At 35.8% G+C, this 66,703-nt stretch overlaps 6 protein-coding genes and 1 long non-coding RNA gene across 16 annotated transcripts in view; 3 read left to right on the top strand and 4 right to left on the bottom strand.

Moving 5' to 3' along the window:
* The window catches only part of LOC133852105 (uncharacterized), an 8,666-nt gene extending 6,487 nt beyond the window's left edge, over positions 1 to 2,179 (top strand). For both annotated transcript variants that reach the window (XM_062288781.1, XM_062288782.1), the window contains exon 4: positions 1,868 to 2,179. In XM_062288781.1, coding sequence (XP_062144765.1) covers positions 1,868 to 1,945 — 78 coding nt within the window. In that variant the 3' untranslated portion in view covers positions 1,946 to 2,179. The remainder of the gene's footprint in view (positions 1 to 1,867) is intronic.
* A 3,064-nt stretch (positions 2,180 to 5,243) lies between these two features.
* Positions 5,244 to 9,114, top strand: LOC133851161 (diacylglycerol O-acyltransferase 2D). 3 transcript variants are annotated; one of them, XM_062287475.1, is made up of 9 exons: positions 5,244 to 5,625; positions 5,723 to 5,797; positions 5,890 to 5,975; positions 6,449 to 6,555; positions 6,645 to 6,800; positions 7,392 to 7,478; positions 7,737 to 7,834; positions 8,052 to 8,139; positions 8,297 to 8,655. In XM_062287475.1, the coding sequence occupies exons 1-9, from the start codon at positions 5,438 to 5,440 to the stop codon at positions 8,486 to 8,488; spliced, it is 1,077 nt and encodes a 358-aa protein (XP_062143459.1). In that variant the 5' UTR covers positions 5,244 to 5,437; the 3' UTR covers positions 8,489 to 8,655. The 3 variants fall into 3 exon arrangements, with proteins under 3 accessions (XP_062143459.1, XP_062143461.1, XP_062143460.1); XM_062287476.1 differs by lacking the exon at positions 8,297 to 8,655 and adding an exon at positions 8,847 to 9,114 and having other exon boundaries at positions 5,249 to 5,625; XM_062287477.1 differs by lacking the exon at positions 8,297 to 8,655 and having other exon boundaries at positions 5,247 to 5,625; positions 8,010 to 8,126.
* A 489-nt stretch (positions 9,115 to 9,603) lies between these two features.
* LOC133851160 (protein FAR1-RELATED SEQUENCE 5-like) lies at positions 9,604 to 14,537 on the bottom strand. Of its 2 annotated transcripts, XM_062287473.1 has the most exons (3): positions 14,219 to 14,537; positions 11,786 to 14,138; positions 9,604 to 10,070 (listed from the first exon to the last, which is right to left on the bottom strand). In XM_062287473.1, the coding sequence occupies exons 2-3, from the start codon at positions 13,979 to 13,981 to the stop codon at positions 9,903 to 9,905; spliced, it is 2,364 nt and encodes a 787-aa protein (XP_062143457.1). In that variant the 5' UTR covers positions 13,982 to 14,138; positions 14,219 to 14,537; the 3' UTR covers positions 9,604 to 9,902. The 2 variants fall into 2 exon arrangements, with proteins under 2 accessions (XP_062143457.1, XP_062143456.1); XM_062287472.1 differs by having other exon boundaries at positions 11,786 to 14,537.
* A 414-nt stretch (positions 14,538 to 14,951) lies between these two features.
* On the bottom strand, positions 14,952 to 18,631 carry LOC133852277 (protein PIN-LIKES 3-like). Its single transcript, XM_062289002.1, has 12 exons — positions 18,506 to 18,631; positions 18,334 to 18,391; positions 17,644 to 17,813; positions 17,423 to 17,502; positions 17,191 to 17,315; positions 16,877 to 16,998; positions 16,559 to 16,789; positions 16,371 to 16,463; positions 15,919 to 16,019; positions 15,719 to 15,771; positions 15,381 to 15,566; positions 14,952 to 15,209 (listed from the first exon to the last, which is right to left on the bottom strand). Exons 3-12 carry the CDS (start codon positions 17,776 to 17,778, stop codon positions 15,085 to 15,087), a joined length of 1,251 nt encoding a protein of 416 aa, XP_062144986.1. The 5' UTR covers positions 17,779 to 17,813; positions 18,334 to 18,391; positions 18,506 to 18,631; the 3' UTR covers positions 14,952 to 15,084.
* Positions 18,632 to 20,495: 1,864 nt separating this feature from the next.
* LOC133851024 (protein PIN-LIKES 3-like) lies at positions 20,496 to 33,485 on the bottom strand. 2 transcript variants are annotated; one of them, XM_062287313.1, is made up of 12 exons: positions 33,291 to 33,485; positions 32,964 to 33,057; positions 32,674 to 32,826; positions 30,726 to 30,805; positions 30,463 to 30,587; positions 28,551 to 28,672; positions 27,763 to 27,999; positions 26,339 to 26,431; positions 24,085 to 24,185; positions 23,451 to 23,503; positions 23,121 to 23,306; positions 20,496 to 20,855 (listed from the first exon to the last, which is right to left on the bottom strand). In XM_062287313.1, exons 3-12 carry the CDS (start codon positions 32,806 to 32,808, stop codon positions 20,731 to 20,733), a joined length of 1,257 nt encoding a protein of 418 aa, XP_062143297.1. In that variant the 5' UTR covers positions 32,809 to 32,826; positions 32,964 to 33,057; positions 33,291 to 33,485; the 3' UTR covers positions 20,496 to 20,730. The 2 variants fall into 2 exon arrangements, with proteins under 2 accessions (XP_062143297.1, XP_062143298.1); XM_062287314.1 differs by having other exon boundaries at positions 32,964 to 33,052.
* Positions 33,486 to 38,561: 5,076 nt separating this feature from the next.
* On the bottom strand, positions 38,562 to 40,055 carry LOC133852337 (uncharacterized). Its single transcript, XR_009895918.1, has 2 exons — positions 39,745 to 40,055; positions 38,562 to 38,918 (listed from the first exon to the last, which is right to left on the bottom strand). It is a non-coding gene; the product is annotated as an uncharacterized LOC133852337 (long non-coding RNA).
* Positions 40,056 to 51,505: 11,450 nt separating this feature from the next.
* LOC133851588 (AT-rich interactive domain-containing protein 5-like) lies at positions 51,506 to 59,233 on the top strand. Of its 5 annotated transcripts, none has more exons than XM_062288063.1 (13): positions 51,506 to 51,643; positions 52,040 to 52,915; positions 53,023 to 53,062; positions 54,246 to 54,298; positions 54,767 to 54,812; positions 56,033 to 56,125; positions 56,991 to 57,101; positions 57,209 to 57,260; positions 57,349 to 57,424; positions 57,553 to 57,619; positions 57,713 to 57,763; positions 58,532 to 58,624; positions 58,780 to 59,233. In XM_062288063.1, exons 2-13 carry the CDS (start codon positions 52,077 to 52,079, stop codon positions 58,879 to 58,881), a joined length of 1,623 nt encoding a protein of 540 aa, XP_062144047.1. In that variant the 5' UTR covers positions 51,506 to 51,643; positions 52,040 to 52,076; the 3' UTR covers positions 58,882 to 59,233. The 5 variants fall into 5 exon arrangements, with proteins under 5 accessions (XP_062144047.1, XP_062144049.1, XP_062144048.1 ...); XM_062288065.1 differs by having other exon boundaries at positions 51,507 to 51,643; positions 52,072 to 52,915; XM_062288064.1 differs by having other exon boundaries at positions 51,507 to 51,643; positions 52,069 to 52,915.
* The last annotated feature ends 7,470 nt before the right edge of the window (positions 59,234 to 66,703 follow it).

Here is a 66,703-nt window from a genome sequence, read left to right as displayed (position 1 = left end):
ATAATTTTTGTTTTCCCAATTTTTTTCCTACAATCGTTAAAATGATGTCTCCAACGATTGTAGAAACTGCACTTTATAGACCGAGTTGAGGATGAGTGGGAGGAGGAGCCGAAGTTCCCTTGGAGGATAGACCTGTAGCCATGACCACCTTTGAGTTTTAAGCTTTCATGGTGGTGAACTTTTGTCTATTTTGAGATGAGTTCGCTGAGAGCGCTATCAAGCGTGGGTGGAGGTGATTGATGCAGCAAAGAGACATGGATAGACGTAAATTCACTGCATATTTCAGTGAGAAACTAAGTTAAGAACCTGTGATCACTATAAATAATGAAGTTGAAGTCAGAAGCATTTGAGGTGCACTTCCACTTGGGTTCATCAATAGACAATTGCTTTCATTTGCGAGTAAAAGTTAGTAATCAACTGACATGGCTCTTGGCACATAGTACTCAGCTTAATGTCGAGTTGATACTGCTGAGCAAGTACTCCCATACTTCCTTGACAGTTTCAAACCGGTTGAACATCATATTGATGGAGAGCAATGAGGTATTGGCGAACCAAGAAATAATACAGTAGTCACTGCTTTTCCAAACTTGAAGTCGACTAGCAAAGTTTGTGGGAGACTCATTTTTTGCCTTGCAGTGGACGAGCCTCTGGTCTGGTTACATAACTCCTTAAGATTTAGCCTCGAAGAAAGAGTCACTTGTTATAAGCCCATGTGCAGTAATTTGTCCCATCCAAAATGACATGGAAAGGTTGAGGCAGATCTTTATTAGTGCCAAATACTTAAGCCATTGAGATATTTTTTTTGGGTGGTTTTTTTTGTGAGGGATGCTAGGTGTACCAAATTCTTTTACCAAAAGATGAGTACCAAATGATGTGGAGCTTATTCATTAGAGATGATCAAAACAATTAATAAAAAGAAATGCTACAAGTATCAATGAATAAACTCCACATCATTTGGTACCCATCTTTTAGTAAAAGAATTTGGTACCCCTATCATTTCTCTTTTTTTGTTGGTGCTGTTTTTCCTTTTTGGGAATGGCATATGCACCTGTTGGATGGCAACCGAAGAAGCTGGAGATGGCGGTGGACAGTGGTCCAAGATGGCGGGGAATAATGGTTTGGGTTGTCAAAGACGAGCTGGACTGAACGGTGGCTGGCGGGTTGGACCGACGGTATGCCAGGGAGGCAGGGAGATGGGCAATGGTGGCCCGCTAGATAGGCCGAGGTTGGGCTACCCCGAGTGGATTACGAACTCAGGCTATGGATTACGCAAGTGGCAGCGCGTGGAAGTCTGTCAGGAACTTCAAGTGGCGTGTGAGGGCACGCGAGTGGTCGGAATGACTTCGTCTCACCGGCAGAATGTAGATCAACACTAGTAGAATCTATGGTATTATTTATTTAATGAAATAATACCCATAGATACTCGATCCGTAAAGAGAATGCAACGATGAGTGAAAGCTTTCCACCACTATTGAATGCCACAGAAAGATAGCTTTGATTGTTAAGAGAAAGAGAGGGAGAAGAAAAGAATATACAAAAAAGGCTTTTGTATTTTGAGAGAGTAAAACTTTACAGTGACCAAGACTATTTATAGTTGAATATAGCCTAACTTTACATGTGAAATGTGAAAATAATATCAGAAAAATTATTACATGACAAATACGATAACAAGATCTTCAGAATATTGACATGTGACATAAACAAATAAAGCAAGATATCCGGAGGACTAACAAATTTGATTTCTTAGATCTTGAAATTAACTTATGTATAAGAGCCCAAATTGTGAAATCCAGTTCTACATCTATTTTGCTAAGTACTCTGTGCTCAAGTATAGGCCATGGCAAAATAACATGAATGCTGAATACAGGGATTCCTGTGGTTCAAATCTGTTCAAGCTGCTAACAAGGAAGCTGAGGAACAAGACCGGAGGGATGGCTATCGGTAGGGTCAAATCTTTGCCATTTAACTGCGATGTAGAGCTACTTTGGAAAACTCGAGACGGGTCATGTGGCGTTATAGAAGTTGTTTCAAGGGAAATATGACGCCCATTACAAACAGAAATCAGGGTAGATCTATTCGGTTTCTAAAAGTTGAAAACTTGAAATGTAAAACCCTTGTTAGTAATATTGTAAAAAATTTTGACCTGTTAAATAACAAAGCATTTGATACTTGCTGGTTCTGTTTGCCTCATAAGATATACTATTTTTTTTATCGAAAAATGTTAGATTTACAACACCAATACAACAACCCCTCACATGAGGGTGAGACCCACACACTGGGGCCTACTCTCATGTGAGGGGTTGTTGTGATGGTGTAGTGCAAGAATCAAATCCCTTTTTTATCAATACATTGTCTTAACTCTTGAAAAAAATTCTCTCCCATTGTTCATGTCCATAGATTGAGCATATGTTGTAAAGTTGGACCTTTCTTATTGTATAAAGGTGGACAGCCCAAGCTTGGGACTGACTGGTGGCTTATCTGTCCTGACTACCAATATTGCAGCTGCCAAACCTTGAATCTCATATAAAATGTAGCTGAGCTTGAGAAATCTCATAACATTACCAGGTACGAACACAGATACATCAATCATGAGTATGATCATCGAGACGAGTTCTAAAAAAAAAGTTTCATATGTACACATGTTAGTTCTTCAATTTTCTTTTTCCCAAATTCAACCAGAATGAAATTCTGTACGGAAACCATATGAGGTGAATTACTCAGAAAATAATAATAATAAAAAAAAAACCAATCAAGGTGAGTTATCAGCAATGGATGAGAAAAGTCATCTATTCCCATTATGGTACTTGAAAAAATCAGGGAGTATCAGATTCACCCCTGATCACTAGGCAGGACGAGGAGGTAACACCTCTAAATTACAACTCGCTGCAACTTGAATCTATTAACTACCAAAATATTTCAAATTGCATCCTGATTTAGATTTGACCGTTAGTTTAGATGGAAATTTTACCATATGACGGGGATTGGGGAATGGGATAGCTAGATAAAGGATTGCCTGCTCATTTAATCCTTTAGTTTTGTTAGAACGGATGGATGAACTGATGAACATCATCATGAACATAATATTTGTTTTTATTCACAGTGAACTCATGGACAAACGATATTTGAACTTTGTTTATTATCTCATTATTAATTTGTTACGAGCGTTGACGCCCCTTTGTTTTTTTATAAGTAATGACCAAAAAGATCAACAATTAAATTAAAAAAAAAAATGCTATATATACTCCTACTCTCACACTCTTTAATGTGACTTTTAAAATCATTATTGAATTTGAGATTTAATAGTAATTTTAAAAGTGACCGGTGTGTAGCAAAAAAAAAAACTAAATTCAGCTACTACAATCTAAAGACATCATGACATCATGTCAATAATTTAAATATAGTAAACAGCTTGAACATAGTATGTATCGATAATGTATTATCATGACTTTTATTGCTCGGATTTCGATTTCCGCAAACTAGGGCAGTTTGTGATCCAGGTCATCCGCGCTTTGATCTTGATAACTTAGAAAAGAAGCATGTCTCCTTCAAAAAAAAAAAAACTGAAAAAGAAAAGAAGCATGTGTTTGTTTTTTTTTTTTTACTCTTCTCCACGAGGTTTTCAACTTTTTACGCTTGCAAAATCAATACAAAATTATATATTGGATTAAAGACTTTTTGGTACATGTGCTTTAGAAATTTTAGTTTTTGGGACTTCAGTTTTAATTCGCATTGTAGATGGTACATGAGTTTTGAAAAAAGACTTATTACTTCTATTAATTTTTCTGTCAAAAAACTAACTGTATATTACGTATCAGCTCCTATGAGTAGACATGTGCCATAATGTAAAAAAAAAATAAAAAATAAAAAACTTTAAAAATTAATAAAAAATTGAAAAATTAAAAATAATAAAACTAAAAAAAAAGTGTTAAAAACTTTTAAAAAAAAAATTGGAAAAAAAGAAGAAAAGGGGTGTCCCCCAAGGCCCTTGGGGGGTGGCTCCCCCAACTCCCAAGGGCTAAAACTCCTTGATACATTTTTTTTTTTTAGCTATTTGGCTTTTGGGGGTGGCCGAATTACCCCCCAGGGCCGCGGGGTGGTTCGGCCACCTCCAAGAGCCAAAACTCCTTATATATATATATATATATATATATATATATATATATATATTTGCTCTTTGGCCCTGGGGAGCCACCCTCACCTCTTAACCATTTTTTTTTTAACATTATGACACATGTCTACACTCATGGGTTGACATGTGGCAAATAATTAGTTTTTGGACGGAAAAACTAACGGAGGTACCAATTCAGTCTTTTTCCAAAATTTAAATACCATGTGTGATGCGAATTGAAACTGAGGTACCAAAAAATAAAGTTTCAAAACCACAGGTACCATAAAGATCTTTAACTCTTAAATATAAAATTAGTAGATTATGATTGAAAGATTTTATCTGTTTAATTAAATAAATCGGGTTAAAATTAATTTTTATAGTCTATATTTATATCTTAACATAATTTAAACTCAACACTCGAAAATAAATGATTACCCTTTTCCTTGTATCTCGAAAATAATAAATTTTTTTTTTTAAAAAAAAAGAAAAAAAAAAAAAAAAGAAGAAGAAAAAAAGCGGAAAAGAAGAGCATTGCTCTTTTTCAAAGGAAACAAAAACAATAAAACGTAGATTGCGTGATTACTTATTGCTGTTGTATTCAAAGTGGTTCAACCACATGCACCCATCCTTAATTAGGGGCCGCGGCCTGCAGGAAATTATTCACATTTAGGCCACCCAAAGTAATCGCAATGCTAAAAATTAGCCACAAAAAGGTGAACGTTGGGTGTGGAAAATTTTAGGTAGTAACATTTATTTATTTATTTTTTATAGGTATGCTGCTAAACAGCCATGGTAAAAGTCATATTTCTGTTTTATAATTATTATTGTGATAGTCTTAACTAAATGAATACTTATTAGTTTAAAAAAGAAAAAAAAAATTGAATAGTTATTAAAAAAAATTCAAAAATTAGTTAAGTCTATCGGTATCGGTCAACATAGTAAAAAAAGAAAAACAAAAAAATTAGTATGCAAACGCAATCAAGCGACGGCATGGCTGCACGTGGCTAGAAAGAGCGAGTGAAGTTTTTCTCATACGTGTTAGCATGTGATCGTGTCATGTGAGTGTGCGAGGAGAGCGGGGACGTTGAATTCAATGAAATGATGGGGATGGCATCTATTTTGGTTTTGTTTGATTATTTAAGTGTATTGTTATTAGAGTAATGATATACCGGAGAGATTTTGGTTGGAATTGGAAAGGCCAGCAAAGGGTAGACAGCTTTTAGTTCAGTTGTAGTCAGAGGCGGTTGAACTTACTTAATTACCTTTTGCGTAACGTCGGATTTTTGGAAGAGGAGGAAGAAGAAGCACAAGGGAAAGGAAAGGCTGAGGATGGTGACGGTGGAGGGGACGGAGACAACGCCAGAGCCGCAGCCGAGGGTATTTAAGGGAAGAGAAGAATTCGAATCGAACGTACTACACACAGTAGTGGCGCTGGGGATATGGCTGGGGATCATCCATTTCAACGTCGCTTTGCTCCTCTTCTCCCTTTACTTCCTTCCTCTTTCCAAATCCCTTTTGTTCGTTTTCTGGCCCTTCCCTTTTCCTTTTTTCTTTTCCCTCTCTCTTTATTATTATTCTTTCTCTTCAATTTTGACTCTGCTTGTATTCAATCAGGGTTTTCGGATTGCTTGTGTTATTTATGGTCATTCCCGTTGACGATAAAAGCAGATTAGGCCGACGATTGTCCAGGTTTACTGCTACTCTCTTCCCCCTCTTCAGAGTTACTCAGCGTTTCCTTTTTTACCATTTTTTTTTTTTTTAAAAGAAACAATTATTTGCAGGTATATTTGTAAGCATGCTTGCAGTTACTTCCCAGTGACTCTGCATGTAGAGGATATACAAGCCTTTGATCCTGCTCGTGCTTATGGTTTGTTCCATTCTCCCATTGCAGTATTATCTTTTGTTTTCTTTACTCTTTTTTTTTTTTTTTTTTCCTGCTCTCATCGTCTATTAGAAGGATGGGAGATAGTTAATTGGTCCAAACCTATAGGCTTAAGCTTTTGGGTTGAGTGGTGCCTAACCTACAATATTATGGTCTCACTTAAAGACTCCTCAAGGTTTTAATCTCCCCAACAGTTACTAGCCAATATGATTTTGGGTCAACGCATTGTTCAGGATTTGTGAGAGTTATGAGAGAGATGCGGTTACTCTTTGCTTACTTTGTTAGCCATTAGTCAAGAGAGCGGTTAGGTGGTTCATTTCTATTTGCCTGCTGAATTTAAATTAGTAAGCCACTGATGCAATAGTTTTGTGTGGTGCTTTAGCACTGTAATTAGCCAAATAGCCTCTTGTTTCTCCTTGTTTTGATAAAGTACTAACCTTTATCTGTGTTTTATGCAGTCTTTGGTTATGAACCACACTCAGTTTTGCCAATTGGCGTTGTTGCACTTGCTGACCTTACAGGTTTCATGCCACTCCCAAAGATAAAGGTCCTTGCTAGTAGCGCTGTAAGATTTTTTTACCCTGAAGTTGTATACATTTCTTGGAGCCTTCCTCTCTGTTCAGTCTCTCTCATCATGTGTGAGAAAATGATTAGGTGTTCTACACACCTTTTTTGAGGCACATATGGACATGGTTAGGTCTTGCACCTGCAACGAAGAAAAATTTCACCTCCTTCTTGGAAGCTGGTTATAGCTGCATCATAGTGCCAGGGGGAGTGCAAGAGACATTTCTTATGGAGCATGGTTCTGAGGTTTAACCTTTTAACTCTTCCTCATGCTGTATGTTTATGTCTATTCAATGTTTCCATGTACTCATCCATGTCTGTTTGCAGACATTGGATAATAATTGAACACCACAGTTTTCATAAAGATTTGACATTCTTGGCTATACAATCAAATGGGCAATATTAAGCTCTTTCCTCATTCTATCATCGCTTTAAATTATTTGTGTTGATTTTGTCTATAGAAATCCTTCTCTCTCTCTCTCTCTCTCTCACACACACACACACACGCATACACACACACACACACATGCACCGACATACAACATGTGTGTGTGAGCGCATATGTAACACCCTTATCCTATATTAGGAAGAAGCCCACATAGAGAGTGAGTGCTCATGAGTGCTAAGTTCTACATTTCTTATTTACTAGGTGAAACTAAGCTTTATAAGTGATTATAAGGAAGCTCTAAATTGACTAGTCATTTTGGGGTGATAGCACAGGCCGCAAATGTGGTTAGCGTTTGTTCCTAGGTCGTTACAGCATATGCACATATAGAGAGCATACTTGTTGCTTTTGATAAACTTCCACGGGAGATTTCTAATGTCTTGCCTTTGTAGATTGCTTTCCTCAAGACAAGAAGAGGATTTGTTCGCATAGCCATGGAGATGGGCCATTCTCTGGTTCCAGTTTTCTGCTTTGGTCAGGTACTGGTTCTTAATACTTCTTTTCCCCTTCTCTTTTCCTTATTTAGGTTTTAGGATTTTATAATTGTAGTAGCTGATTTGTGTTTGATATGCATTTAATGGTTTTGCTTTATTGGTCCATGATCATATGTTGAGATCTGAGGCCCATTCAAAACCCACAAAATCTAGATCCAAATAATCTCAGTGATGTGTTTTGCTTTACTCAAAACAGCTAATTTATTCCTCTCCTTTGGTCTCTTTTCCCCAATTGTGCAACAGTCGCATGTTTATAAGTGGTGGAAGCCAGGTGGGAAGCTCTTCCTACAATTTTCTAGAGCTATCAAGTTCACTCCAATATACTTCTGGGGAATTTTGGGGTGCGTATAGTTCTCTTAATATCTTTACTCTCACTATATTACGCTCGTGCTCGTCCACCTCCTTGTCCTCCTTTTATTTCTTCATCCAATTTGTTTATTGAAATTCTAGGCCTGTCACTTCTGCATGCATTTGTTTGAGAATTTGTCTGCAGTAACGACATATGGAAATGTGCAGAGAGTTGGCAATCATCTAGAGTTGGTGCCTTCTATTTTGCAGATCTCCTTTACCCTATAGGCATCCAATGCATGTGGTGGTGGGTAGACCAATTGAGCTCAAGAAAAATCCACAACCCACCATGGAAGAGGTATGATTGCTGCTCAAATGTTGAGCATCATGTATATGTTATATTTGTCTATCAGTTGTGCATTAAATTAACTATGCAGAATCCCTTGTATATTTATTTTTTCAACCCTTGCCCATTGTCAAATAATAGAAACATTCCTTAACCCAAACACTTCCAGCCAGGAAAGGAGAGCCAGGGTTCGTTGCTGACCTGGATGACCTGCCCATGGAGTCTCATGATTCTCGCTCAAACTCACACGCCTGTCTCTACCCAAGACCCCAGCATTACATTGTCCAATGAGGAGACTCCTTTGCTTCACGCTTATCTTTTGAAGCATCTTGTTTTTGAACTGAACACAACAAATCAATAGGAAATAGATTTTAACATGAAAAGAAGATGGAGGGGGAACTTATTTGCATTGGCATGTTGTGTTTTCTTGAGTCATAGCTTCTGATGTTAATATGTTATGCATATTGACTTCAGGCGCCGTCTCATATGCTTAAAAGTGATGAATACACTGGCTCAGGCTGCACTATATATATATATATATATATATTTTTTTTTTTTTATGGAAATATGTGTGTAGTTCACTTGTAAATGGAATCCTGAGGGCCTTGCAAGCTGCTCAAGCTATACCTAACCTACTTATAGTTCAGCAAGCTCATAACCCAAAATGACGAGCAATGTATGTAATTCCATTAGTTTACTTGCTTGTTTTTGTGTTTCAGGTCATCGAAGCTCACCGTCAGTTTGTTGAAGCACTGCAAGATCTCTTTGAAAGGCACAAAGCACATGTTGGCTATGCTGACCTTCAACTGAAAATTCTTTGATCCGATCTTAATTTGTATTCTACTGCTCCCTCATCATTATGCTATCATATTCGTCATGGTTGGGTGCACAGAAAAATAAGGTCTCTTGTAGTCTAAACATGATCTCAACTTTGCAATTTGGCAGTTTATTTTTTATTTTTAAATCAAATCCGAGTATGATTTTTTATTTTTATTTTTATTTTTTTCCATTCTTTCTCTCATTGAGATTATTCAATTGCTGAAAACAGGTTGGTTGAACAAATAACGTCTCTTGCTCGGTTTTTTTTTTTTTTTTGTTGAATATGTAATCCAGTATTTGATATAATAGAAATAAAGTCCGTGCATATTTGCCAGGTGACGGCCGATGGAGGTCCTCTGTTGTTTTGTGTGTGTGGAGGTCATCAAATACCTTCAACGGGTGGCGAGCAATATCTGTACAATATAGCGACTGAGAAGTCTGTTTGTAGGAATTTTTTGTCATTTGATGCTAACTATCCCCCCTACATATACAGGCAGATGGTTGTTCAAAATCATCCTCCACTGGCTACGGGTGGTTTGGGGCTGTTCTCTGCCCATAGGGGCAGTGTACAACCTGATTGCCTAATCACCCCTATGTCCCGCTGCAGGCAAACGGCTGAGTCGGCTGACCTTTAAGTCGTTGTCCCAAAGTAATTCCTAATTTTTCAAAATATAAAGCATTTGTCACTTCCATTTTACATTCTTCAGAAAAAGGATTACAGCAATTTCCATATTCCACCGGTGGGGAAAATCACGTACACGGGTCTGACAAAGCAATTTGATCATTCCCGGGAATTTTCAATATTGAAGTTTTTTCTAATATGAAATCAATTAAGTAAAAGTAAAACTATGTCATCCCCCCTCCCCTCCCTGCTTCTTCATGTGCCAGTCAACAGCAAAACGAGACCTTACTGAAGTAGACACGCGCATTCGGATAACGTCAATGCCATTCAGATCTCAGTCTTTCGTTGCTAACTTAATGTTTTGAACTTTAACTGAAAGCTGTAATTTCTGTTCCTCAATATCTTTCAAAACTGAAAGCAAATTGGCCCGATACACATCACATTTTCGCCGTGCACGCTCAAGTTGTCGCAATAGCTTTAGGATCTTCCTGTCTTGCTCATCCTACAGCCATATGCAAAGTTTAGTAATAATAAAGTCATACGATGTATAGATCATAATTTACCTAACATCATTCGACACATTATCAATTGACCAAATAATCAAAATTCACAGTTGCATGTTAGTTACACTAGAAACAAACAGGTCATGTAGTAGTTCCTTTGTCCTTAGATCTAAGGACAGGTCAGTAGTTCTTTTAGATCTAAGGACAAAGTCGTATATATTATGTAGTAGTTCATTAATACTAATATTTGGATAAGGATCCCTACAATTTTAAAGAAATTATATATTCTCAAATTATGTAAATTAATGTCGTTTCTTGTATCGAATGAAGTGACATATGTTACCTATTAAAAATGTGATATATTACCAATGAGAATTTAGTATATTTTCATCAAGTTCTTGCTCTTTATGTCGTAGAAAGCCTTTGAGCAAAAAACTGTCTTTTGATTTATTCAATAAAAAGCTTATCTTCAAAAGTAAAGAAAAAAATCTTTTGGAATGAATTTTTTTTCCTCAATAACAACCACATTTTTAATAGGTAGCATTTTTCAAGCCATACGATGCAAGAAACGACCTTAATTTACATAATTTGAAAATCTACATTTCCTTTGAAATTGTAGTGGATCCTGATCCAAAATTGGGCTCTTCATTTACAAATTGAATGAAAAAGAATTGAAACACTAGCAGATGGATGAGTGTCATATAGCTACTAAAGATCAATCTCCAAGCTAATTTGCAAAAGAAGTGAACATCTGCTGTCTTTTTAAAAAAGAACATTTGCTCCCACTTAAAAGGAGAGACACAAAATATGCCATTTAAATAATAAATGATCCAAGAAGAATCATTGATAATTTTTTTCCTTTTTTTTTTTTTTTTTTTTTTTTTTTTTGTTTAAAAAAAAAAAGCATTTTAAGGGACATGATAATGGATACAGCTGGCAGGAGATGACACGGCACATATCAGAGCCTGAGAGATTTCAGATTGTATGATCTGAGTCTTGAGGATGTTGGTAATCTGACAAACAAGATTTGAAGAAGGCTAAACTCTTTTAGTTGAAGAATACCAAATCATGTATATGGTAGAGAAGAGACAAAACCAGAGATGAGATTACAGACAAAAGGATGCCCTGGGAAGAGATGTCATGCTGCCCAGAGGTAATCATAGTCCATAAGATTAATGACCACTATAAGGTTAGAATACATATGTATACATACATGCATAAATAGTTAAATACATACACACACACACTAACCACACGCAAACTACCTGGAGCCAGTATATGTGCTATACTAACCAAAAACAGTATAATGATATGACAGTAGTCTATCAGATGGCAATGACAGGAAGAAATGACTAAAAATACACTGAAATTGAAGAAGCAGACTATTCAAACGGATGATAATTCTACAACTGAGGTGATGGTGTTCCAACAACAGTAGAAGTGATCGTGGAGATAACCTTGGTACTATAAAATTATGCTACTTAATGAAACTAGTTTTCTTCAGGGAGCTTTTAGACTACTGTTCTATAAAGGGAAAAATCAGCTGGTGATATGGTTCTTTGGCAAAAGGAGAGGTGTAATTTGCGACATTTTTTTAATGCGATAATTCATTACTGAATCTGCAAGTTACAAGCAACTACACCGATGACCTAAAACATAGAAAGCTCAAAAAGAAATTATCAAAAAACAGTAAACGTAAGTAACAGAAACTGACCACAGAGAGAGGTTGTTCTAAATCACATTGATGATCCCCACAGGTATTAATTGGTAGAATTCCTTGATGTGCGCAATCTTCTCTGCCACTTGCATTGACAAAAGTGCTTTTCCCGCTATTCTTTTTGGCAAGAACAACTTTATTTGCAGCTTCCTGCAGAGCATCCATTGCCACAATGTAAATTTCTGCAGTTTTAACTCCTCTATCAACATACTTAAGGGCCTCATGACGAAGATTATTGTACCGAACAGAAAGAGATTCTTGTGCACCATTCAACAGATCACTGGCACGTTCCTCCAATATGACACCACTCTTGGCACTCCTTGTCCAACGTTTCAAAATATAACGGGATGGTAGAGTGAGAACATTTGTCACCCTAAAAACTGTCAGTATATGTCTACAAAGAAGACCAGAGAACTCAAACATCTGGCAACTGCAAGTTGCTTGTAACTCACGAACATTAAATGTAACAAAGTAAGATTTATGAATTTCTCCAAATTTAGCAACTCGATATGTTGTAATTGCCTCATCATCATTAACTCTGGTTGCCAAGAAAGTCATTGTCTCAACCAACTCCTCTTGGAATTTTATAAATAATTTCCTTGTGTAAAGCTCAGCTACCTGTTTCTCCATGGGCGATGGGGTTTTAAGGACTGGAGCAGTTTTTATAGTGTCATAATCTGCCTTGACTTCTTTCTCATAGCGACTTTCGAGAGCCTTTTCATACTGCTTAACAAACAGCTGTAGGGTTGTTGATGCATTGACATATCCGTCAAAATAAGAGTTTATATTATCACTATGTTGTGTTATTGACATTTCAGCAAAGAATGCATCTCTCAAGTATACCGGGACCCACTGCCCCCTGTCGGCATAAATTGTTCCTAACCATTCATGTCCCCTGAGATCATATCTATCAATTAGAGATAGCCAACAAGATTCAAACTCTTCAGTGGATTCTGTCAGGTTGACACACTTATGGAGCTCTGCTTCAAAATTGGGATGTTCAGAAAGCACATGGGATAGCTTTTCTTGGCATTCTTTAAAGATATGCCACTTGCAGAATCGGTGACGGGTCTCAGGAAGGACCTGGGTAACAGCCAAGCGAATTACCCTGTCATGATCAGTGGTTATTGAGACTGGAGGCCGCCAAGACATTGCCTCAAGCCACATCTTAAACAACCAAACAAAGGATGCCTCAGATTCATTCATCAGGAGAGCACAACCAAACAACACAGGTTGTCCATGATGGTTAACTCCAGTGAAAGGCGCAAAGGGCAACCGGTAGCGGTTTGATCTGTAAGTCGTGTCAAAAGTAACCGTGTCTCCGAAGTAAGTGTAGTTAGTCCTTGCCTTGGGATCAGCCCAGAAAATATTGCTCATGCACTGATCCTCATCTCCCTGCACAGCATAGAAAAAAGAAGGGTTATCAGCTTGCCTGTTTCTCAAGTAGTCCAAGAGGAGCTGGGTGTCACCTCCAAGGGTCCTCTGCCGACTACTCCTCATGTAATTCCTACAGTCACGCTCTGTGAAACCAACATTGCTGATGCCACCATATTCTTTGATGAGTGCAGACATAATTCCACTGGGGCCAATCCCAGCACCTTGCAAGGTATCTATCAAGGACTTTGCAGAACCAGAGACGTGACGGTGGGAGCGGAGGCAGTGCACCTTATCCGCGGGAACGAGCTCATGGTTGTGTTCCTTGACAAAATTGGAAACAACCCATCTACCAGAATCTTGAATTTTGACAACCAACATGGCCTTACAACCAACGCGGGTTTCAGCCCGGGGGCGTTTGACCCTGGCTGGGTCACGGCCAGGCTTGTCCTTGTCAACACGAAAGCCCTCTTTGGCACACACAAAAGATCTCTGAATGATGGCACCATCACGTCTGGAGCGGCGGGACATGCTGACACGGGAGCTGAAGCCAACACGGCGAGCGTAGGAATTGTAGAAGGCCTTGGCAGCCTCTTCGGATTCGAATTCCATGCCCTCGTAGGGTTCGAGATCAGTGTCAGCAGCACCTTGAGGGATGTAAAGTTGACTAGCGGACCCGACAGCAGCAGTGGTAGCTGAATTGTCAAGAAGGTCTTCATCATCGTCAACAGGGTGCTCAATGTCGACGGCGTCATCAGCGAGACCCATCAGGTCAAATTCAATCACCTCGTTGCCCATGCTCAGAGGTTCAATCTCCATGGTCGGCGGTCGCTTCTTTATTATTAGGTACAACTCCTAGTAATAACTATGTCTGTGTGTGGATCATTGGGAGACTAGAGTTTTGTCTTAGAATATTATGATCATTAATATAAATTCTAAACCAAAGCTCTCCTACACGATTATAACGATCTGTCATCTGTGATAAAAACATTTACGAGTGTGAATGAGATGGCAGAGCAGAGTATAGTATAGCAGGGTGTCAGAGTATTAACTGACCAAATGAGCTTGCACATATCCAAGTTCTTCAAAAAAGAACATGCTCCATATTTGGAAAACAGAAGCAGCAGCAGAGCCCCAACTCCAGGTGCAAAGAGATGCCCAATGAAGGTTAGGAACCAGAGTAGAAGAAGGATTTTTCCTGCTCACTGTTTTGCTGGAGCCTCGAATTATTTGGGGGGAGTTTATACAAAATGGTCAATTTGAGAATGTCTATTATCTTGGTCGTGGCGTGGGGGGTGGGGGTACCGGCCACCGGGGGAGCTCAGACCAACAGATTTCAGTGGATGGTCCAGGATGTCGATGGAGTTGGGGGTTTTAACTTTTAAGGCTGTTTAGGGCATGTCTGATATCATACGTGACCCAACCATCAGGGTCTTCGTCTTTGTAGCCATTGGATCCGAATATCGCCTCTCGATCGATCACGGACCACCATCAATCTACATCTGTTCTACTACAATTACGCTCGTGTTTGGCAACTTGACACTGCACTCCACTTTCTGATTTGGGTTCTCCCTTGCCCCGTATAACGTACCGTATTGACGCTTTAGCCCTTTTTTTTTTTTTTTTTTTATAAAAAAAAATTATTATTATTATTATGCCTAAATCCTATCCTAATAAGAGGTCTTTGTTACCTTTATCTCAAGACTGCATAAACCGATTGATTTTATTTTATTTTTGTCGCCTTTTAATTAATTAAAACTCACATAAACTACAACGGAATTAAGTAGTGAAATTGATGCTTAAAGAGCTTGAAAAGAATGATTATGGATTGTACAACATAAGTTAGGAAGATAGAACTGTGACTAAAATTCCTAGCCTGACTCCTTGAGCCATGTACAACATTGTACATGAAGAGATACGGATCAAGCAACTAGCCACATGAAGAAGGCCGACCAAAGCGTTAGTGAAACTGAAGCCAAAGCATATGTCCATAGCATGATGACAGAACATTCACTCTTGCCAGCTCCAAACAATTGGGTGATTGTGCCTGTCATATGAAACAAGGAAAACATATATATTAATGATTGAAAAAGATTAACAGAGCTCATTTTGAAGGACAAAAACGAAAAGATAATATATATACATACACATATTGAATACAAATGAAGCTTACGTTAGAGTATTCAATTCTCAAAAAGTAGATCGAAACTTATCGTACCTATGTTCATTGCTGGTGGAAGTGCATACTGAAGTAGAAGAACAAACTGATACAGTGGATCTGAGTGAATGAAACCAAGGCGTATGGCACTTTTAACAATGACAATGCCCAAGAGAGGCAGGACAACATATCGCACTGCTATGATGCCAATGATGAGTGGCTGTAGAATACCTAACCTTTTTAAGCCTGAATGACAACAACATATGGTATCCTCTAAAAACTTGTCAATAAAAATAAAAATAAAAATGAGAGAGCATAAAAACAAAACTAGGGTTATAAGGTAGTCATGACAAACAGTAAAAAAAAAAAATTAAAAAAAAAATTGAACATTTTATTACCTTTAAGAAGGTTTCCTCCTAATATCAGGGTGAGAGTTGGGATGGCTGCTTCACTGGAGAGATAAGGAAGGTAAGGAAACTTTTATCTCATTAATTCTAGAGGTAATGAGAACCAATTAGTTGAAATTTTCATATTCATTTCCTAACAAACATTACTTTGAGACTAAAAAACCTATAAAGAAGAACCTTATGATATATACCCCAAAAAAGAAGCAGAGTCCAGAACCACACGTAAAGGAGCATCGGTACCAATTATGAACTTTCGGATCTGGGGAACCACACCAATGATGAACCCGACAATCTATACATGATACAAGAAAATGTAAAGAAATATCAGTCATCAAATTACCAGCAAGACATGTTTGCATTATATTTGCTTCAAACATCAATCCTACTTTTATCTAGACAACTATGCTATGCTACACTATTATTAGATTATCGAAGGGCTTGTACTATATTTACAATGGGGACTTTTATTAACCCTCTCACTACGTTGAACACCTAATGCATTTGCAGTGGCAATTAAAAGCATGTACTAGTGTATCCCAGTGAATCATCAGGGTACATTACATCCCCAGCTTATAAAAAATAAAATAAAATAAAATAAAATAAAGCGCCATGCCATGAGGGGGGGAAAAAACCAAAGAGATACCGCTCCAGTAGTTGAAGGTGCAAATATGGCCCCTAGATTGATCTTTCTTGAAAGCACCCTTAAGTAGTACTTAATCGCATATGAGATTGGAACCTGCAATGAAATTGCAAAAAGATTATTGTAAATCTCCAGAAGAGAAACTTCTAAGTTAAGAAATTCTCAGTTATAGCAAAGGAGGAGGAAACAACTTTCACTTTTTCCTCAGGAGGAGGCATTGATTTATTTGCACAGTCCATAGATACAGAATAGTTTTCTGAAGGAAGAAGTGCTTCTGAGCAACTCTCCTGGGGTAATTCCGATGCTCTCCCACTAGACTTCATATTGCTTGCGAATTCGTCTATGTTGACTTTTTCGTTGACCCTACTTGAGAAAATCCGCACAATGTTGTAAACGTAAGACCACAAATAAATGGCTCCAATCTGAAGACCCAAAATAAAGAATGTCAGTCATCGTCAAAGTTAAAAGTTTTGTTCATGCATCACGCATACATAATCATATATATATACCGCCATAGAAAGTGAAGCATAGGCCATTCCATATATATGGCAGACATCAGGATCTCCAAATGGACTGCCTTTCTCTCTACATACTGCTGGGATGATAATTATAGGCAAATTTCCCATATTTCCTGTAGACATCAATCCAAAACATATTTATCCAAAGGGTGCATTAATTAAGTTGGCAGAGCATGGGAAGGAAACTGGAGGAGCCACCAGTGCCATAATTGCGTTGCAAGTCTGGCTTCCTTAGTTTCCTTGGTTGAAAATGATGTACAAATATATATATATATATATTAGTGAAGGATTTTATGGGTGGCTACCTGCTGCACAGCAACCCAAGATGAGGCCCTTCAGATGTTGGGGAGGTCTTGTGATTTTCAAGAGTATCCATCCTAGTGCAGAGCCAATTAAGAATGTAGCGAGAACATTTAATGGCATGAACCACCTGCATATTTAATCAAGATGGAAGGAAGAAAACTAATTAACTTTAATTAGAAAATAACACATCCCACAACTATCCCATATATGTTCAGGAGTCAGAATGATACTCACAATAAAACAACGCTTTTAAAAGTAACTGTTTTAGCCAGGTTGCTACTCACAAGTGCCGGATTGAACACAAAAAATACCACCTTATAAGGAACAGAGAGTGCAATTGTTAGTCTACCCAGTCTTAAGAAATAAATAAGTACTTCCAAAAGTATTTAGTTTTTTACAAGCCATAAGGAGTAGAGATTAATTAATGGATCTGAAAGGCAAGAATGATAACATACAGTATTCAACTGCTTCCTTGTGTCCTCCCCCAAGATGTCTATACGATCCAATGCAAGAAAAGAGCCAAGTGCAGTCAACAGTAGCACTTTCAGCACTGGGTTAGATGCAACAAAAAATAGATCTAGAAGCCCCATTGTGACTTCTTTCAAACTGCAAATCTATACCACTTCTACGTACATAAAAAGGAAAAGATTCCCATAAGTACTTATTAAGGAATAACTCACACGTAAGCTTCACAATCAAAACATTAAGTAAACCACTCAAGAGCCTGTATAAGATCAGCAGCATTGATACTACGAGTCTATGAGTAGGTTGCGGAGGAACACATTTAAATTTATTCCCTTGGACATCTACTTCACAAAGACCAAAAATTGAACATTGAAAACACAAAAACACACACAATGCACACTAGAAGGGTCTCTCAAACAACTTTTTCAAATGTGAAGCAACATCATAATGAATAGAAGTTGTTAAAACATATGTATGCCAAGACACACACACACAATGCACACTAAAAGGGTATCTCCAACAATCTCTTCAAATGTACAGTAACATAATAATGAATAGAAGTTGTCAAAACATACGTATGCTTAAGAAACAGATGGTCACTGGAATTGCTCTAAAAAGTAAGAAGAAAAAAAAATAAAAAAAATTCATGCTCCTCTGCTTTGTTATATGAAAAAACTCACAAATAGTTTCTCAGAGTGGTAGGAGTGAAACTGAGAGGAGGGAGAAATGAGCCTTGACCTGCAGAATAGAAAAGAGGGAGCAATGAACGTTTGATCATTCATTAACAATGAGTAGCTAGCTTATAATAAATGAGAAAATGCACCATGCTACTATTTGACGATCATGTCCTACCACGGCAAGATGGCGAATTTGGAAGTGGGGATGTAATGAAAAAGAGTTAGGCCTGCTCAAAGAAGGCACTTTGTTTCTAGCTCGCTTTCTTGTTAGAAACAAGGTACACGATCCAAGTGTTGGTCCTTTTGTGAACAGAAGACCGAAGCAAGAAAGAGCATTTGGATTGTGGTGGAGGGAAGTTGCTACTCTGCCCAACGAAGAAACCACAAAAGGCCGGAGAAGAGACGTACGTTGGCTGAAGCTAACTTCAATACTCGTGTCATGTGAGCTATGAGAACTAAAGCCATTTTTTTTTAAGAGTTTTGTCGCATTTCCGACTCGTCTTTGGATTCCGAGTTTGAAACCGAAATTCAAACAACAATGTATAATGTACGCAGATGCCGCTGCTTAGTGCTTAGTGTGGAAGCATATAGTGAGGTGAGGCGGTTTAACTGAACGCCACAGCTGACCGTCAAATCACCATGATATTTGGAATAAGGATCCCTACAATTCTCTGGCCCCACAGATAAGGGGCCACCTCGGGCTGAATTGCGCACAACTCCTCTCTCTCACTGTCTGAAATTGTATGCAGAATTGCATACAACCCCTCTCTCTAATCTCTATCATTATCCGAATTGCATATAATTTAATTTTTTCAACACAATTTGAATTGCATACGATTTCAGCAGAGAGATGTCAATCTTGATATTTATAATTCAAGCAGCCAATTTTAAGATTGCAGGAGATACGGATTCTGATATTTGAAGTTCTTTATATAGAAAAATATGAAGATATATCCAAATCTATCTTAATACCTAATTGCTAGGTAATCGTAAAGCTAGACACAGCCCCATCCTTGCCGATACCATCGACAATAAATTAACAGTAACATTTACATATATAAGGAAACCCCGTTGGCTGCTCACTGCTGCAGCCTGCACAGTCACTCTCTCGTTCTGTCTCTTTGCGGGGTGAGGACTGTGGAGAGCGTGTGGGGGCGGTACCGCTCATCGCTTAAGCTTCTTTCGCATATTTCAAACTCCCCTACCTTCCTGTTACCTTCCTACTGCTTGTCCACGGCTTTTGTCCTGTATTAATGCCACTTTACCTGTACTTGCCTCCTTTTCTTCTCGCTTTTTTTGTTTCCTCAAGTTTAATTACGGTTCGCTTGAAAAAAAATAAATTAGAAATTACTTGTTGCTTTTCCGTTGTAATGCAGTGAAAATAGTTTACAGCGTGTTTGATAAAACCTTCTTTTATTTATTTATTTGTTAAAAGGTAAAAAAATACCCTAAAAAGTGTTGTCAAACTAGTTTGATTCATCGGAGAAGATCGGGACGTAGTATTTCTATATTACATTATCTTACATTAACTCTACACTAAAATATATTAAGTGTGAGACCCATATATATAAGACCCACATATATGTATTTCATACTCTGTGTCTTGGTGTAGAGTTGATATAAAATAATAACCGTAATGTAATGTAAAAATATCATTTTCCGTAGAGAATCATGATCCCTAAGACCATTTAGTATGGACACCGAGGTGAGTGCCATCATGCGGTTGCCATTGTATAGTGTAAATAGTAATATATTATCTTTTTAATTTTTTAAGGGTTTTTATTTTTATTTTTCTTTCATTTGAGAGAACACTCTAATTTTTTATTTTTAAAAACCACTTTTTAAAATTTTACCTAAAAAATTTTCGTCAGTTGACTCTACATATACAACATTTTTTTTCAAATTGGCCCTCTCCAAATCAGTTCTCAATTTTTACATTTTTTTTTTTTTTACCAAACTGACCTTGACGTTTCCTCTGCCAAATGAGAAGTGCTTTGAAACTATTAAAATAGCTATTGATTATTGAGGCAATTTTCATCATTAAAACAGTTATTGCCTTCATAGTTCATACGGTCATTTTGGAATGCCCTACTTTCAGTATCGTTACCAAAAGTATACAATTCCACATAGAGATTGCAATTACATTCTTCTAAATGTTGCTTTTTCTTTTATATAAAGCTTACTTTCCATATTGTATATGTGAATGTATACATGCATACATACATACATATAAAACAAGTCAAACGCCCAGCAAAAAAAAAACAGAAGAAACTAAATATATAAAAAAAAATAAAAAAATACTTAGTCTAATTTGATCAATATAAATATATGCTATATAGCCTTGTGTGACCAAGGAGGGAATCACAAAAGGTTATTTAAAACAAATGTAGAAGATATAAATTATGACACCAGCCACATGTAGAAGGTTGACCAGAATGTAAGAGAGAATGAAGCCACAGCATATGTCCATAGCATGATAACAGAACATTCACTCTCACCAGCCCCAAACAACTGCGTAATGGTACCTGCCAAGTTCATCAGAGGGACAACCAAATAAGAAGATTAATGAACGAAAAAACACCTAATTTTACAGTGACAAATGGAAGAGGTGAGAGGATAAAAACTTCATTAATTTTCCATGCTAAAAGACAGATCATATTCGGTCTGAGAAGTCGATCTGATAAAGAGAGGAAAGATCAGATTGTCAACCAAGAAAGATTGTTGAAAGAAGGAAAAAGGTATTCTAAAGTAGTTCCTTGTTGCTCCAATCCCGCATATTCGCACAATTAACGCGCTCATCCTATGGCTGAAACAACATCACGGTGTTCAAACTGTCTTTGCACTGCGTGTTCTCATCTAAGCATATATGTAGGATGCGTTCACATCGACACCAAGCCAACCGTACTCTCCCTAATGAATAAGCATAAGAATCCTCTTCCCGGGGTCATACTCTTTGAACAACTTGCCTCTTCCACGTCTGGAACAAGCTCCACATACTTGGTTCACCCAACTTAACATCAGATTATGGGAATAGGATAGAAGGTCAAAGTCTCTCTCTTTCTTTCACTCCCATTCAATCAAAGAAAAATCATTGAATTTGAATTAGTATATTATCATATCTACACATTTGATCAAGATCGGCCTTTCGCTTTCACTGGGAAGATCCTACCAAATTGCTTTCCATAGAAACAATTTCAATTTTAGCTCATGTATGCTAAGTTACAGAATGTGTTACCAATTTTCGGTCTTCGACAGGGTTGGTTAGTGTTAGTTTATTTTATTGGCTATATTCTGTCGACAAAGACGTTTCCTTATCAAGGACACCGTATTTCCAGAATATAATTCAGAATATTTGATCAAGAAAGGAAATGGCTAAACAAGGCAATTTGATCAAGAAATGAAAAAGCTGAACAAGGCAATATATCTCCCAGAGAAGGAAATAATATGTTCTGAAAACTTTGGAGAATCAGCATAGTCGGTTTCCCTGCAACCCGTCTGGACAACCAGAAGCAGCGTCCGGATGCCAGTCATAGAAAGTCAGTGTTCAATACCTATCTAGACAGCTCATCGAACATGAACAACAGACAGCTCCTGTTCACTACTTGTCCGAACAACCCAGCGGACGTGAACCACAGATCATAGCACATGTTTACAAGGATGTCTAGATGCAAAAGTAAAGACTGCGGACGGAGAAGCTTTTCCCTGCAACCATCCGGAGGCTAGGTCAAGCCGTCCGGATGTCCTTCAGCAAAACATGAAGTTGTTGTTGCTCATTCGGACGCTCAATGTCCTATCTGGACGCCGCTGCCTAGAAATCCGTTTCTGATTGTTTTAGGATTTCCAGAGACTATGTAAAGAGGCTTCTAGGCAGTGTTACTGGAAGAATTCCTGTAAAGAATTTCAATGTGCTAAGAGAAGATTATTTAGGCATAAATGTTTATATGTATTTCTCTTAAGAGTTTTATTTGTGTTGTAACCGTTTAACCGTTGAAGTCTAACTAGAGAAAAGCTCTAGTTAAGGAAGTAAATTGAAAAACTCTCCAAACGGGTCTGGGAGAGAGGTGTTCAAGTATAGGTACTTATTAAAGTTCAAGGCGTGACTACTGCAAATAGTTATGAGTATGGACTTCTTGTAATTAGCTATTTCTTTTGTTAGTTGATTTTCCTAGGTTTAGCTGCCTCGGAGTGGTTTTTCTCTTTGGTGCAAAGAGTTTCCACTTCGTAACCAAATATCTGTATTATGTCTCTTTACTGCATTTATATTAATTTGGTTATCTGTTTGGTTGCGGTTATCTAGGAGTCTAGATTTATTTTTAGTTACCAACCCCGAGCTGAATTCCATTATGATTTAACGGTTAATTATAACAAATTAAAAGATCAACTTGTACGATTTGAAAATGTGGATTAGATTTTATTAGGGTGTTGCATGTATATACATGGAGTCTTCCATCATATGTGTATTAGGCCGATCTGAATTATATAAGCAATTTCAAAGAACTCTAATTGTGACTAGTCCAAGTTAATTATCATTTGAAACTAAAGAAAAACAGTATGCATCCCTGGAAGCAAGTTTAATGGCATTACGCTATCGTCACTGACCACTGTTGTTATGTGCAGTGCAAAAGAATAATCTTAAGCGCGAATGTGAGCACCAAATTTTCTAGAGTTCAAATGTAAAGGAGAACATAAACAAGGATGCTAGTCGTAACAAGAGCAAATTGCAGATCAGGACAAGACAAATAATGCAGAAATGAGCTATCCATGTTTTAAACCAAAAAAGGTAGTCATACCTACACTCATTGCAGGTGGAAGTGCATACTGAAGCATAAGGATAAATTGGTATAATGAATTTGATCCCACCATGCCCCAACTGTGTGCAGCTTTAACAATAACAACCCCCAAAAGCGGCAATACAATATACCGAACTGCTATAACACCTACAATAAGTATGAGACCTACTTCTGATCTTCTTAAGCCTGAAAGATAGAAGATATAATGATTAGGACATATAGAAAGCTTAGTGAGATGAAAATTGAAACTTCCTTTTGCCAATTTGAGGTAGAATAGAATTAGGCTAAATCAGGGTAAGCATGAGAAGAGATCAAATTAGTTTTTCCTACCCTTAAGCAGGTTTGCTCCCACTATCAAAGTCATTGATGGAATTGTTGCCTCCCTGCAAGTCAGATTTAGAATAGAAAAGAATATTATGCACATTTTATAAACTACAACTAGGAGGGTTTGCTCTCACCAAACCGCAATTAAAAATTAGTTTATGGCTTTCCTGATTTTGAAAAACAAATGGGTGATGAGGGAAGAACTGATAGCTAAACTCAAAATATACTCTAGGGCCATTGACGCTTGGTTGATGACAATGTTGAACAGAAACCTTGTGGTTGATGTTAATAATGTTTAATATATTTCCTGGACATAGAGTTTGTAGGCTACATACCACTTTTACAGTCAGAAAGATTGTTGCCATCTTATGCAAAGGGGGGAAAAAGACAGGAGATCGACGCTGTACTGCTAATAGAGAAGGTGAGTGTATATATAAAAGAAGCTAGTGCATAGACTATCTCTTGGAAGTTGGCAGAAAGAAAATGAAAAATAAGTTGTATGAAAATACAGCCGGCAAGCACCTACGTAATTTTAAGGATCTAATTATAGTGTGAAATCTCAGGGCCAAAACATGATACATAAGAACCAAACCAAGTCTCAACAATCAGGAGCTGTATGGGGACAGTATCAGATTAATACCCCAGTAGAGATGCAGAACTAATGATCACACGTAGAGGAGCGCTATCACCAATCATTAGTTTCTGAATTGGAGAAATTATTCCGATGATGAACCCAACAATCTAGTGAAGAAAACAAGAAGCAAATTAATGCATGGCTCGTTTGCACATTAAGCAATAACTCAATGTCAAGCTATAATTCAACAAGTAAACAGAAAATCTAACATGACATAGACAGGTGAATTGGGCCCCCATCCTAGATATCTTTTGTATCTACATACAACTAAGCTTTAAATCTACCATTGAATTTGTGAGGCTCAATGTGGGTTCAATAAATCCAAAAATAAATTTAAAAATGAGATGTAAAAAAAAATATATAAAAGATGTAAAAATATCATTTCTTAGATATGACATCCAGTCTGTACAATTATGGTGAGAAAATTTCTACGTACACCTTTAAACAACAAAAGAGGAATAAGAAAGGATCTCGCTCCCAGTCTTTCGTTGTGAGGGATATGATCTTGTGTATTTTTATATTGTTGGAAATAAAAAAAAAAAAAAAAAGTAAAACAACAGAAATTAATGAGAGCAAAATAAAAATTGTATGGAAAATTATTGAACTCTTGGATAGTAAAGCGAATATTAATTTGTTTCTTAGACAAATATTGTCTCTCACTTATACAATAAGTTTTGCAATAGGAAATATACCAATTTTGCCCTCATAATACAATACTGACCAAATGTAGTGTGCGGATTACAAATTTTGAACACTACTCTGAATAAGAAATTTTGTAACAGCAGAAAAGAAAAAGATACAATAAAATATGCTGAAAAAATATATTTTATAAATAACACAAGAAGTTTTTTACAGTTTCTAACTGTTGAAAAAGCAGTTTCTGACTGTAAAAAATCAGTTAGAAAAGGTAGTTTATGTCGGCTGAAAAAACAATTAAATATTTTTAAATATATGACTGTTAGAATAGCAATTGTACACATCAGAAAAATGCACACGTAAATAATAAGCTCGTGGCTCGTGTGTGCGACAATGTGTACGTGTGAAGTGCTAAGTGCGTCTAAAGCATCAAAGCGGCATGCGTGCGTGCAACGGCCAGTGCTTTACACTAGGTGACCCAACTAGCATGTGTGTACTCAAAATCTAACATAATATAAGAGCAAGATAAATACTTATAATTTTATAAAGCACACAAGAAACTCATATAATTTTCAACATATATCAGTTACGTCAAACAATAAGAGTCATAAGACCAGGTTGATAGGAGGATAACAACAGATAAGACAACTATATTTATTTGAAAAACCTTTTATTATCTTCTAGTTATCTGTATCTGACTCCTTGTCATCTTCTCTTTATCTTTAAAACACCTTCAGGTTATCACCATTTTCATGCCCCCTGCTTGGCATGCATGGCAAATAGGTGCTATATGAAATTTTCAGACTTCAGGCAAAGTTCAGTCCATATAGGCTAACATATATAACCTTTTAGCCAGTTGATCAATGTCACGTGGAAACGTAATCCTTCCACTGATTTCGCAGAAGATTTGACACGAGTCTCTATTATTCCTTCAACAGTGTTATCGACATTGTAAAATAATTAATCTGGTTTTGCAATAATCTATTCCTAAATATGATTCATTTTCTCACTAAAGACTGAAATATGTTTGGATCGGAGAAACAAAGTTCAAAACTCGTTATCGTTAAAAATAATAATAACAAGCTAATACGTATTGAAACTTCAAATTAGAGTATGAATTGCACTGAGTTAAAATATGTTGGAACAAATTAAATGGCTCATATTCTATTGGGTATAGAGAGTAATATGAGAATACCAGTATAGTAGTCAATTGGCGAAAGTATGGTACGTGATATTTTTGGAGTTTTCCATATCTGTCATTATAGTAGCTACGGTTTTGTTATAAATATATATGTTATACTGTAACCTTAAATCATTATTGAATATAGCCGCACTCTTATGGACGTAGGTATATTGCCGAACCACGTAAATTTGTGTTCTGATTTTCTCTTGCTCTCTCTCTTTCATTCCATATTATTCATCATTAATTGTTGTGCACAGTAACAACAAAATATATGAGGTAAGTGACTAGGTGATAATAGTTTATAAGATAAAATGTAATTTAATTACCCTAATAATGAATGGTATTTCTTTGAGGTATCTTAGTAAAATTATGAACAGAACAAACAAAAGATTTCAATGTTGCAGGATAAATAATTAAATATAGTAAGCAATACGGGCATACCACTCCAATTGTAGATGGTGCGAACACCATCTTCAGATTGATATGTCCTGCAAACTTCTTGGTGCGCTCTATAATCTGATTCAGAATTGACACCTATGACAGAAGTGAAAAACGTCATACAATTGAAAGGTTATCAAACAACAATAAAATTATTACCATATTTCTTTTGTTACTCCCTCTACCTAAAAATTAGCTAGTGTCACATTTTCTCTTGTAGGCAAGGATTAAGTTTTAAGAAAATTTTCAGATCTTTCGTCACTTTTACAATTAAAGACTCAAATTTTAAAAAATATCAATTTAGGGTATCAATTTTTCAATTTAAATCCTATTAAAATTCTCAAAATACCCTTTTTTTTTTTTAAAAAAAAAAAAAAATTATAAAATTTTCAAAGATTCAAGTTTGGGTATTTTTGCAAATTTAGTTAAATTCTCTTCTTCTTCTTCTTCTTCTTCTTTTTTTTTCTTTTTTTTTTTTTTTTAAAAAAAAAGGAGGTATTTTTACAAAGATGAATATTTTAAATTGAGACTTTTTAAAGTTTAAGTACTTAATTATAAAAATAATGAAAGATCATATATTATAAGTAAAATTTTCCGTAAGTTTTATAAAGGAACTATAGAATTATGATGTTTCAATACATAGCTTGGGCCCTTTTCAAGCTAGCTTTGTGCTTTCTCGAACATGACACCCAATTTGGGATGGAGAGACCACAAGTATGAGTGGATACCTTAAAAGGCATAACTGGGATTGGGGCAAGTTGAAGGAAAAAAAAAAAAAAAAGAGAGGAGAAATTCACTTATATTTTCTGATATTTCATCATTTTTAAAAAAAAATGTACACAAACTTTAAAAGTGTCAATTTAAGGTAACTATCTTTCAATTTTTTTCAATTTCAATCCTCTATTAGAATTTTCCGTTAAATACGGTTGAAATTTCCAAAATACCCATTTTTTTTTTGTTAGGAAAAAAGCAAGAAAAAAAAATTGCTAAGATTTAAGTGTTTGTGAGAATTTAACGGAATTTGCAAAAATAATAATGTCTGAATCTTTGAAAATTTTTATAAATTTGTTTTAAAAAATCAACACAGGGATATTTTAGAAATTTTAATAGGATTTAACAGAAAATTCTAACGGATGGTTAAAATTGAAAGATGAATACCATAAATTGACACTTTTAAAAGTTTGAGTAATGAAAGATCAAGGGTTATAAGTGAAGTTATTTTTTAAAAAAAAAATGATAAAACAAGCATATATACATCTACTAAGTAGGATAATTGTGAACAATTGGTGATTTTCCTCTCAGGAAATCAAAACAAGGATACCTGGATATGCATTTGAGCAAGAAAACAGAGTTCAAAAGAAAAAATTCTTCACAGTCAGAAAGAAGTAACGTTTTTTAAGATATTAGTAAAGCTTAAAAGCCTTTACCTTCCCCACAGATCTAATGCGAGGCAAATCAACTTGATATGCAGAATGGTCATCAGAGCTAGGACAGTCCCTTGAAGGAAGCAGTGCTTCCGTGCAAGTCCCTGAAAATGTTTCCGAGGGTTCTCCAGAAAACGTTATGCTCATTGTGGAGTCATGTGTATCGATATCTTCAGTTGTCTTATTTGCAAATACCCGCATGATCATATACACATAAGACCATATGTAAATTGCTCCAACCTGATCAAGCGTCAGAATAAGATATAAGAAAATAATTAACATAAATTAATCCCACATGTTTTTTTTTTTTTGTTTTCTTTCTATTCGACATATATAAATCCCACATGTTGAATAGCAGTAAGACATGGTAAAGTAGTTCCATTCTTGCATAGGTTTTGGAACCGGGATTAATTCTCTCGTTGACATAACTTAGAAAATACATGTTGTAGAGAACTTGGGCAAACATTTACGTAACTACGTACCCATGAAAAAACGCTAATTGCATTTGCACTATCACCTTAAAAAATTTAGTCATTCTCTATAATTACTTATAAAGTCCAGTATTACCTTGTAACTATGCAATGGAAGACTTAATTAGCAATATTCATGATTATCTTTATAAATTAACCACCTACTTTCGATCTGTAGACTACTTACTCCTCATCTCCTCAAAGTGAAACATGGGTGCATGTTACATCTTAAATTCGTATAAGCTTTTGTTTGTGTGTGTGGATGAAATTTGTACAAGCATCGATCAATCGTTGAGAATATGAGAATTGTAGATCGTATACCGCCATAGAAAGTGAAGCGTAAGCTTCTCCATTTGTCGAGCAGGTGGATGAATCTCCAAATGGGCTATTTGTTTCGTCACAGACTGCTGGGACAATAATCAGAAGCAAGTTTCCCAGATTTCCTGTTCACAATTGACCCACCCTCTGAGTCCTGAAATGTGAAACTTGTGATAGAGGACAATTAATATTAATTCGATCTGAAGATTTTTGTGCTTCCCAAACTGGACATCCTCGCTCCAATGTATTCTGGGATGTATATTGTAGCATGTCCGCATATAACTTTTATCTTTACATTCATTAATTTTGTAATTTCTTATTGATATGTTTTACATGGCTTTTCAATTTTTGCATTTCTTTCCCAAAAAAAAAAAAAAAAAAAACTAATAATGAATATAAAGTATGTATGGCGGTGAGACCTAAAAAATAAAAAGATATGGCTGTGACAGCATAGATGTTGTAGTTTTTTCAATGGTCAACATGTACCTTCATTTTCTATCTTTCTTATAAAACACTTAAAGTTAGATCTTGACAACTGAAAAAACTACAACACTTATGCTGTAACTTTTTTACAGCACCTAAGCCAAATCCAACTATATTTAGGCTTGGGAAAGATATATATCAAACATTAGCCATATTGTTCAGACTTATGATCTTAGGTGCATCAACTTAATTTTTATGCTTTGTATGATTTACAAGTATATATTGCTCGAATTAAGCAAGAGTCAATGCTCTTATAATTTGGAACAAATATACAAGAAAAGTATAAAAACAATAAAAATAAAAATGTAAGAATTTAACATAATTCATGGGCGCATATAAATATATAGTTTTCGGTCATAGACAATGGGGCATATAAAAAGATAAGCTAATAAAGCGGCACATAATCTAACAAAGGTGACAATTCACCAATCTTTATAATAGATTTGGATGCATGAAAGATTTTTTTTAATATTTATTTGCGACATTGTACTTGGCGAGCAAGATGTTCTTTTTTGATTTAGTAATGAAATCTATAAATTTTCTCTATTGTAAAAAGAAAAGAAAAGAAAAAATTGCCTATGAAAATACAAAGAAAAATACAATAAGCTTCTCTCTCCTTATGAAAACTACAATGATGTTTCTTTAAAATACGATGTGTACGGATATAAGTTTATTAACATGAATTTTTTTTATAGGAATAAAAAAGTACATATCATAATTAGGAAATTAAGATTCACAATCCTACCGAAAAAAAAAAAGCATTAGGATTTCCAATCCTAAATCTACTAAAATTCCAACAAAAGCCTTAATTTGTTAGGAAAATATATATTTCAAAATCCCATGTCCTTTCTTAAATTTTGAATTTTAGACTTGAGTTTTTAATTTGGCCAGTTTAATACCTGAGTTTGCAGAGATTTAAAATCTAAAACCTCCATTCATTTTTTCTTCAAATAAATAACTAAAATTGTATGAAACGACTAGTACAAATTTCTCATTAAAAATAAATACTTTTTAGTTAGTGGTCGCAATTAACCCCATGCCTGTGAATGAATGTGATGAGGCTTTGGGTGGTCGACCAACTCCTCGAAGTGAATGATTGAATGAGTGGTTGAATTATTGATAAAGCTTGTTTTAAGTGGTTCAATCACTTTCAGCATGTTATGGCCGGGGGCGGTCAACCCCATAACAGTTTAAACAGAAAATTGAGCATTTAATTTTCACTTCATTTTCTTTTTATTTTAATTTTAATGCTTAAATAACGTAATCTTGACCGTACATTTTTTTTTTTTGAAGAAATTTTGACCGTACATTTGAACAACATGGATTGAAAGAATTATTGCAAGAGATCACCTTAATTAATGCATTGTGATTAACATGGAATATTTAATGCACATGACCAGAAGATTATACAATGGAGAGCCAAAAAAAGTACCTGCAGAACAGCAACCAATTACAAGGCCATGTAGATGTTTAGGAGTTCTGGTGATTTTGATAAGTAACCATGCAAGTATTGAGCCAATAAGAAATGTGAGAAGGATATTCACTGGCATGAACCACCTAATTCACATTTGCATTTGCTCAAAGAGTTAACCGGCCAGCAATTAATACATTATACAAGGAAAGACAAGGAAAATATATATAGCTTTAAGCGAAGGTATATATATGACCACGAGGAGGAGGAAGAAAATGACTTACAATGTAATCATGCTGTCCAAAGTTATAGTTTCAGACAAGTTGCTAACCATGAGCGCAGGAGTGAACACATAAAATACAATCTGTTACATAAATTATATAAACGTACAATTTACGATCAGTCGATCGATCGGACAAAATTTCAAATCAAGGGCTAGCTAGTCCAGCTTTTACATCTTTGCTAGATTTTGCCCTCAACATGCATGCCTGATCATGCACGGACTACTTTTGAATTTTGAATGTACACCTAGTCTTGAATTGTTATTATTATTATTATTATTATTAACTTTTTAATGGAAATAATAAAAATTTAAAGATAAACAAAATTTCATTGCTTATATGGCTAAGGATTGAGAAATGACAGATCTTCGTTTAGGTTTAACCAATTAAAATATGGCAAAATTTGGTACATGCAGATCGATCTATAATAACTTCTCGATCGCTCCATATATAATTAATATTAATATCTTTAGGTATGCTTTGCAGCACCATGTTCAGTGCCATCCCTACCATATATATATATATATTAAGTCCTTGAAATCATCCTGCGGGATCAACAACTTCATTTACTTCGATTTCACTTGCTTACTATTTTTTTCTCCCACACAAAAGAAAAGGTTTAATAATTAAAGTCAATCAGGGGCGGATTAAAAAGCAGAGAATTCATAATTATAGATAAATGCGCCTGGAATGATGGCCGGCCATGGTCCAAAATTCCAAATTACAGCAGTGCGTGCGGGACCCATGGGCCATGAGAAAGAAGCGTTGAAAGTTGTAGCCCAACAACTAGAGTCTAGAGGACCCACTTTCACTTAATTCCCAAAGGAAAACTTTTCACTTTACTATGACTATGAGTAGCTGTGTACAAAACTCGCAATTTTCGCCCTGTCTCGCACCACCCGTCCCATCCAGTCCCGTAGAGGACTGGATTTTTAAGTTTTTTTGCGAATTAGGATCTTAATTTAAGAAATTTATGCGGGGTGGGGCAGGTTTAGCCTTTTAAAAAATGCGGATTCCAGCCCCGCACCGCACAAAAGAGGAAAAAAAAAAAAAAAAAAAAAAAAGTCCACTAGCTCATTTTATTGTGTAAGAAATACAATTTTTATGATTCAATTTCATGAGATGTTAAAGTGTACACATTTTTACTGTATTGTTATTTGAAATAATCTTTTCATTACTTCTGGAAAAGACAAGAAAATTGATTACATTGAATAGTGAAATATTATAACTTTTTATTCTTTACATTTATTCAATTATGCTTTGTTGATGGGAGAAAATTAAAATCATGTTTCTTAGAATTTTATCTTATAATTAATAAGGCTTTTAGTTTAAAAGGCTAATTCCACGGAAAATGTTCTTGAATGGAAATATGAATTTAATTTTTTATTTAAAAAACCAGTATTTTTTTGAATTTTTATTTTTTTACAAAATAAAATCAAAATTATGTAAATGCCACTCAAAATACCTGGCCGGCCCCGCCCCGGAATACCCGCAATCCCCGCCCCGCGCGAACCCACCCCGCAGTGATCCGCCCTGCACGGTTAGTCTTTATCAAGTGCGGTTTGCGGGTTGGAAATTTCCAACCCGCAAAGGTGCGGGGCGGGGCCAAAAAAGGCGAAAACCCGCCCCGCCCCATGCACACCCCTAACTATGAGTGAGATTACTTTTAGCTTGTTTTTATTGTTCGGTTTCAATGTACAACTTTTAAAAAAAAAAAATAAAAAAAAAAAGAAAAAAAAAAAAGAAATTACTCAATTATACGGACGTGTGTGTATATATATATGCGTGCGTGTGTGCAGTTGTGAACGTGTCATAAAACTTACATTATGATTTTAAGGGGTAGTTCAATCGGTTGGACATCAGACTTCATAAAGTGAAGGTCACTTATTCAAATCTTTCATCCCCTCTTATATGAACATGTCAAAAAAATAAATAAATAAATAAAACTTACATTGTTCAAATGATGCCTTGCGTCCGGCCCCAAGAGACCTATACGATCTATTGCAATCAGTAATCCAACGGCAGTAATGAGGAGGGTTTTCAGGACTGGCATCAGTGCAACGATGAACAGATCCAGGATTTCCATTGCATAAACCTCTCGCCCCTAGCAAAGCAGCCCATTCAATAACTAGTTCCAAGCGGCGGGGCGGGAAGAATGATTTCTCAACCAAAGACAAAATATATATTAAAGATGCATGCCGGCCAACTGCGCATGCGTGCAGATCGACTAGAGTAGAGTACCTTCGAATTAATGGATTTCTATTCCAAATTGCGCGCAGCACCCTTTTTCTCTATTCCAGCTCGCGGACAAGATGAAAATTGGAGGCTTCCTACACTGTCGATCTGTAAGCGTTAACTTCAAAGCAATCCAAACTCTGAACTGGAATATATAATTAAGCAAGCAACCACGCACCCTAAAGACTAGTACCGTAAATTACTTCACTCATGCAAAGTGATAAGACATTAAGACATGCATGTGAATGGAAATGAATTTCTCAAACGGAGAGGATTCGGGATGCAAATTCAACCAGCAAATTACTGAAAAGATGTGCTAAATAAATAAATTACCTTCTTCCTTTCGCTTTACCAAAATATATAAAAGGAACCAAAGAATTTCTGTCACCCTTGTGTTGTGTTTCTCTCTGCAAATTAAATACCATAAACTGGATTTTTCCCGTTAAGTATGGAGTACGGGAACAAATATATATATATATAGAAAACACGAATGAGGAGATAGCTTAGTTGCTCTCGTTCCTTTTCTAGTTAATTAGTAAAAATAATTGAAGCAGTACTGTACAATGTGAAGATGCCTAAATAGGCATGTAGCATCACATTTCACATTTGATTTAAAGAAACTTGATGAGGAGCCCTACGCATTTGTTAGCTGTCAGCAGCCGGAGCTACAAGGGCATCCCACCCTGGGGCCCATTCATCGAACCATGATTGACAACGGCCTCACGAGTCACGTCCCATGGGCCATGCACGGATGATTCGATTCCAAAGTCCCCGGATTTTTCTCTCACACGCATGGTCCTAACAAATTTAAGCAATTTTTGTTCTGTTCTGAAAGTTTTTCCCATAATTAATTAAGGTGATTGAGAATTGAGATCATATATATGCATGTATGCAGTATGCGTAAGAGAAATCCTAACTGCTTCATTGTGGCTCAAATCGATCATAGAACATAACAGATGGATGGAATGTCCTGATCAACCAAATAAACACTACTATTTAATTATGTTTATAAAAGAAGTAATCGACTCGTCTTATGTATTAGCTCTCGGATCAACCCATTTCGATTAGCTCCAATATTTATCCTAGAATACTGCATGATTAGGAACTTAATTGCAGCAGAATTATACAGTTGGAACTTTTAACACCAAAATACCTAGCGTTTCACGTTTCAATTAAAACGTGGCCCCATTACATACAATAATGCTTATGACGATTCCACTTTCCAGCAATTGTTGACAAACTGATGTTGAAAACTTGGCCCCATTACATTCAATCATACATGATACAACATATATGTTGCAAGGGGATCCGGCTTCTGTGCTGTACTCGTTAGGGAGAATATTGGCTTCTCGGGGTTCGGCCCAACCCGAACACCAGGCCCATCAGGTCCACCCGACCAAGTCAAAATGGATCAAGAGAAATTAATCTATCCGAGCCCATCAAAAGCATTAAGGCCCAACCGGTTCAATCGACCCGATTACCCGACCCGGGTAACCGAATTGGGTACTCAATGACACCTACACCCACACCTATCTCGGAGAAATCGGGATCTAAGGAGCAAGACGCACGATACGAAGCTAGATTGTGCGCCTGGAGCTTCATCAACGACATGTCGCCCATATAAGATTGTGCACCCGAAACCACGCCTTCTTCAACTACCGATCACCGCATATACTGGGAGCAATTTCAACTGTTCCTCAATCTTTATAAATACCTGAGACTCTTTGGAGGTTGAGGTACGCTGATTAATTTCTATAACCCTATTCTGCGCGTTACTCTCAAACAATACACTTACTTAAGCATCGGAGCGGGTTTATCGGCATCCCCCCGACGCAGTGTTTGTTCTTGTTTGCAGAGAGAAGAAGGAGTACTCTGACGAATCACTGATCTACACGTCACCTACCGGGAATCTGTCTCAACAGTACTTTAGAAGTACAGCACAGGTGTTGTAATTTGGTGAAGGGCTAGGATTGATCCAGTCATTCACTAAAACAAACGTTGCCGTTTTGAAGCAAAGAAAAAATGACGCTGCAAAATCTCGTTTGACGCCGTTATACTCATTTGTAACACTTCCTCCTCTAAGTCTATATCCGATGACCAGACCCCGAATCCTGACCACCGGTAAGCTCTCGACAGAGACAGCAACAAAGAAAGAGTGATCCGGCGACAAAGACAGAGAGATCCGGCCACGAGAAAGAGAGATTCGGCCGGAAAACCCACGAATCCCGACCACCGGTGAGCTCTCGACAGAGACAGCGACAAAGAAAGAGTGATCCAGCGACAAAGACATAGAGATCCGGCCACAAGAAAGAAAGATTCGGCCGGAAAACCCACGAACGGGTCCGGCCGAAAACCCACTCGCGGTGTGCGTGGGTTTTCGGAAAGAGAAATCCGGCTCTCTGTCACTGGATCGGAAGCTCTATGGCGGGATCCAATTCTCTGTCGCCGGATCAGGAGTTCTGTGGCCGGATCCGACTCTCTATCGTCGAATCGGGAGATTTGTGACCGAATCCGGCTCTCTGTTGCCGGATTCGGCTCTTTGTCGCTGGATCAGGAGCTCTGTGGCCGGTTCTCTCTTTCTCTGTCGCCTTCTCAGTCGGAAACTCACCGGTGGCCGGGTTTTCGAAGGTTGGTCGCCGGATAGAGACTCACAGCAGGAATTGTTACAAAAAAATGAGTATAACGACGTCATTTTTTCTTTGCTTCAAAACAGTAACATTTGTTTTAATGAAGTGCTGGATTCAATCCTAACCCTTTATCAAATTATAGTACTTGTACTGTACTTTTAAAGTACAGCACAGAAGCTGGATTCGTTGCAAGGTAAAGCTTACACCTTGCGCCTGGTCCCCATTTTGACAAGTGAGGCACGGCAATATATCTTCTCCTACAATAATAATCATATGCCAGAGCAGCTACATTTTTATTCCAATTTCCATTCTTTTGACTTTTTTTGTCGTAAATTTGAAGAAACAATTACCGTTGATTGATGTACCAGGTTGTAGCCTGCACACTACTTTTAGACGTTTTGTTCTATTTGGGGTCTCAGACAAGACCATCATGATTCATGAGTATGATTAGTGCCAAGATCTACGTTACGGGAAGTAATTATTAATTTACCGGAGAGGAAGATGGTGATTGCCTGATTGGTGGAGGAGCAGGACCATATCGAGGAGCTAGTGGACGCATGGCCACAACAACCAGTCAACCACTCGTCGCGTGCTTCATTTACAAACTAACAAAAGGTAGTTGATTTGGATCCCCATCACTGTCAGGACCCCATTTCTTATTCCCACTTCCTTTTTCTTTCTTCTCTATTCTTTTTTTTTTTTTTTTTTTCCCTCTATTCAAATAAGGAAAATGAACAAAGTTACAAAGGTACACGAGTACGTAGGTCTTTACTCAATTATGACATAATAACAGTATTGCAGTTCTTGCTCAAGCAAAAATAAGATTTGCCAAAATGTTCTTTCTAACCAAACTAATTTGAGTACTTTGTGATGCAAGAAAGGATGGAAGAAGCTTCAGAAGCTTTGGCTCTCTAAAGGTAATTAAATCACCACCAAACAAAATGTTGAAATCTAAAATATAACAATAAATGCGGAAATAACAGAGAGACAAGAACACGAGAAATTACGGGTAGTTTGGTGTTAGACACCTACGTCCACTACTAGGAATTAACCCTAAGGGCTACATTGTGCTCATTGACTTGTTTGTCTCCAATACAAAAATTCATATTTATAGGGTTTAGAGTAAATACAAAGTATGGTAATCAAATGACCATGATTTGATTAAAATTAACCCGAAAATAAAGAATATTAAAATATCAATCAAATATGAAATATACGAAAAATATAATATATTTTTCATATATTCTAACACACACAAAAAAAAGGGAGATATGAGGACTGTGTCTAGAAACTTTTATCCATGAATAGCACCGAGATTTTCTTGATGAATGAGTAACCTAGAGAGGATTTCAGAGCCAAGAGCAGACAGAAAGGGTAGCTTGTCTCATGCCACTAGAAAGGAAAAATTTACCAAAAGGGGAGCCATTGAATAAAATGGAGAATGATACAATACAGAGGTGGAGCCAGGAATTTAACCTAGTAAGGGCGAAATTCAAATAATAAAATAATTTTTTATTTTCATTATATACTTTATTTATATTATAAATATAATTATGGTGAACACAATTCAAAATAAGAATAATAACACAATATGTAAATCACAAAAAGTATATCTATCAAACTTGATAAATATGTTATAATTAATATATTAAAAACAATATCAAATAACGTACCTGAAAGTGACAAAAATTTATTGAAATTTATTGACTATCAAAATCTCAAAGTATGAAGAAAACATTCTCAAAAGATGTTAATATTGTTCTTATCTGAATAAGAAAACAATCATATTAAGAAAAGAAAAAAAATAGTCAATAAATCACATAAATATAAAATAAATAATAATAAAAAAATTGTTACATAGAAAATAATAGTTTCAGTACTCTATAAATTTTTCTTATGGTAACATTGCAAGACACGAATCTCCATTATGGAGTGACTAGAGTCCATTTTTTTTTCTTTGTTCTTTTTTTTATTACAAAAGACACAATTACATGAATCTCTATAATTTTCTTTACTTTTACTCGATCCATTGACCATTTGACTGATGGACACAAATCTCATTTATGCAGAGAACTGAGAGAAGGCTCTAGATCTATTTCTTTTCTTTCGGCTTTCGCAGTTGCCAGTTACACCTTTCTTCCTCCATGGATGGAAGGACCATAAACTAGACTTAGAGTCTAGCCGGACATTGTTCATCTAAAAAAGAAGAAAATAGCAAACGGACAAGAGAAAGACTCACCATAGTTTGCACAGCCCAACGGTTTCTTGAATGATTTTTTTTCAATTTTCAGCCCAAAAGTAGCAGCAAAGGCTTAGAGAAAGAAGATTAAGAAAATGTTTGTAAGTTTGTTTAATTATTTGCTTTAGATTAGCAGCTGTAGGCTGTAATTAGGTTAAAAAGTTTGGTCGGGTAACTTATCTTGAATTTATGAGATATCAACCTAAATTTAAAGTCAACTTAATTTTTTAAAGGGTTAACCTGGTTGATTGGGCTTAAATTTGTAGGGGCTGAAATGGAAATGACTTAAAAATAAACATTTAATTTTTTTAAAAAAAAATAAGATGCAAGGGCTGGCGCCCCTGCCCACCCCCCGTACATCCGCCCCTGATAATTTAGGATGGAAGCCCAACATAGACAAAATTTTCAGCTAAAAAGGCCACCCCATAAGGCACCACAGAGGGAGGGAGGGAGGGAGGGAGGGAGGGAGAGAGAGAGAGAGAGAGAGAAGAAGAAGAAGAAGCAAGTTTTAGTGACTGAGATTTAGTGACGTGTCAGGTGGTCTGGCGCTTTACTAAATTGTAGTAACGTGTGATTAGTGACATGTCTTCCCCGTCACTAATCGGTTTGTCACTGCTGAGGATTTAGTGATGTGTCAAAGTTAGCATGTCACTAATTAGTATGGCACGTGACTAAATTTAGTGTCGCGTCAAAAAATTGAATAGGTCACTAGATTTAGATTTTATGTTTAAAAAAAAAAAAAAAAGATGGAAGTTCAATACCGGAAAAGCAGCCAAAGTGGTTAGCCCACTGTTTTTCTAAACCTCTCTTCCCAAACAAAAAGTAATCCTGATGACAAAACAGTGCAGTAACAAAACCTTAGGTTCAACTCCTTTGGCAGCAAATGAATTAAACATAAGACAAATAAATCATAGCTCACCAAAGGCAACTATTTCTCCACAAAATGGTAAATATGGAAGGCATGAAAATAAGACAAAAGTAAAACAAAAACCCAACCATCAAGGCTGATACACCTCCGGCAGCTGAAGACCCAAGTATTCTTTTGATCATTTCCTCCGACCTATCCACAGCAATGTAGTATGAGAACAGTAGGTCCTGCCACAACCATTACCGATTCAAACATTAGAGCCAAAATGGGGAAAAATATGTCACAATTTGGACTGTTTCTATTACAAGTTGATTGACCTGTGGGTGAGATTATGGGCTCATGACTCATTGAATGCATGTATAAATTACATCAAAACTAATTTACTTTGTATCTGGAAGTTTAGAAGTGCAAACTTGATACTTGATCTACAATATACCTATGAAGCAGGCCTAGGGTTCAGAATTGCTTCTACAAGGATTTTGGAAAACTCTATTGAATGAATAAATCTCAAAGGAAACCTCAAGAAAGCATGAAAACAGCAAGAGACGATGATGAAACCTCAAGAATCCTTTGACGGTATGTAAAATTACAGTAAAAGGTCTTGTCAAGTCTATCACAAACCAAACAAGTCCAGCTTTACTCTCTAGAAAGAGTGTGTGTGTGTGTGTTTTGCGCAGAACCCATAAAAGGTCTTGTCTTGACATTTTGGCAAACACTTTGAGTGCATATATTTATCCATACACAAAAACAGAGCAACACAAATTTACATAATACAAAATCTACATGAACTTCCCTAAATTCTCTGATAAGCAAATTCCTTAACAACATGAAACAAAAATTCATAAATATGAGGCAAACCAAAGCAAACTTCGCATTCCAAAAATCAAAGAACACCATAGCCTAGGAACCTTATTCTCTGAAATCAGAACTATAAAAATCACACAAACTGACCCATCAAGTCTCTAGCTATGTCCATCACCGATCCTTGTAACCGAGGACACACCCATTTCAGAAATCTTGCTCAATCAAATCCAACAAAGACAGAGGGAGTACCAGAGATGCTAGCACAGAGAAAGAGAGAGGAGCTGTTCTGCATTGACCGTGAAGGAGAAGACAAGAGTTACCGTAGAGATCGTGGTCGTGGGTTGGCCGGCGGTGCTCGTGGAGGAGAGAAGCCGCAGTACTGGTGGAGAGAGAGAGAGAGAGAGTAGAGTGAGAGAGCTTGAGAGAAAATGAAGAGGACCATTCTGCGCGGGACATTTCTTCCCCTAGGAAAAATTGGTGACATGGTAAGTTTGCCACGTCACTAACGAACGTGTTGGTCGCTAATTCTCTCACTTGTCGGTGACTTGCCACATTTGGCATGTCACTAAATGGTAGAGTGAGAACTAAAATTCGCACATCAATTCAAAATAATGTCTCTAAACAATTTTAGTGACGTACCAATTTTAATTTAATTTCAAATTATTTGACACTTCGAAATAATATCCCTGGACAAATTTAATTGGCACGTTGCCACTAATTTAAATTTTAGTATATTTTTTAAAAAATTATATTAACTCAAAATTTAGTAACATGTCAATAAAACTTTTAGTGACGTGCCACTTTTGATACATCATTAATTTCACTAATTAATGACGTGTAAAAAAAAAAGAGTGAATTATTGTAAACACCAAGGATAGAGGAAGGGAGGTCGAGAGGGGGCAACTGCCCCGTCACTTTTCAAAAATTCTTCTTATTCCTAGTAAAATTCTCTCAGATATTATGGTTGTCCACCCTCAACCACGCATCAGAGAAAAATATTTTCTTGAAGGACATGGATAATTTACGACTTACACTCACGTCAATATGATTTTATTTCCATCATCGTCCCTGTTTGAGTTTCAGGTGTTTAGGTTATTTTTAGGTCAGATGAAGTTGAAGAAGGTAGAAGACAATCACAAAACGCGCAGTTTAACTAATGTCTTATGCTGTCTAAAACAATGCAAAAACGAACCGTTTAACTAAAGTTTTGAAGCATTAAAATACAAAAAAGTAAGCGACACATAAGTGACACCGTTTAGAGAGAGAACAAAAGAAGCAGGAAGGGTAGGAAGGGTACTTTGTAGCTGTCTCTTGCGTAGTATATTTATTGTCTTTCTGTTATGCATACGTGTGTTTGTGTTCTTCAACTTTATGCCTTTAACAAGTTCTTGCTTTTTCAAGATTGGCACTTTTTTCTCTGTATTTAATTTTTTGGGACAAATTTTGTTTATTTAACTCTGGGTTGTTGAAATTTGTGCTTAACTATGTATTTTTTTTAAAAAAATAAAATAAAATAAAAACTATGTATGTTGCCTAATTGATTTGTTTCATGCATTAGATTTTAGAGATTTTTTGGATTGTTAGGACATGAAACTTGCATCTTTGTTGCAACCGACAGCCACTACATTTCTTTTATCAACTTCTTCTTCTTCTTTTTCCTTTTTTTTTTTTTTAGAAAAAAATAATTTTTAAAGCTTTGTTTATTTATGTTATTTTTTTATTATTCTGATCGACACGTGTCGCTATCTTATTGACGCTGACTTTGCGTCAAACGAAATCTGCCAAAATTTTTAACAGAATAACTCCAGGGAGCGATTTGTAAATTAAGTCAACTACAGGGATTTCTGAATTAATTTTGATACTAAAGTAAGCAATTTGTAATTTATACCAACTACATAAACTAATGGTGCCATTTTTCCTAAAAAAATATTTTGACCCCCTGAATTAAAATCCTGGCTCCGCCACTAGTAAACACGTCACTAAATGCAAGTTGTTTTGTAGTGAGGTTAAAAGCTTTTTTCATGTCAAGCTTAATGGGCATAAGACTCCATTGCCCTTTTTCTATTTCAAAGTGTGAAAAATCTCATGGGCAATAATAAAGTTATCATGGATGGATATGCTAGGAATGAAAGCTATTGGTTCGAGGAGATGATTTTGTACAGGTAAGGCTTTCAACCTATTAGCTAAGATTTTAGAAATAATCTTATAGTTGAAGTTGGTTAGGCTAATGGGCCAAAAATGGCAAACCCTAGAAGGGTTATCAACATGGACGGCTAGAGCCTTGGGCGACTGCCCCCCCAATTAAACGAGGCCCCAACTAATAATTATACAATATATATATATATTAAAAAAATAAGGCTAAAAAAACAATTTAAGGCTCTAATATGGTAAAAAGTTAATAAAATACTCTTTAATTAAGGCAACTTAATAATTGTACAATAAAGGTTATTTCATAAACAAATTTTAAGACTCTAATATGGTAAAAATTTAATAACTAATTTCCAATTAATGCCCTTAATCATGGTAAAAGTAATTATAAATTGAAAATCTCAAAAAAATCCATAAATTCTTGGAAAGTTTTACTTATTTACTCTTTTTAAAAGCTCCATTTTTACATTCATGAAATTAGTTCAACATGCATAATTTTTTCTCCAACGTTTATTTGAATTGATAGTTTAAAAAAATATAAAAAAGTCTTCAAAGTGCATAAATTCTCGTTGTTTGCGTTGTACATAATAAATAGAATTACACCCTCAATGAATCTTCAATGTCCAACAATTTTTTTCGCACTTTGTTTTATTATAAATCAATCATTATATAACTTATTTCTAATCTTTATTTTTCTTTAAATCTTGTTATTTCATGTGTTTTGAATCAAATGATAAATCATTCTATATATACCTAATAAGTTATAAAAAAAAAAAAATTAAAAAAAAAGTTTTAAAATACATTTTACTAAATAAAAGAAAGCGCTCTAATTGACATATTAAATATATATATATATATATATATATATATATATATATATATATATATATATATGTTGGAGAAATAATTAGCACCAAAGACATGTGGGCATAAGGTAGTATCGGGGGCCGAGCCCATCGAGTTGGCCCGGCCCAGCCAGACCAGACCTAAGTACAAGACCATTAGTTATCTCCAAAAAGACGGATATTCAGAATATATCAAAATAGGCTTCTATCCCATCAAATATGTGATAAGGTACCTAATAGAATGACATTAGCTAAAGAGAGTGTCATGTCCAGTTTGGACTCTACTACCCAATTTGAATTCTATGAAGATAAGATTAAAGACTATATGATCTAGGACTCAGACTCCTAATTAGATTATGCTCCAAGCACTCCAGTAATTTTATAACTGCGAACTGTGAGTCTATAAATAAGACAACTGTGTCAGGTATTTTAAAAAAACCAAGTAGATTCTCTGAGCTTTGGAGATTACAAATATTTTCCAGAAAATTAGTTTGAACTGACTTAGGCATCGGAGTGGGGGTCCGGTCGGCACCCCCATAGTCCGACGAGCCGTTTATTATTTTGCAGATTACGAGGAGAACGAAGATTAAGGAAGGCAACGAATCACAAGGCAACACGTCACCGTACCGGAAACTGTACCAACAATATATATATATATATATATTAAAATAATTTTTTTTAATTAATATTTAAATATAAGAAAATGACCTCACTTAAACTTGTCGCCTTATGCCTCAAAATTTATCGAGTCAGCCTTGGTTATCAATCTTAGGGATGAATGCAATGTTAGTGTGGTTGAACTCTTTGAGCAGAAAACCACTCTAAAGAAAGATTTGGCAAAACTAATCGCATCCCTCTTCACAATCGGCCAATAAGTTTTGTAAAACAGGCCGGTCATTCATGCTATCAGGATCATGGACTTTATTGGGTTCCTAAAAGAGAAATGGTATGGAAAATTTCAGTTTCATCAAGAATAGAGTACAAAATCTCATTCTCCTCATCAGTGATAATAGGATACAACAGATTAAGGAAACTTTCATTAATCACGAGATTTGAGGAATTGAAAATAGTATAGAAATAGTCCACAAAATAGGCACTAATATCATTTCTTCCCTATTCAATTGCTATTGCAAATCATCTTGAAGAAGTTGTTCTTGAGCAAAGTTACGGGTTGAATGAGGAGATTGCTAAATATGGTCAATTTTTTTCCAGACCATTATGTGAACAAAATCGGCAAAGGGATTATGTGAAGTAGAACCAACAGCACAATCACCTATTTTCTCTCTAGAATAGAGGACATAATTTAAGTCCCCGATGGCAAGCAATAACCCCACATTTCATCTCAGTGGTAGAGAGACTATCCCAAAAATTGGCTATTTTCCCCTTAGAATAAATGGTATAAGTACAAGAAAGCAACCACAGGGTATGAGGGGTCAGAAAACAAAAGACATTAGAAATTTGGTTATGATCCATCTTGACAGGTTCTGCTTCAACACTCTGATTCCATGCTACCACCTATTGGAACACATGATGAAATGACTTCAGATAAGAATGAAAATGTTGAGACCAAGGCTACGGAATAGCATCTTCAAAGTATCAAACTACCGAGATCTTCTCCACAGAAGATTGCATCACTTGAGATATCTTCTCACTAACAAGAAGTATTAATCCATCAATATTATCTCAACAGAAAAGCGCTTCAGCAATTCCCCAACAAGTCCAAGCTAAAATGATTATGGAACCTGTGGGGGCATGTTAAGGCTCGCCGCCACCTCAACCAAGGGAGGTCTGGCTTAAGGATTAATTCTCTTAAAGGATCTTCAATATTTGTTCTCTCTGTAAAGTTCTCCCATCTTTTCTCTTCCCCCCTTTTTCCCCTGAACAGTGTTTTATCCATGGACAATTGTTTCCCCTACTCTGTTTTCCTTATTTTATCTATTTGTTTGCCTTGTTCTCAGTCTCCCTAAGTATTAATCAATCATTCATGGACCTAGTCCAGCTCATATCCCAAACTATGGCTCTAAGTTGGGATGAAAATCCACTCCCTACATCTTGCCCTTGAAACCACAAATCTTCCTCCCTTACTTACACTAGTTGTAAGCAATTCAATTCAGTTGTATAGTTCAATTAGTTAGCTATTGAATAAAGCACACTGGTCAATGTTTAGAGCACGTGTTAAATGTTGGTCAATGATTGAAGTGTGACGTGTAGCATTCTGTTATTATTTGCTTCATGTATAAAAGCATAACTCTAATATAATTTTTCATTCATTAAGTTTACTTCAATATACAAGCTACAGATAAAGCTTTCATCCATAGATCTTGTTGTTCTTGTGCATTGTTTTCTTTTCTTCCGCATACACAATCTCATTCTTCACATGGTATCAGAGCATTTTCTTGCCTAAATCAACAAATCTTTTGTTCAAATCTTCAACATTTTCTTTCTAACTCCTCATGTCGATTCCTTCTGATTCTCCAATTTCTTCCATCACAATCGTCGGTGGTGCGTCTCATCCACTGTATCTTCATCACGGTGACAGTCTAGGATCTCTTCTGGTTTATCAACCGTTGAATGGAGAGAATTACAACTCATGGAGTCGGTCAATGATTATGGCGTTGACTGCAAAGAATAAGCTCGGATTCGTTGATGAATCTCTAGCTAAACCGGTGTCACCTGATGATCCTTTGATTCAAGCTTGGATACGATGCAATAACATGGTTCTATCCTAGATCATGAAATTTGTTTCCAAGGAGATTCGCTGCTAGCATCATATATATCACCATGGCTAAGGCCATGTGGAAGGATCTAAAGGAACTATTTTCACCAAGTAATGCTCCTCGCATTTTCCAGCTATAGAAAACTATTTCTGCTTATCTCAAGGCAATAGTTCTGTTAGTGCTTACTATACACAAATGAAAGGATTATGGGATGAGCTAGCAAATTATCGTCCAATTAATGTTTACTCCTGTGGGGTTTGAAAACGGTTGTAGACTACAACCATCAGGAATTTTTCAATTCCTGATAGGTTTGAATGATTCTTTTAGCCATATTCATGGTCAAATTTTACTTTTTGATCATTTTCCTATAATCAACAAGGCATTTCCATTAGTTCTGCAGTAGGAAATGCAACGAGCACTTACTAATTCAAGTCACTCTAGTTCTTTCAATGAAAGTAGTGTCTTACTGACAAGAGCACCTCCATCGACTCCCAACCAAAATTTTAAGCAATTTGTGCGCAAAGATTGTCCTATGTGCAGTCACTGTGGAGTTATCTGGGCACATTATTGAGAAATGTTACAAAATTCATGGATTTCCTCCTGGTTATAGGTTTAATAAACCTAAACCACTTGGTGAACATTCGGCTCATCATGTTCTGACTGACGTTCAACATGTTCCTGCCTAACAATCTGTCCATGGTGCTTACTCCAAAGCAAGGTCAACACCTTCTCAATCTAATCAAGCCTCAATCCGACCTACCTTTTGTACATCAAGTAGGTAGCTCTGTCAATCAAGATCCTTTGTTCTCGACTATGACAGGTATTGACTCCAAATTCTCTATTTTTTCTTCCTGTCATAATGTTGTTCTGATTTCCTTTTCCAACACCTGGATGATTGATACTAGGGCTTTTGATCACTTGATTTGTTCCTTATCTTTGTTCACTACCATAACTGCCCAAATTTCCACACAAGTCAAACTTCCAAATGGAAAATTTGCTACTATCACTCACATTGGGACAGTCCAACTTTTTACTCACTTAATCTTCACCAATGTTCTCTATATTTCTTCTTTTTCATACAACCTTTTATCTGTTAGCAAACTTATTAAATCTATCACTTGCTGTTTTTTACTCTTTGCTAACTTATGTTTCATACTGAGTCTACCCCATTGGGTGACAATTGGAGTAGGTAGAGCACAAGATGGATTGTACTACTTGCTGCACAACTCGGATATGCACTCTTCAATTTTCAATGTGCCAACCAAATCTGTTTCTTTTCCAACATTTTCTACTTCTGTAAAGAATGTTTTTTTTTTTTTTTTTCCTGACCTTTGGCATTATAGGCTAGGTCATTTACCTATTTCTAGAATAAGGCTATTAACTCATACCAATCCATGTATTTCATGTGATAATAGTAACAATATATGTACCATCTGTCCTTTAGCAAGCCAGAAATGGCTTTCATTTCTTGTTAGTGTTTCTCTTTCTAAATCAAATTTTGGAAAGAGAACCAACTTCTTGTTTGTGTTTCACTCAAACAACTTCATACTTCAATCTTTCTTTAACCTTTTAGAAACTCAATTTCATTATAAAATCAAGTTTTAAGATTTGATAATGGTCCTGAATTTCACATGGCAGATTTTTATTTACAAAAAAAGAGTTATACATCAACTTAGTTGTGTAGAAACTCCTCAACAAAATGTTGTGGTTGAAAGAAAGCACCAACATCTCTTAAATGTAGCAAGATCACTTCGATTTCAAGCACATATTCCTCTTTCTTTTTGGGATGATTGTATTCACACTGCTGCATATATAATGAATCGCTTAACATCTTCAATTCTTTCAAATAAATCTCCATATGAGATGTTATTTTCTATTCCACCAACATTTGATCATTTCCAAATTTTTTGTTGTCTTTGTTATGCTTCTACCTTAACAAGACATCGAACTAAATTTGACCCTAGAGCTAAACCCTCTATTTTTGTTGGATATTCATATGTACATAAAGCCTATAGGTTGTTTGGTTTGCATACACAATCCTATTTTGTCTCTAGTGATGTTGTTTTTCATGAGCACGTTTTCTCTTTTGCTAAATCTCTCGATTCTTTTGTTTGTCTTATTTTCAGCATTTCAGATATTATTCATTTTCCTATTTTTGATGGTCAATTTGTTTTTCCTTTAGTTTTTCTTGATTCCTCTACATCAGATGCTATAAATACTTCTCATATCAATCCAACTTTTGATTCAGCAAACATTAGTTATTCTATTCTTCCATCTTCTATTTCAACTCTTACACCTCTTATTCCTCCTCTTAGAAAATCCACTGGATAGAAATGCATGCTTGGTTATTTGTAGCAGTATCATTGTCAGCTTGTTAGTCACTCCTCTCCATCTAATCCCAATGTTATTTCTGATACACCATTTCCTTAATCTTCTTTTATTGGTTATGATAAAGTGTCTCCTGCCCATAAACTGTTTTGTTTATTTGTTTTCACTAATCATGAACCCAATTCTTCCACCAAGCTATTAAACATCAGCATTGGCGTGAGGCAATGAGCACAAAAATCCAAGCTTTTGAAAACAATCACACTTGGGTTTTCGCTGATCTTCCTCCTAACAACAAAGCTATAGGTTGTAAGTGGGTGTATAATGTAACGGCACACCCCCAATGACACAATATTGTCCTCTTTTAGCTCTCCTGAACCAGACTTCCCAGGAGGTCACCCATTTTGATACTACACTCGCAGAAGCACGTTTAACTGTGAAGTTTTGATAGGTTCATGGTCATTACGACTTTAAAACGCATTGTGTCAAGAAATGTACGTTTTATACATATAAACACATCCATATTCCCATACCCAGGCGAAATGGGACATCACAATCACTCCCTCTTGGAACCCAGCGTCCCCACTGGCGACCCTTATGGGATCACCCCATTCTTGGCATCCCAGTAAATACCCGTTAACGACCCTTTTGGGCTTGTGCACCCTCCTCCATCTCAGGCTGGGCAATGGCTTTGATACTATTTGTAACGACCCACCTCCAATAACACAATATTGTCTGCTTTTGGCTCTCCTAAACCAAATTTCCCAGGAGGTCACCCATCCGTGTACTACTCTCGCAGAAGCACACTTAACTAAGGAGTGCTGATAGGTTTATGACCGTCACAGCTTTAAAACGCGTTGTGTCAAGAAGGGTGTGTTTTATACATATACGCACATCCCCATTCATATACCTAGGCGATGTGAGACGTCACATATAAGGTCAAATTCAAGGCTGATGGGACTGTATAAAGGTATAAGGCCTGGTTGGTTGCAAAGGGTTATACCCAATGTGAAGGGTTAGATTATTACGAGACATTTTCACCTGTTGCTAAGCTCACTACTGTGAGATATCTCTTGGCTTTGGCTGCATCACAAAATTGACATCTCCACCAACTCGATGTTAATAATGTATTTATGCATGGTGATATTCATGAAGAGGTATATATGAGTCTTCCTCTCAGATTTGCTAGCAAGGGGGAGCACCGAGTTTGCAAACTTGTCAAATCTCTTTATGGTTTAAAGCAAGCCTCTCGCCAATGATTTGTAAAGTTTTTCACAACCTTGCTGAATCATGTGTTTGTTCAATCCCGAGCTAAGTATTTTTTGTTTACTCAGTTACAAGGCACTGTGTTTATTGCTATTTTAGCTATGTTGATGATATCATCATAGCTAGCAATGATTCTACTTCTATTCCTCCATTGACTCAATTCCTTCATACTCAATTCAAACTTAAGGACCTTGGACCATTTAAGTTCTTTCTTGGTCAAGAAATTGCCAACTCTAAGGGAATTTCTCTTTGTCAAAGGAAGTATGCCTTGAAGATTATTGAGAATACTGGTTTGCTTGCTGTCAAACCAGTTACATTTCCAATGGAGTCCAATCTTAAGCTTCCCCGCGCCAAATGAGAGTTATTGGCAGATTCTACTTCTTATAGGAGGTTAGTGGGTAGATTATTATATCTAACCAATACAAGACCCGATATCTCATATTCAGTTCAAATTTTAAGTCAATTCATGGATACTCTTCGGCAACCTCATTTTGATGTAGCAATTCGTGTTTTGCAATATCTTAAATCAACTTCATCTCAAGGTCTTTTCTTTCTTGCTACATCGACCTCTCATCTCAATGCTTTTTGTGATTCTAATTGGACTGGGTGCCCGAATACCAAAAAATTAGTCACTGGTTTCTGCACTTTTTTGGGAGATTCCTTGGTTTCCTAGGAATCCAAGAAGCAAACTATCATCTCTCAATCTTCAACAGAAGCTGAGTATCGCTCAATGGCCTCTACTACTTGTGAAATTGTTTGGTTGCTTAGTTTGCTTCAAGATCTTCATATTCCTCATACTTTAGCCGCTTTACTATTATGTGATAGCCAAGCTGCTCTTCATATTGCAGCCAATCCAGTGTATCATGAACGAACTAAGCACATCGACGTTCATTGGGGTTGTTTGACAAACCACTCTAACTCTCCCTCTATTTCTGTTCACTTCTCCCAAAAGAAACATTCTAATTTTTTTTAGATTTTTTATATCACATCAATTATTTTTTATTCACTTTTCTATCAAACATTCTCAAATTTTATATCACATCAATCATTCCTTACTACTATTCAAATAATTATTCCACAACACAACTACTTACCAAACAGGCCCATTGTCATCTTATCTGTAACAAAATTCAGGATGGTATTATCCAAACGTTGCACATCAACACTCATCATCAACTAAAGCTCTTGGTTTTGGTCATTTTCATCATTCGATCTCCAAGATAAATGTCTTAAACATATTCCCTTCATCTTGAGGGGAAGTGTTAGTAATTCAGTTCAACTATATAGTTCGATTAGTTTGTTATTGAATAGAGCACGTTGGTCAATGTTTAGAGCACGTGTTAAATGTTGGTCAATAATTGAAGTGTGACGTGTAGCATTCTGTTATTATTTGCTTTCTGTATAAAAGCAGAACTTTAATGTAATTTTTCATTCATTCAATTTACTTCAATATACAAGCTACATAGAAAGCTTTTATCCATAGCTCTTGTTCTTCTTGTTCATTGTTTTCTTTTCTTCCGCATACACAAAGTCCCATTCTTCATAGTAGTTGTAAAAATTATCTCCATCAAACTTATTTCTATCCTTGTTGTCTGTGCCACTTTTCAGCATCAACACGCATGGAGATTTGTATCCTTACTATCTATTGAAGACGTTGAAGCTAAAATGTTAATTTTTACCTTCCAATGCATTCAGGAGTTGGACACAGTTCAGTTTCATTCCCCATGGAATATCAGGGGTCACCTCCTTTTTCCTCAAGAATTGGGAACGAGACTCAACATTGGAAGAGGTGAACTTTAATTTTGGTGAATACTGGGTGCAGAGTATTCGGCACTTCATTTGTCATGATTATCTTTTGCTTTTCTTTTTCATTTCCACTCCTTTCATTTTATTTTAATAATTCAATTTGAGGTTCAACAGTTTTAACTTTTTCCAAAGGTAATACATAGGCGAAACATATTAAGAACATATATAAAAGATGGAAAATAAATTATCAATGACTTTTTTGAAAAACAAAAAAGAGCTTCCAGGGTCTTTAATTCTCGATTTCAATACTTACAAAAACATGAAATAACAATACTGAAGAAAGAGCTTCTAATATTCGTTATTAGAAGAAAAGGGTCAACATTAAATCTAAACATTGTTCTAAAGCCAAAACAGACTCATGATGAAATTTGATTTTTTTTTTTTTTTTTTTTTTTGCTTATATTTGTCCTAATATTGTTATTGTTATTTTTCTCTTTTCTTGGTCAGTCTTCATTGGACCTTAAATGGGTTGTTCCAAAAGCCAATTTCGTACAACGAAATCTTGGCCTCATGGGCTTTGTGGAATAACCTATTATGTTTCGAAAGAATCTCACCAATAAAGGTATGGCTCCTGTTGAGTGGGCCGAAATTAATGTCGTGGTTAGCATTTTGTGCCTCCATGAGACCTGAGCAGGTAACGCCATTAACTGCTGCTGAAACCGATTACCCATTGCCTCAATAAAATGGGCCTTTTTTGTCCCGGACCCAACCGGTCCAGTTGACAGCATCCCAGTTAAAAAAAAAAAACAGAGTATTAGCAGAAAGCTGAAGCCTCCGACGTCGTTTGATGGAATTGTTAATTTGTTGAGTGCGCGTGCGTGTCGTAAACTCTGCCAGTGCTGCCACTCCCGGTCCCGGCATAAAATGCGTTTAGTTAAATTAAATTAAATTAAATTTATTACGAAATAATTCGTAACTGAAAACATAAGAAGTAAATAGAAGAGGGTTAGGGTTTATCGTTTCTGAAAGCTCTTCGTTATCATTATTTATTCTTCATCTTGTTGTTCTCACAGCTTGAAGCCTCCTTCAATTTCGAAACCGGTACAAAAATTCCTACTTTCACTTATTTATGTTTTTTTTTTTTTTTTTTTGCAAATTTATACTTTCAGTTGGGAAATAAAAGAAAATTCAAGAAAATTCTGGGAAATGATCGAATTTTATTACAATTTGACGTGTTAGGATTTACGCATTTGCAATCTGCTTCTCCGAGTAGGAGATTGGTCATTGTAAAGTCTGTTTTTTTATATTTGACTTGTTTACTTTATGTTATTTGGAATGAAGAAACAACACCTAGGGTTTGGCAGACATTCGGAAAATTGTTAATTAATAGTTTGCAGCATTCTTCTCCTGATTTTATCTCTTCATCTCGGAAAATATATATAAAGAGCCCTACTTTTCTTGTTCGTTTGCTATTTATCTTATTTAAGAACTAAACAGGGAAGTAATTTATTTACCGGCGTGCTTAGAAGCCAAGATGAGTGATTCCAAGGAGAAGGAGAATGAGGAGAGTGGACAAGAAGACGTGGCGGCCACCATGGAGGTTGCTTTGCCCAATCCCAATGCACAAGTTGATGAACATGAACATGAGCATGAACATGAGCCCCATGACTCTCGTGCTCCTCCTCATTCTGTGCCACTGGATGAAACCCCGATTCCGGCTCTAAATGGGACTGCATCTTCCCTTATCGATAACAATATCACACAATCGCAGTCCAATCCAGACCAACCAACTCAAGATTCTCCTCCCTCCTCGGGCCCTTTAAATGGTGACCAAGATTTAGTCAAACCCGATACTCGATCCACCTCCGATGTCAAGACTGAAGACATTGAATTGCCGCAGAGTAATACAGACGGTGACCACAACACCACCACCACATGTCATCTTGAGACTGCTGAACCAGCTGTTGCTGTTGCCAAAACTGAAGCTTGTCAAGTGCATGATACGAAGACTGCCGGCAATTCTGACACCCTACCCTCAACTACAAGTCATAATGAACCTAATACACCTTGTGCTCGACCTTCTGATATAAAACCTCAAATTCAGAATGGGAGCGATTCCAGTATTAAGGTGAATGATGCTAGAGAATGCAGTGTTAAGGTGAATGAAAAAGATGTTACTACGCCTGTAAATAATGGAAACTCGAACCTAAAGCACTCGTTTCTTTTGGATGAGGACCATATGTCTGAAGGTTCTGAATCCGGAACAGAAGAAGAGCAATCGGCTTTCATGAAGGAGCTGGAAAATTTCTTTAGGGAGAGGAGCATGGAATTCAAGCCTCCTAAGTTTTATGGGGAGGGTCTGAATTGCCTTAAGTGAGTTTCTCCTGATCATTTACAGTCATATTGTTTTCTTACTAATGATATGTTGGAAAAAAATCCCTACTTTGGACTAATGTATATAAACTTCTTATTGGGATAAGGTTGTGGAGAGCGGTGACTAGATTGGGTGGCTATGATAAGGTATGTTTTGTTTTCCCTTGAACATGTTTATTCAAATGAAGTTACCATTTTCACATGCATAAGTTAGTTCAGTGCCTTAATTTAGATTGCCATTGTTGATTGGTTGGTTAAGTTAATCATGACTGAAACAATTTACAATGCCCATATAGTAATTTGAAATGGTTTTTTCAAATTTATACTTTTTGGTATCAAACTGTAGTTTTGATTAATGAATGCATTCGTAGTTCTTTGGTACCAAGAGGTACAATCGTAGTATTGGGCATGAAAGCTATGAAATATGATAAGTACATTCTGGTATGATGTTTTCTGGGTGCAATTTGTCACAGGACATATGGAAGACTTCTCAAGCACATCTTGCTATATCCGTTTTTAAAGTTTAGGATGTTTACATTCTTTTACTCCTGATTACTTGGCTGACATGTGGTAGGACACATACCATGCACTTTGGGCGTCCATGTAACTGAAAATAGTATTATGTTTTCTATACAAATCATAATGAAGAAGGCGTTTTCAGAAATATCAGAACTGAGATATGACAATGCTCTGAAACGGGAGAATCATAATAATATGTATTTATTTTTTTTGTTTTCTAAGGATTTACCTTTTCGGTGTGTAGGTATCGTTTTGTCTATGTAGGATGCTTCCAAGATTAACCTATAAGATAAGAGTTAAATGTTGTCATGATTTAGAAATTTATCTTGGTTTGATCAAACTCTAATTGCATCAAGATTTTAAACTAGTAATGGATAATTGGAAATGGCACATCCACCTTTTTTTGAACTTTTGTGTTAGTTCTTTCCTTTTAATTTTCATGATGTATAGCCTTTGTCTCTATTTTTTGGACAACTAAATATATTATAAAAGCCACCATAAGGGGTAAAACACAAGTACACAGGGAGTATGCAAAATGGCACCCCTAAACAAGGAAGAAAGTGAAGAAAAAGTACAAAACGTACCTTGAAGTTTAATAAAGTCTAAAAATACATGGAAGCTGCAACTGGAAGATGAAACCAGGTCCAGGAATTAAAAAATTTAAGTTAGAGTTTTTTTCTTTGTGTAATTATGTGCTATGAGTGAATATTACTAACTGCTATTGAATTATGTGCCATCAATAGAAGCTTTCAGAACCATTCGTCTGGTTGTTGCTGACAGTTGTACATTATTGGTCTCTCTTTATGGATAGGTGACTTCTTGTAAGTTGTGGCGACAAGTGGGAGAGTCTTTCAAACCCCCAAAGTAAGGAAAAATACATGTGTTTTTAGTAATTAATTTGTTATTACCTTGCATATGAGATAAGAACTGTGGATTAATTCTTGCCTTGTATAGAGTATCCACAAATAGTTTTAATTCTCCTCTGGAAATTTAGGATACTTTCCTTTGGAAATATATTGTTGGTAACTTAGTTCTCTGCAGGTATGAGGATGACCAACTCTATGATATTTGCGTCATATATTTTGCCACATGATGTCGTGCAAGAAAGTTCCTATTAAAAAGATTATAGAACGCAAAAAATGAAAAAGAAGAAAAGAGTCTTTGTTAAAATCTTAATTAAGATTTGGAAAAATACAGATACCTTATTCATATATGTAAATTTGGGATTTCTTTTTTCCTTTTTTTTCCTTGGGGTGGGGGTGGAAATGGACTTGTACTCTATTTGGATATGTTAACTAATTTTTTTCTCTCCCTTTTCTATTCCTTTCGCAGAACATGCACTACAGTTTCGTGGACATTCCGAGGTTTTTATGAGAAGGTGATTTCAGATTGATATTTTTGTTTTTTACTTTTTGCAATTGTTTTATAGATTTTTATGTAGGGTTATGACATCTACTTGTTTTTGTATTACAAACCTGTTCAAACTAAGGTCACATGATTCTTTTTCTTTCACTTGTAAACTCTGACAAAATCATGAGTTTGTGGAAATTCATGTCATTTTTTTTATTCCAGAGAGATATTTCTCATTCCTAACACTCCCCAATTCATGTTGGGGAGTGTTATGACAAATTTTATTCGTCAAAAAATGATTTTTATGTAGGTTATGACATTTACTTGTTTTTGTATTACAAACCTGTTCAAACTAAGGTCACATGATTCTTTTTCTTTCACTTGTAAACTCTGACAAAATCATGAGTTTGTTGAAATTCATGTCATCTTTTTTTATTCCAGAGAGATATTTCTCATTCCTAAAACTCCCCAATTCATGTTGTATGTCTGTGCGTGCTTGCATATTGGATTTGGTATATCACCTTTACATGGTTGATTGTATGGAATTATGAAATGATTACATGAGTTTTAAGCTGTTCATTGTGAAGGAGGTATCTCCTCTGACGTGTAATATACTGGTCCTGCACCTTTTGCTTTGCATTGCTTTCTGCAGTAGTGGGTGCTGGTGGATAGCCGTATATGCTTGGGATTAAATTTCAGCATCCCCAGCGTTGTCAGATGCATAGTCTTTCATATAGGTCCGTCTAACTAATATCTCCCAGACAGTTGACATTCTACTGTGTTATGCAAATGGACACACAATGGCTAATATGTATAAAAAGTGACATTACTATGTTCGTTCTGAAATATGATGTATTATTGTTCTTGTTGGATTAAGAAACATGGAATTATGCTATTTAATTACTAGACTGATTTGCAAGCTATGATTTTGACCATTCTTTTCATGAAGGCCTAAACAATGTCTTCCCCATCTTTCTCAAAAGTCATGGTTAATGAGAATTTTTGCTCGTCTGTGTAGAAAAGTACTCTCTATTGGAGCTTGGTTGAATAATTTTGGAGTTTTCTTTTTTAGTGGTGTTGCTCTTAGTCTATGAGTTCATGTTATGATGCCCTCCTTTTCAAGCGCACCTGTTTATGGTTTGTGTCCATTTGATTCATTAGTTTACTTTTATAATATTTCATTATTTATCATGCTATATTTATTTAATCGTTAAATAACTTGTTTACTACTGTTTTGCTTTACTCCAGGCACTCCTTGATTATGAAAGGCATAAAGCACACGGTGGTGAGCTTAATGTACCTATTGCTTCCCACGCAGAGCCTATGAATATTGAAAATCAGGTAGGTACCAAACTTTGATTTTGGACTTTTTCATTAGATTTGGTGCAGAATTGGAACTAAGTGAAGGTCCTTCATTTTCTTCTTAGATTGCTTGGTTTATGCCACTTTCAATATTGAACTTGCTATGATTTTTACACACACATGCATGTAGGTAGGTATGTATATGTACGTGCATGTATGTATGTATGTATCAGCCTAGACATATGGAAATTTATTTACCTAGTGGATTGTCACCTGTCATGCCCAAGAGTTAAACTGACGAATGTAATAGAGTTGCTTAGAGTTTTGTTTTTGAAGTGACCAAGTTTAGGCCGATTTGAGTTGGGGATATGCCTATAACTAGAATAACATACACTTTATTATATTATGGACTAAAACTTGGAGAATTTGGTTCCTTCAGTGAAGTCTTAGGTGGAACATTTTCTACTTATGCTAAGCGGTTGTAAAAGCAGATACTTCTGACACAGGATATTAGAAGCTCGAGAAAACTTTCCTTCTATTTTGAAAATCCTGCAAACAGAATTACTGTTTCAAGCAATCTAAAACCTCTCCTAAATTAAGCCTTCCACCACTGGACCTAATACCGCGTGTCTTTTCTAATCTTTGGCCACCAAAACATGAAGATTAATAAGCCTTCTGCTCCTGGTGTCCTAGATAATTCAAATTGAAAGCTCAACTCTGTTATATTATTTATTGCCAACGTTAAGTTTTCAAGCTGTAGTGGCTGTAAAGCTAAACATGTCATTTGATTGACTCAATTATCGAAGATTTTCTTTTACTTCCCTTGACAACAGTAGTTTTCTAAGCAGTACTGTCTCTCAATTATTACTGTTCTGAACTTCTTTCTGCGTGTGATGGTGGTCAGCAGGCTTCAGGATCAGGTAGAGCACGTAGGGATGCTGCTGCACGTGCTATGCAGGGTTGGCACTCACAACGTCTTCTTGGTAATGGTGAAGTTAGTGACCCAATAATTAAGGTCTGGTGAATATTAAAGTTTGTGCATTCATTTTTCCAATATTATGCATTATTTTGTGCATAGGTGTTATTAATGATATAGAAATATGATAGAATGGTATCATACAGGATAAGAATCCTATTTCAATGCAAAAGCGTGAAAAGCAGCTTAAGAACATTGGTATGACCCCTCCATCTGTATTCTCATCATTAACAGTGTGACAGATGGTAGACAGCTTCTCAGTTTGATCTTTGTGTATTGCTCTTAGGTTTACTTAAACGGAAGAAACCTTCTTACGTGGAACATACGGTCAAAGCTGCCCGTACCAAAGCATCTAAACCACAGTTAAGATTCTTGTTGCAGCAAAACTTCTTATATGTTGACAGTTTATTGATGTGACAGAGTGATGCCATGATCCGAACTATACTGTGGCATTGAGTTAATTTTTTGGTTTTTGTGTGTATGTGGCTAGACTTGACACAGCAGTGGTTGATATTGGGCCCCCAGCTGATTGGGTAAAGATCAACGTGCAGAAAACTGTAAGATTTGTATAACCCATTTAATTTTTTATTGAATTGAAATATGCATTCCCGGGTTCTTTAACTAATTAGAATGACATTTTGTGTTTGTAGAAAGATTGTTTTGAGGTCTATGCTTTGGTTCCAGGCCTTCTCCGTGAGGAGGTAAGTATACACATACCTGTAACCATATTCTTTTTTCTTCCTTCTCATTTACTACTATACAATCCCATTCAATTTCTTCCTTTTAGAAATTAATAAGTTGTATAGACAATGTCCTTTGACTATTCGAGTTGGTGGTCCATAATTATGTGGCAGCTGCTTAAGGTTGCCTGGGACATCTATACATGCACAGGCAATCGGTGTGCAAGTGTTAGAAATTGCTATATTGCATACCTGTTTCATTGTACCATGTTTCTTCTTTAATGGTGGCGGAGAGGACATCAGCGCACATTACCAGCTATGTACAACTACAGTGAGTGGAACAAGTTTTTTTTCGATCCTATGGCAGGATCAGCAAAACGTGAATAATCTAAAGAGTTAGTTTGTGATATCCTCAACTAGCGTAAAAAATAAAAAAATAATGTGAGAATAAAGAAGATGCCAACTAGCCTGGTTGTGGTCTTTGATCAGGGTTGTGGGTTTACATACGTAAGAGAGGTATTGACAGTGTGGTCTAGGTTCACTTTGGACAAAAAATAAAAGTAGAAAATATGTAACGAAGAACGCTAGTTAGAATGTAATCACTGCAGCTGAACGTTAAGTAGATTCATCATTTTTAACGCATGTTAATAGGTTGGAACATGGAAAAATTGTGGCAATAGATACAACTGTAGCATTAATCAATCTAGATATTTTGTTCACTGTATATACCAATGACAAGGTCTGTGTACCGCTATTAGTATTCATTACCATGTTCTCTGGCAAGCTTAGGTGCGTGTTCAATCAGATCCAGCGGGACGACTTGTTATTAGCGGCGAACCAGAGCATGCTGATAACCCATGGGGTGTCACGCCCTTCAAGAAGGTGTGTATTTGGGATTTCACTTGCATTCTTTTGTATTATATATATATATATATATATATATATATATATATATATATATATATATATATATATATATATATATATATATATTCAATTGGTAGCGTACTGATTGGAATTTGGTTTTGTTTGACAAGATCGTGAGCTTACCGTCAAGAATTGACCCACACCAGACATCAGCTGTGGTAACTCTGCATGGACAGTTGTTTGTTCGTGTCCCATTTGAGCAGTCAGAGTAGTGGCGATTGTGTTAAAGTAGCTGGAACTGAGGCCGCCATTTAGCGGGAAGTCTAGACTCTCTACCCAACCATAGCGCCCAAGTTTTTGTATTGTCAAGTTTAATGTCTCAACTCCCGTGTATCTTAGTTTTTTACCGTGTTAGTGCAGTTTGACAATGGAATCATCCGATGATTCCATCGAGTGTTTGGGTGGGTGCGTGTTAAGTGGAAACTGTTTCAGTTAGGTAGATTGCGCTTCCATGGGAAATGACGAGCTCACATATTAAAAGAATTGAGAGTTAACAATTGAACTCTTTATTTCTGTAGGCTACGATTGTAAGCCTCTAAATTAATTGACTAATATTTAACTTAAGAGTGTTAATACTAATACCCTATATGTAAATTAAGCAGCAGAAATTGAGTATATGTTTTTGTGAAACTGCCGAGTGCGAACAATAATTACCACAACCACAGCATCTACTAAATAACCGTCACATAATACCATAATAATGGGCATAACATTCACCACTGCCATAATTTAGGACAGAAATTTCTTACAAATCGGTTTGCATGAAATTTTTTACAGCCTGCATACAAGAGTGATATGTGTACTTTAAACATGGAAGAAACACATGCTTTTTTATTAAGGCTATTAAGGTTGCGTTTGGGATTACAATTTCGTAGACAAGAAATGTACTTTTAAACCAAATTGTAAAAAATGAATCTTTTGAAAATTGTGTTTTTAAAAAATTACGATTTGAAACGCAAAAAATTGTTTTTTTGAAAACGCAAAATTTTAAAGGCTAGTTTGCGATTTTAAAAGACAATATATGATTTTGCCAAACGCTTAACTGCATTTCTAAAAATCACTTTTCCAAATTGTATATTTCAAAATCATTATTTTTAAATCGCATTTTTTTAAATTGAAAACTTAAACGGACCATAAAAAAGCATGTAAAAAGCACACGCTATGTTTCTCGCATGTCAATATTAGATATGATTTATAGGAAATTTCTGCCCCTTAATTCATGTCATGACTTCATTAACAAGCGCCACATAGCAATGAAGTCTAATACATCATCTAAAGGAATATTAAATAATGAAAGCCGTTTAGAAAATTACATGGCATGTCGTCAAAGAAATACAAACGATCAAAATCAACCATACACGCACACGCTGTTATGCATTTCTGGGTTCTTTTTGTATTTTTGTATTATAGATGGATAATGGATACGAAGTTGGAAGGGATAATGGGATTGAGAGATGGAATGTGGAGAAAATATGACTGAATGTTATGGAATTGTATTGAATTGAACAATAACTGTATTCGAGAAGCCAAAGTCTACAATTACAAGTATCTAAAAACTAATTAAACAGGACTGTACTTCTTTCAAACCCCTCTAATGGATTGGGTTGCTTATATTCAGTTACACATCTCTAACTCTAACAGATCAACCATTATTATTTACACACGTTTTCCACTTATTGCAACGACCCATTACACCTTTTTTTTTTTTTTTAATCTAAATAAATGAGAAAAGAGATTAGAAAGGAGGATTCTGGGTCCGAATAAAAGAAAGAATAGGAGTACCCTCGAGAATGCTATAAAAAACATGATTGGTAGCAGCCTATTTTCTTAAAGCATATGCCCTAAAATTAGCACTACGAGACACTTTCAAAACATTCCAACTTTAAAAAGAGGATAAAAAAACACTAATATCTGAAACAATTACACTTAAAACCCAATACTATTATATCCCTTACACGCACACAAGGAAGATTGCATTACTCCAATGAATTTGTAAAAATTTCTCTCCTTCATGAAAAATTAAAAAGAGGTATATAAACCCAAATTCAAGTAAAAGCATACAAGAAATAGGTATTCACGGATTACAGAAAGGCAAACGACAAATCTAAGAATCAATAGATTCTATATAAACCTGAAATTCTAGGTGGTCTGGAGCACTAATTAGATGAAACCGGTAACTCCTGCTTCTCTTCAGGCATTTCAAACTTCTGTTGCTTATGGATCGATCGGCTTCTTGTCCTTCTTCCAAATCCCTCCTCGACAATTTAGTTAGCCAACTTCTTTTCTTCCGGTGAGTTCGTATTGATTGATTTTGAGCACACAAAGTGAAACATTTGGCTTGGTGTTTTTCCATTATGCTACGACATCGTTTCAGGAGTCACTAATGTCTCCACGCCACCATTTCAAATAGACGATCAAGACTTGCCCAAAACTCACATCAAAGCCGAATCCTGAATCTCCCATATTCCAGTAGTGCTAGTTTTGTGAAATATAAATACGGAGAGACCAAAATGACAAAGATTAATGTTAATATTTCCACTCATTTTATATATCGCAAGATTAAAAAAATAGTTTCACAAAATTTATTAAAAAATATTAAAGAATACAAATAATAAACTAAATAAATAATTCAATAAAATTTAATTATCGTTTAAAACATATTATGTATATGGTACGTATAAAAATTTTGGCAGTTCAAGAGGGTCATTTATCCACTCTCGACTCCCCGTCTCTCCGCCCCTGATTTAAGTGGCTTTTTTGTTGTTTTCTTTTTAAGTTACTAACATGAAAAATCACTTAAAACATGCCAGCCAATATAAAATGAGTTTGATAAATAGATTATAGATGTTAAGAATTGCATTACCCAAACAAAAACAAGACTCCTCAAAAGATGTGTGTGTGTGTGTGTGTGTGTGTGTTTATCGACTTTAGGCTTAAAACATGTCAGCCAATATAAAATGAGTTTGATAAATAGATTATAGATGTTAAGAATTGCATTACCCAAACAAAAACAAGACTCCTCAAAAGATGTGTGTGTGTGTGTGTGTGTGTGTTTTTATCGACTTTAGGCTTACGTCCACCGGTAGCAACAAGAAACATGTTTATTTGTGTTGGGGATAAAATTAACCCCGAAGACACATGGATCCTAATCTTGAATCATCTCGGTGTTACATCTCGGACATTTGTTACGACCCAGTAGAAGAAGATCGTCTAGGTATAATGACGCCTCGGTCCTATCGAACCCGATAACGGTATGAAATATCCCGAGATCTCCTAGTCTGATCGGAGCGAACATATCTCGGATATTTATGCCTTGGAGATTTTGTAGCGCCCCAGATTTTAAGACATAAGATTTAATGTTTTAAATTAGATTTAAGACCTAATAATAAGGCAAAATAATAAATATGAATATTTATGAAAATAAATATTCATTGATTAAAAAATGTTCATAGTTTCAATTTGATAAAAGTTCAAAACAGAGCTTAAACTTTGATCGAATCAAAAACTGGTCAAACAGATTCGGATTTAGTTGATTCAAAGACCCTTGTTCTCACAAAAGAAAGATCTGTCCTATGGTAAAATTTGGTGAAAAGTCTACCTGTTGAATTTTTGGGTTTATAGTTGACTATTTAGGTGCCAAGTGGCACTTTTAGTTGAACTTTGACCTCTAAATTTAAGCTTGATAAATATATTTTTATGATTTTTAATTATTCAATATTGTATATATTTAAGTTTATACTTGAATCCTGTGAAGTCAGAATTCAATTTGGTAACAGTTGACTTTTTGACCAAAACCGATGCCTAATTAATCTAACTGTCAAATTTTTAGCAGAAATGAGTTAGAAGCTTAACACTAGCTGGTCCTAATATCTTCCAGATCTGTATTTTCATTTTTAACCCTCCTTGTGGCTAAGCCATCATGAGAGAAAGAGAGAAAATTGGCTTAAATTTCATTTCTTTTACCATCATGCAAATGCACTACCTTAGTAATGATGAAACTCATATACCTTGGTGATAAGGTTAAGATGCATCAACTTTCATCCATTGGATCAAAATAGGACTACTTGATCCTAACCATTCATTCTCCTATAAATAGAACCAAGGTGGAAGGATGCATTACCCATCAAACTTCACACACACACACATCCATGATCAAGAGAGAAAATTGTGAAATTTGTGTAGTTTTGTGTGGTTCAAAGCTTGAAGTGTGCTAGGAAGTATTTTGGTAAGCTTCTAATAATTTGTTTCATTGATTTTATGGTTTAAGTTCTGATTTCATTAGTTCAAGCTTGATTATGTTCATTATGTGGTTATGTGCAAAAGAAATAAGGTTAAAAAGAAAAGAATTCAAGAAAAGAACACATATACCTCTCTTTGATCTTATTTGATGTTATTATGAATTTTATGAAATTATGGATATATATGTATATTATTCTTGTTTTATTTTAGCTTTGTGATGGTCTTGGATCATCACAGGTCATTTTTATTACTTGTGTATTTATCATATAACATTCCATATTAATTGTTAAGATTCATGTTTGAGCATTATGTCACCAAGAGCTACGCTGTGTTTCGGTGCTTAAACATGAATCGTTGATCGTATTTACTTTTATTGTCCTTATGATATATTTTAAATCCTTTAAGTTCGTATTTGGTGGTATTGGTCATATAGCCTCGTCACCAAATCATGAACCAAGGTTTTAAGATTATTATAAGTGATCATATCAAAAATAATGAAGTAATGGATAATAATAAATTTAAAAAGATGAGTGTCTATAAACAATGTTTTGTTTGATAGATAATTGATATATATTTATGATATGGATTGATTTATATGCAGAAAAATGAGCTAAGAAACTATACCAAGAAGTGTAAGTATGGATGTGCTTACTGAGGAATGATTCTATGTTTCATTAGAACTGTGTGGTGTGTGTTTATTGCATGTGGTTGTTCATGCATTGCATGTTGTGTCCAATTAATATAACGGCTGAGGAGATAGCCATCAACAAGCTGATGTAGTAGCAAGTGGAATGAAGGCTAATTAGTGGACCCAAGGGGTTCAGAGTGACCCAGGGGAGTCCGAAGTCCTAATAAATAACTAATGCTGGGACCGGTAGGATTCCAGTAAAAACAAGTAAGACTTCAAAGTGGGAGGCAACGGACGTAAACGGGTTCAGATAACCTAGGACAAGAGGTCTGAAGAAAGATGATCATAAAACACCAAATTAAATGGTTACTACGATGCATATTCATACAACCCTTGCATTTACATTCTTTATGAACTGTTATTAGTTTGATGGTAACTTAAATATAAAAATGGATGACTCACTTGTTTGTCTATGCAAATATGATAACGCCATATTTGCATAGTTACCTTGCAGATCTGGAAGATGAAAGCATTGACCCATATGCTAGTTTGATGTTTATTCTTGAAACCATTATCGGATGATTATGTGTTAGCTTAGAAATAGCTAGCTGTATTTAAATATGTTTTACTTTATGGCATGTAATAATTATAACAATATTATGTTTGATATATTTTTATGTTAGAGTAATGATTCACTACCACCTTTTAATACAACTTTTCACCACCTTGCTTATGTGGCAAGGTGGTCCCCTACTACTTTTTAGGTTTTAAAAATAAAATAAGGTGGGGGACCACCTTGCCACATAAGCAAGGTGGGGGACCACCTTGCCACATAAGCAAGGTGGGGGACCACCTTGCCACATAAACAAGGTGGTGAAAAGTTGTATTAAAAGGTGGTAGTGAATCATTACTCTTTATGTTATATGCTTATGTGCCGTCTGTGGCACTAGTTTTAATGCACCTAGTGTGCATATGGCTTGTAATGATAACCTAAATAAATCTTAATAAATGCTTCGAGGTATTTCAATCAGCTCTAATGTATTATGCTATCAACTCCTAAGACTTTAGGAGGGAGAAAAATATATTCCGCTGCCAAATTATAACTCCGATGATGTCGTAATGTCACGTGGAAATAGAAATTTTCACTTACGCATTTTTGTAAAAGGCGGGGCGTTACAGATTTGATAGAAGCTATGAGACCATTCAAGAAGTTGAATCACAACCCGGTATACAAAGATTGTTTTGGTATGATAACACCTCGGATAAGATGGCATCCATATGATAACACCTTAGATCTTCCACAACCCTGTTACGGTGCGGCAGTATTCCGAGATTTCCTAGTCCTTTCGAAGCGAACATGTCTCGGATATTATCACCTCGGGGGTTGGTCGAAGTGTATTACAATTGTCTTAGAGTGAGATAAGGCCAGTATTCCGGAAGATCAGGAATAAGCCTCTATCCCATTATTAACAGGATAAGATAGCTAACTAGTAACGTAGAATTAAGATTAAAGAGGTATGAATGCAATTTGGACTCTGTAGCCTTATTCAAATTCCCTGAGGATAAGATTAAGGTTCAACCAGACTATAACTCAAACTCCTATTCCAACTGGTCTTTAAGAATTCTAGTAAGACTGCAACTACCAGCCTATAAATAAGACCATCACACCAGGTATTATATATATTCTCTCTGAGCTTTTGAGATTACGGATACTTTCCAGGAAATTGATTTGAACTGACTTAGGCATCGGAGTGGGCGTAGTCGGCACCCCCGACTAGTTATTTGTTGTTTTACAAGAATCAAGGTTGTGCGTTTGAGGGAGACAGCGAATCAATAGGCGACACGTCACCATACCGGAAACTGTACCAACAATTTGCATCAAAATTACAATAGAGTAATATAAATCTCAAACCCTAAATACACCTTAAACTTACTATTTCTGAATTCTTGATGCCAAAAAAAGAAAAAAGAAAAAGAAAAAAAAAAAAAAAAGTAGTTCAAATTCAACAAAGGTCAAAACTGGCCTGCAATGGATTGTAGAAGATTAGTATCTGGTTCGTCAAGCCCTTTTTTTTTTTTTTTTAAATTACAGTTAACCACACCTTAAAATATCTCTATATATATTCAGTTCTTTACCATTCTTCATCTTGGATAAAATTCTACAATAATACATGAAAAGAGAAATAATATAATTCAATTCAATGCGATTTAATGGATATTTTAATGAGAACGAATATTTTAAAGAATGAGAACGAATATTTTGATGGAGTAGAGAAAAAAAATAAAGAATTGGATATAGATTGTCGTCAAAAAAATAAGTACTTAATTTTATTTTTTTTAAAAAGAAAAAGAAAAATTGAAGAACCGGATGCTAATGTCCCTCACTCCGATCCAAGCCACATAATAAACAATTAAGTTTGTTTCAAAAATAAATAAATAAACAATTAAGTTGGCCAGATTTTGAAGGGCCATTTCAATTGCACTTTTCTATATGTTTGCAAGAATTTTCTTGTCGGTCGTTATAGTTTTGACAGGGAAATGTCCAGAAATTAGTGAAAATAGGGTTTTTGACTTGAAGTTGCGATTAAAAAAAAAAAAAAAAAAAAAAAAGAAATGAAAAAGTCAAGGAACACGCACAAACGACAAACCTCTTGGGTCTTGGCCTAGCTTCCACGTACATCCACAGTCGAAAAGTCTGAAAAATCATCTGCCTTCCACGTGTTAAACTACCCGATTTCTCGTGCATCAGTATGAACAGGTTTTCTCGATCGGCTACCAAATTTATTTCCATTAAAATAAAAATCTTGGATTATTGAGTTGTTGATGGCCAACGTTGTTGACCTACAAGAGATGCGCGCATTATTCACTACTACTCAGGAGTAGTGCTAATCGGTCTTTCACACTAGAACACTTTAATCACTCTTTTGCCTTTATTATAGCTAGGATCGGAAAATTGACTGTTCCAAATACAATCAATTGAGAAATTTAAGTCCTTGATGATCCAGGGGATTGGGATGATCTCCATATAAAAGGTTTCATATATATATATATATATATATATATTTCATACATCAAACGACTGTCTGATCGAGTAGTTTGGTGATCATCAAATTGCAGTCAATCGTGATCTTTGATAATAATTACCATGCGCCCAGTTAAATATCAAT

This window comes from Alnus glutinosa, chromosome 12 (genome assembly GCF_958979055.1).
Source record: "Alnus glutinosa chromosome 12, dhAlnGlut1.1, whole genome shotgun sequence".
Classification (NCBI taxonomy): Eukaryota; Viridiplantae; Streptophyta; class Magnoliopsida; order Fagales; family Betulaceae; genus Alnus; species Alnus glutinosa.
This window is presented reverse-complemented; position numbering and strand designations above follow the sequence as displayed.

Coding starts and splice junctions, on each gene's coding strand:
- LOC133851161 (XM_062287475.1), top strand. CDS start 5,438: ATGGTGACGGTGGAGGGGACGGAGACAACGCCAGAGCCGCAGCCGAGG. Junction 5,626..5,722: donor CCTCTTTCCAAATCCCTTTT/GTTCGTTTTCTG, acceptor GTATTCAATCAG/GGTTTTCGGATTGCTTGTGT. Junction 5,798..5,889: donor TTAGGCCGACGATTGTCCAG/GTTTACTGCTAC, acceptor AATTATTTGCAG/GTATATTTGTAAGCATGCTT.
- LOC133851160 (XM_062287472.1), bottom strand. CDS start 13,981: ATGGAGATTGAACCTCTGAGCATGGGCAACGAGGTGATTGAATTTGAC. Junction 10,071..11,785: donor TAGAACAACCTCTCTCTGTG/GTCAGTTTCTGT, acceptor ATATGGCTGTAG/GATGAGCAAGACAGGAAGAT.
- LOC133852277 (XM_062289002.1), bottom strand. CDS start 17,778: ATGGGGCTTCTAGATCTATTTTTTGTTGCATCTAACCCAGTGCTGAAA. Junction 16,999..17,190: donor CTTGGGTTGCTGTGCAGCAG/GTAGCCACCCAT, acceptor TGATGTCTACAG/GAAATATGGGAAATTTGCCT. Junction 16,464..16,558: donor CTCCTGAGGAAAAAGTGAAA/GTTGTTTCCTCC, acceptor ATTTCATTGCAG/GTTCCAATCTCATATGCGAT.
- LOC133851024 (XM_062287313.1), bottom strand. CDS start 32,808: ATGGAAATCCTGGATCTGTTCATCGTTGCACTGATGCCAGTCCTGAAA. Junction 30,806..32,673: donor CAAGGCATCATTTGAACAAT/GTAAGTTTTATT, acceptor TTTATGTAACAG/ATTGTATTTTATGTGTTCAC. Junction 28,000..28,550: donor ACGCTTCACTTTCTATGGCG/GTATACGATCTA, acceptor ACGCTTGATCAG/GTTGGAGCAATTTACATATG.
- LOC133851588 (XM_062288063.1), top strand. CDS start 52,077: ATGAGTGATTCCAAGGAGAAGGAGAATGAGGAGAGTGGACAAGAAGAC. Junction 57,261..57,348: donor AAAGCAGCTTAAGAACATTG/GTATGACCCCTC, acceptor TATTGCTCTTAG/GTTTACTTAAACGGAAGAAA. Junction 57,425..57,552: donor ACCAAAGCATCTAAACCACA/GTTAAGATTCTT, acceptor GTATGTGGCTAG/ACTTGACACAGCAGTGGTTG.